The sequence below is a fragment of the Poromitra crassiceps genome, assembly GCF_964638095.1.
Source record: "Poromitra crassiceps genome assembly, contig: HAP1_SCAFFOLD_148, whole genome shotgun sequence".
In the NCBI taxonomy this organism is placed as follows: Eukaryota; Metazoa; Chordata; class Actinopteri; order Beryciformes; family Melamphaidae; genus Poromitra; species Poromitra crassiceps.
Genome location: NW_028152218.1, coordinates 8,639 through 80,727, shown reverse-complemented (window position 1 = coordinate 80,727; position 72,089 = coordinate 8,639).

Sequence of the window (72,089 nt, the reverse complement as noted above, 5' to 3'; positions counted from 1 at the left end):
CTGTTTTGTTCCCTGTTGCTTGTCTCTTGTTCTCTGTTAAGCGTCTTTGGGTCTGGAAAAGCGCTATATAAAATAAATGAATTATTATTATTATATGATTTTTAGTTAAACTGGTCATAACTTTTAATTAAACTGGGGCCATGCTAATCCAGTTTCAATCATCTGAATTGAACTAAAATTAAATATGAAATTAAAAGGCAGACTTCTCTTGAATTACAGGCAGAGCATATGCTTCAGCTTGTTAAACAAGTAGAACTGGTCAGGCTAATCCAGTTTCAATAATCTGAATTTAACTCAAATGAAATATGGAAAAAAAAAAAAAAAATTGCCAAAAGGGCAACGAATCGATAATCAAATTCGTTGCCAACGAATTTAATAATCGATTTTAATCGATTTAATCGATTAGTTGTTGCAGCCCTAGAACATTTACTAGTCTAGAATATAACTGCATATCTTACCGGTCTCCTATGAGGTCAGGATCCTGCTCAGGGAAAGGAAGTTCTTCGATTCCTTCAGAGTACATCTCTTTGCAGATTTTATAGACAGATGTCTGCAAAAAGACAGACACAACGTATATATAATAATTGAACCCATTATGGCCTCCAACAGTGCATCTAACGTCAGATTAGCCAAGCCCAGAAAATGCTACATCAAGAAGCTAGCTAAAGCTCTCTTTATTCAGCACATACATCTGACGACATACTTTCAGCAATCATACATGTAAATCATGCAGTGCTTCTAAGCATTTCTGCTTTGTGATACTCAAAAACAAAGGAACCCCCCCCCCCACACACACACACACACAAACACCCGCATATCTCACCTGATCTCTGGGGAAGTATGGCCTTATGGAATAGATTTTGGAGGTTGGCGTTGAGGGTGGAGGTTGGTAGAAAAGATCATTTGCCCCATCTATTGGTAACAATCGCTGTGGGGAATCAAAACAGAGCGGTTCAGTTTCCAGGTGAGCAGGTGTTGTGCTGGCCTTGGCTGACTGCCTCACAGCCTATTTGCTGCAGTTGAGCTACTATCAGACCAAGGGGAAACTGGGGAAAACGGTCGCTCTGGACTGAGAAATATTGTAAAAAAAAAAAAAAAAAAAAAAATCATCATATACAGATGTAACATAAAATGACCCATGTCCCTTGTTGATCTGACAGTGGACCACAGCAGCAAACATCACACAACACCTTTCTGACTTTTGCTAAAAGAACAGAGGACAACAGGCAATCCACATTTCTTTGTCAAATCAAATGAATGAAAATGAGGGTAGCGCTTTGGTCTGAGTAAGGCTTTTCCTGGCTGAAGGAGATGCTCCTTTCCCTTTTGTTAAAGCATCACAATAGATTTCGCTGCGCAGGTGGCAGGACCCCCCTGTTGAGAAAAGTCATGATGCGTGCGCAGAGAAGACAGAGAGAACTCCAGGAACAAAGCCAAAGAGGTCAATGGAATAAGACTTATCAGAGATCATTCCCTCATAGCGGATCGATCGATCGATCGATCGATCGCCACTAATGAGTCTTGCTACTCTCCAAAGTTGGAGATATTAATTTTTAGTGCTGGTACAATTAGTGTGTTTGTTTGTTCATAGAGTTTTCCACTTGTGAACACGCTTGCGTTCTCGCTGGCGCGGTGCGATGCGCGTGCTTGCGCGTGCAAAGGGTTGGGGGGGGAGGGGGGTTTGTGTGTGTGTGCTGTGCTTTCCTGCAAAGAAATGAGATGTCATGCTAGCTTGCGCTGTTGTGTGTGCTACGGAAAAGCAGCATCTCCTTTTGGGCAGCCGCTGAAAGAAATCCAAATAGAAAAGTCAGTTAGAAAATGCGGCGCCAAAAACATTGGCTGTAACCTCTCTTTTTGTGTGGATGGATTTAAGCAACTAAAGCTTACGTGTGCAACTCAGGGGAAATCTAATCTAATTTAGGCTTAATGCATTTTTTTGTAATACTTTTTCGTATTGTAGCATTGCGGTGTGGCTAACAAGCTAGCAGAAAGTAGGCAGGAGACAGACATTCACTTTAGCTCAGCCGAGCGTATTTAATACCTGCCGCAGCGTACAGTCTAACCCCGGAGTTGGAGGTGTGCCGGGCGAACGTGACAGCTGGCCGGTAGCTGTCGTTAGCGTCAGACCCGCTTCTATCAGCTCACTTCCAGTTCAGCAGCTAACGTAGTGACATGCTCTACTGTCAGACCGGTCACAACATCCTGGAGTCCCACTCTAACTCTTCCCCGTATTTCCAACCCCGTTCCTATCCGGCCAATACCCATACGGACACACCTCCCTCCAAACAGAACCTCCGAACACAGTAACGTCCTTCCCACTCCTCCCCAATTCCCCAAGTCCATCTCCCCGCGTTACACAGCCCCCCCCCTTTTAATACTCCTCGCCCCCGAGGAGATCCACCTCATAGTCCCCTAAACGCGGGGGAGGCCTCCTCCTTCTCCTGGGCCTGGCCCTCCTTGAAGTTCCCTCCCCCCCAGTGTCCACTTCCCCCGTCCCCGCTCCCAGACCCGTACTCGGACTGTCCACTTGCAACGGCTCCGGGGCCGCTTGCAGACCCCCCGGGGACTGTTGAGGCGCCAGTTGACCCCCCTCCCCCGGTGATTGTGGCGGCGTCCTGTTTGGCCTCCCATCAGCAGCCTGGCCCGTCCCTCGGTACGGTGCCAGACGATCGCGGTGCAGCACCACCACCCGCCCCCGCGGAGCCATCTTCGTCCTGTAGGTCACCTCCCCCATCCGTTCCAACACACAGCACGGCCCGACCCAGTGGCTTTGCAACTTGGGTGATTTCCCCTTCGTCCTCTTCGGCCCATATACCCACACTAAGTCCCCTGCCCGGAAATGCGTTCCCTTAGTGTGCAGGTCATATCCTCTCTTCTGCCGCACTCCAGCCATCTCCGCTTGCTTCCTAGCAAACTCGTGCGCCACTTCCAATCTCCCCTTCAGCTGAGACGCATACTCCACGCCTGCGGGCACCTGAGGCGCGTCCGGCGGCTGTCCATATGCCAACGCTGGCGGCGTTCTGAGTTCTCTCCCCAGCATCAGCAGGGCGGGGGTACATCCTGTAGTCTCCTGGGTTACCGAGCGACATGCCAGAAGGACCAGCGGCAGCTGTAAGTCCCAGTCTTTCTGATCTTTAGACACCACCAGGGCCAGCTGTACCCCCAGGGTGCGATTGAACCTTTCCACCAACCCGTCGCTCTGAGGGTGGAGTGGTGTCGTACGGGTCTTGTGTATGGACAACTGTCTGCACATCTCTGCAAACAGTTTCGCCTCAAAATTCCTCCCTTGATCCGAGTGTAGCTCAATGGGGACCCCGAACCGGCTGAACATCCCTTCAATCAGCACTTCACATACTGTAGCTGCCTCCTGATCAGGAACAGCATAGGCTTCGGGCCATTTTGTGAAATACTCCATTGCCACTACAACGAACCGGCTACCCCGCGGGGTGCGAGGGAAAGGCCCGAGCACATCCACGGCCACTCTGTCCATAGGGGCCCCCACCTGATACTGCTGTAATGGAGCTCTGCTTCGTCCCGTGGGACCTTTGCGGGCCACACAGGGGTCACATTTCTGGCAGTATGCCTGCACATCCCTCCTGCAAGTGCTCCAATAGAATGTCTCTCTGACCTTATTGAGCGTTTTGTTCTCCCCGAAGTGTCCCACCCCCGGACGGCCGTGACTGAACTGCAGCACTTCTTCCTGCCGGCCCTTAGGCACCACCACCTGCCATTTCTCCCGGCCCGAACTCGGCTCCTTCCACCGCCTGCAGAGCACACCATCCTTCAGCGCCAACCCCTCCCATTGTGACCACAGCCCCCGTAATGAAGGACCTGCGGCTGCAATGTCGGGCCACTCTGGTCTCCGATTCTCCGCCAACCACCCCAGCACCACCCTCAGTTCCGGATCAGCGTCCTGTTCCCCGGCCCAGTGTATCGGGTCGTCGAGCCGCAGAGCCATACAGAGTTCTGCTCTCCCCTCCCTTGCATCCGCACGATTGCAGTGAGAGCAGTCGGTCCCGCACGGCCGTCTCGAGAGCCCATCTGCGTTGGTATGGACGGTTCCTCTTCTGTGCTCAATAGAGAAGTTGTACTCCTGCAGCTTCTCTATCCACCTCGCCACTTGTCCCTCCGGCTCCTTGAAGGACATGAGCCACTTGAGCGATGCGTGGTCTGTCCGAACCGTGAAGTGGATCCCACACAAGTAGTACTTGAAATGCTTCACTGCGTCCACCACTGCCAGCAGCTCTCTCCGGGTCACACAGTAGTTCCTCTCTGCCTTATTGAATGCCCTGCTGTAATAAGCGATCACTCGTTCCCCCTCAGGGGTGACCTGGGCGAGCACCGCTCCCAGGGCATCTCTGCTCGCATCTGTATCCAACAGATACTCTCCATCAGGATCCGGAGTCGTCAGCACTGGGGATTGACACAGAGCGGCCTTGAGTGCGTCGAATGCCTGCTGTTGCTCGGGGCCCCAAGTGAAGCGTACATGATCCTTGGTCAGGAAATTTAGGGGCGCCGCCACCGTCGAGAACCCCGGAATAAATCGTCTGTAGTAGGCCGCCAGACCCACAAACGACTTAACCTCTGATACACTTGTTGGCATTGGCCAGTCCCGAACCGCAGAAGTCTTCTTCTCCACTGTACTCACTCCCTCCCCGCTCAGCTTGTGGCCGAGGAAGATGAGCTCTCTGCGCAGGAACTTGCATTTCCCCGGGTTCAATTTTATCCCCGCCTGCTGTATCTTGGAGAAGGCCAGGCGAAGCGCCCCCAGAGCGGTGTGGAAGTCCGGTCCGTGTATCAGGACATCATCAAGGTAGATCTCTCTGTTCTGTGCGGGCACCTCAGCCAAAACTCTGTCCATAAGTCTTTCAAAGGTCGCTGGCGCGTTGCACAGCCCGAAAGGCATCACTGTGAATTGCCATAATCCCGAGCCTGTGGTGAAAGCTGTCTTGGGCCGGGCAGCAGCTGACAGTGGCACCTGCCAGTATCCGCTCTTTAGGTCCAACGACGAGAACCAAGCGGAGCCCCTGATTCCATCCAGTGCATCGTCGACTCGGGGTGGGGGGTAGGAGTCTTTGACGGTCACGTCATTCACTGGCCGGAAATCCACACAGAAACGCAAATCATCCACATCTTTCTTTGGCACCATGACTACCGGTGAGACCCATGCGCTGTTTGAGGGCTCAATCACTCCAGCCGCCCGCATTTCCTCCAAACACTTTTGTGCTGCTGCCTGTCTTTTCAGCGGGATACGTCGCGGCCGCTGTCTGATGGGGTGAGCCTTGTCCGTGTCTATGTCGTGCTCAATCAATTGCGTCCGGCCCAAGTCTGTGGGGGAGGTGGAGAAAACGGACCGATACTCCCAGAGCACATCGTGCAACTGCCGCTGCTCCATCTCCGAGAGTCCCTCTCTGTTCTGTTCCCACATTGTCTTTACGGCTTCCTCCCGGGGGTCGGGAGTGGGGGAAACCACCGCTCCGCACACGGCCACTGTCTCAGCCGCAGGAACTCCAATCGGTCGGTGCCTCCGCTGGGGTAGGGCCTCCCATGAGGGCTCTGCAGGGGTCTCCTCTTCTGGAGGGGACATATTGAGCCCCCCCTCATGTGTTTGGTCCCTCATCAGAGCATCGTGCTCCCCCACCGGCTGCAACGGCCTTTCCTTTATATCCGCTACGTGCTCTGTCTGTGCTTCCCCCGGACACGCCCCCATTGAGGCTGACTCTCTTAAATCCCCGTCATCCCCCGTTTCTGCGTCCCGGGCCCCCCCCCACAACATAGGCAGTGGTGTGCCGCCTTTAAATGTCACTGTCCCCCGTGGCCAATCTACCACCCCCCCATTAACCTTCATGAAATCAAACCCCAGAATGCACTGTTCACGGATATCGGCCACCCACATGCGACATGGAAAACTCTGTTCCCCTACCTGCACCACCACTGCATGCTGACCCAGTGTGAGAGCCCTGTCCCCCGTCGCTGTGAGGAAGGGGCGGACATTAGGATTCACTTGCAGCTCCTCCCCTAAAAGATCTGTGCGAATGAATGTTCCCGAAGACCCGGAGTCCACTAAGGCCATAACATGCCTCCCGTTGATTGAAGCCTTCACCCTTGCTACTTCAGGCCCTTGAGGGGCCCCTGTGCACTCTTCAGCCAGACAGTTGTTAAGGCCCGGCGACGGCAGAGAATGTGTCAGGTCCGGGGCGGAGTAACCTCTTCCTACTCCGCCCCCCTCTCGTTTCCCGGCGGGTGCTCCCGCTGGAGTCTGGAGTCCATGGCTAAGGGGCAGCTGTATTGGATGTGCCCCTTCTCACCACATCTATAACAGACACGGTCCTGTGCCTCTGTCCAGCCACGCTGCGATTCTCCGTCCGTTCTGGGGTTTTGAGGGAACTGTGCCTGTGCAGAGGGTCTAGCTGGGGGAAACAGTGATTCTCCGTCCGTCCTGAGGGCTTGAGGGAACCGTGCCTGTGCAGGGGGTCTAGCAGGGAAAAACTGTGATTCTCCGTCCGTCCTGAGGCTTTTAGGGAACCGTGCCTGTGCAGGGGGTCTAGGTGGGGGCAACTGCTGGGGTCTCCTAACCCGTCCTTCAGTGAGTACCTGCTCCACTTCCTGTGCGCGCTCCAATGCGCTATCCCACGAGAGAGGGTTGCTGAGGCGAACCTGCTCCCGCAGTCTGTCAGGGGTCAGTCCACTGATAAAAGCCTCTTTGGCTAGGATGAAACGGTGTTCCTCGCTGAACTCTGGGAATGCCTTACGGGCCAGGTGGCGTAGATCAGCTGCATACACGCCCAGCCTCTCTCCATCCCCGCGTCTCCTCTCGTTGAACTGTTGGCGGGCAGCAGATTTGGATGTAGGCTCCCCAAACTGTCGCTCTATTGCCTTCGCTATTGCCTGGGGGTTGGCCAACTCCGTCTCAGAGAGATCCAACAGGACCCGTCTCCCCTCCCCCTCCAGGGCTGCAGCCAACTGAACCGCGCTCTCAGCCTCGCTCCACCGGTTAGCCCTGGCTATGAGCCGGAATTGTGTCCAGTATGTCTCCCACCCCGGACCACCATCATAACGACCCACTCTCACTGTGTCCCCCCCCCGATAGGGCGCTGCGGCGGTGGCCGGAATTATCCCGGCCAGAGCCCCCGCCAGCGCACTGGTGAATGCACTAGTCAACATCGTAGTGTTGTCTGTCTGCCCGTTGTGGGAACAGGCAGGCTGGTTAGGCGGAGGAACGGTGTAGCTCATATTGACAGTCTCAGGGCCCCCAGCTCGGCTAACAACCGGGCTATAAAACACAGGCTGCACGGGTGTGCTGTGAATATTAAAGCCGCCAGGCCTCCCCCCCGCACCATATCTCACCCCCCCCGAATGTCCAAACATACCCCCCTCATGTCCATTCTCTGCATCCCCGTTATCATTCGCTCGAGAAGCTCCTCTCCGCTCCCCTACCTCCACACTCCACCCCTCTGCACGTAGCTCCTCCGTCCATTCCTCCTCTTCACCCCGCTCCAGGCCAGCCGGCCGTGATGCATCCAGCAGCTTCACTCTGGGTTCTGGTTGAACAGATGACGGTACTCCATATCCCGCCATGCTTTCTTCTCTCCTCTTCTATCTCCTCTTCTTCTCTTTGCTTATATTTATTATCTTCGTTTTTATTTTTATTTTATTTTATTATTTTTTCTTTCCTTCTTCCTCTTTCACCCTCTCTCAGCCACTGGTTGCGTGGCCAGGGAAGAGAAAAAAAAATCACGCCTCGTTCTTTCTCCTCCAATTTACTGATACTTTCTTTTTCTTCCTCTCTTTTCTTTCTTTCTTCTTAAATGTTCGTTATTCTTTAACACTCCCTCCTCCTTATCTGCTTTCTGTTAGCCACAGGCGACGTGTGTAAAAAAATCCACACTTCTGGCACCAATGTAGCATTGCGGTGTGGCTAACAAGCTAGCAGAAAGTAGGCAGGAGACAGACATTCACTTTAGCTCAGCCGAGCGTATTTAATACCTGCCGCAGCGTACAGTCTAACCCCGGAGTTGGAGGTGTGCCGGGCGAACGTGACAGCTGGCCGGTAGCTGTCGTTAGCGTCAGACCCGCTTCTATCAGCTCACTTCCAGTTCAGCAGCTAACGTAGTGAACAGGCTCTACTGTCAGACCGGTCACAACATCCTCGAGTCCCACTCTAACTCTTCCCCGTATTTCCAACCCCGTTCCTATCCGGCCAATACCCATACGGACACACCTCCCTCCAAACAGAACCTCCGAACACAGTAACGTCCTTCCCACTCCTCCCCAATTCCCCAAGTCCATCTCCCCGCGTTACAGTATGTTTAAAATAATCACTTAAAAACAAATGACTTTTTACCCTGTGCTTTAGTTTACTAATATGTCAATGAAAAAGTGTCAGGACAAAAAAGCTTCATAATTATGTTATGATGGTCTTGCAAGAATCTAGCTCATTCATGCAGAGGGACAATGACCAAAGAGAGGGCGCCATTTTAACACCATATAAGGACATAATGGGTGTGCCTTGATGTTTCAGTAAGTGCAAGTTGCTTCAGTTGAAGAGCATCAATATTGAGCAGGATGGTGGATATCGGAAGCCAAAAGCACACAACTCAAAGTCTAAAGCTGTAAGCTTCAGCTGCCATCACCCCACTCATCTCACCCACTCGTGTGAAGTCACATTGTCATGGTGTCTGCCTCGTCACATGACCAGGGAGCATGCGTCATCCAACCAGGAAGACAGAATGAGAGGTTAGTATGATGATCACCCCTTGTATCAGGAGGCCTCTCTCATCTTCTCATGCAAAGCCACGACCAGGACAGCCCAGAGATGGGTTGTTACGCTGCAGGGGACCCAGCCTGGGTAGGAGGATATCTAAAACACTTGGGTTCATTGTGACTACGTATAGTAGTGCTGCTGCTAGCAAAGTTACAGCAGCTGCTTGTCACAAATTCTCTACAGCTACAAAGGTGGAATGGCTGTGTAACAGTGGTGACGGGGACGCCCTGTCATGTGACCAGACAAATGCAGCGCGCGCGGGTATGACACCTAGCACTGTTGCTTTCAAGTATCAACCTCACCCTAATGCCTTAAGACACTTCCTCTGATGAGAGCTGGCACAGCACAGCACACAAGATGCACCCACAGGGGGGAGGAACTCAGAACTGGCTTCCCTCAGCATTCCCAAGTGAAATAAGGGACTAACAATTAATTGCTTCTCAGTGGATACTTCCAAATGAATGATCTACCAAGCCTGCTTAGTCTTCTCGATGCAGTCACCGTTAGGCAGCAGACTTACAACTCTTGGTCTTGCTTGGTCCAACCAAACATCTGTGCTAGGCTTAGCACACTGACCATAACTATTCACCTTATGTAGCCACGCCCATTGTGTGACCGGTTGTGTGGTCGTGTGATGACTTCCGGCAAAGAAAGAGAAAAAGAAAAATGACGGCTGCTCCAATATCATCTAACTCTGAATTAACTAATAATTTAGCCAATTGTATGTAATATACAAAATAAAAGCAAACGGCAATGTCTAAGAAAGCAAAGCCATGTAACTGGCTCGTTAATTCTCGCATTCCAGGGAATTACGTTAACGTCTGCGGGTCTTATTGACGTTAGTGGCTCGAGCTGCGCTCGGAGGAGAGAAAACTATCTGAAGCTTTCTTTGTTGGAGTCCAGGTATGTTTTACAAGAAAGTGCTCGTCATTGTCGACGATAACGTTATCTGACCTGGTTAACAGTGGATACTCCGCTTGCTTGCTGTGGACCGAGCTCAAGGTAGTAGGCTACGTTCTTTGTTTTACCCCCTGCACTGTCCGCTACAAACACAACTCTCTTCTTCTGACGTTCTTTTGGAAGTGTTAACACGACCCGGAAGAATTTGGCCCGCCCCCCGCGCCTGAACATAAGGTGAATAGAGTTAAAGCTATCTGTGAGAAGAATGACGATCATGTGTCACGGTCAAATGTCAAAAGCCAGGTGTGAGTTCTCCTGAGTAGGTGCATCGGGGCTGGTCTGAGCCATCTCTACTGTATGAGCCTACTGATAGAAACAAATGACAAGTTAGAGAGAAGCTGTCAGAGAGAAACATTTGGGAGTTAAGACTTATCACTCAAAGCTAAATCGCTGCGCAGAATGTGACTTCATCCGGAGGGGAGCCGTGTTCTTTAGATATTTTGAATATCATAAATATCCATAATAATAACAAGAAATAGCGATATGGTGATGTTGTGTGTGACTGTCTCTGAGACTGACTATGGTCAGTATTCCCAGATCCAATCACACTATTGCTATACTTCTAATGTGTAGGGGGTAAATAAGGGCCCTGTGTTCTCATGTGTAGGGGGGGGTAAGGGCCCTGTGTTCCTGCTCATACATACCAAGCCACTGGACAAAAGACTTGACCAGAGAAATGATGCTCTTGATGCCCCAGATGTACGTGTACAGGTCGTACAGGATGCTCCGGTTGGGCGAGTTGGTCAGACTTGTGAACATGTGGATGACGGAGCAGCAGATCTCCTCAAACTGCTCGGCCCTAGATTGCCACTCTGCCACCTGCGGCACAAAACAGTGATTGGAAATGAGGGGAAAAGTTGTGGAAAAAAACAGTTGGAATACGAGTACATGTAAATAACGGGCGACAGAGGGACAACGGTCTAATCCGGTGATTCCCAAAGTGTGGCCCGTGGAGGTACTGCCTGGAAAGCCATCCTGGATCCTATGAAACTAGAAGACATCCATTGGCACCGACCATGTCCTGCTAGCTTGTCGGGAAGAGGGATAAATAACGCTGCAAATGTAGGCTAAATCTTGGTGAGGGAAAAACTATTTCAAAGGGGTCCCTTGACCTCTCACCTCCAAGATATCCGAATGAAAATGGGTTCCAATGAGTCTCCTGTTTACAGATAAGGTAGCATTTTTCACAGCATTCATAGCTTGTGGACTGATTTTTTTTTCCCCTGTACAGTTTTCTCAACAAATGTGTTCTGATGAGTAAGCGAGGAGAAAATGTTGGCAATCTGGCTTTTGGGTATTTTGTCAAATGTTTTATGTGGATGGATTATTAATTTCAAGTTCACATGTCATGCTCGTTTTTTTAGATTTTTTTTTTTTGCCTTTTTGCCTTTATTAGATAGGACAGTGGGCAGACATAAAAGGTAGGGAGAGAGAGAGGGGATGACATGCGGCAAAGGACCTCGGGTCGGATTCGAACGCGCGTCGGTCGCGCGAAAGACCGAACCTCCGTGGTACACGTGCTACCAGGTGAGCCTCAAAAGCACGTTCACATGCTCTGTTAACAGAATAAAAAAATATCGGGATATAGTTCATCTGAAGTCTCGTGTGTTGATCAGAGTTGTGATTAAAAGGGTTGGGTGGGCCCCGGAAGATTTTCACATTTCAAAGTGGGCCGTGGCATTCTTACGTGGCTGGGCTTAATGGCTGGGCTAATCTATTTACCCAATACACAGTTACTACAACATGAAGCTCGTTATGTTTCATCTCCCGCCACAAGCACACCACCCAATGGGCAGTATATTGTAGTGCCTAGCACCATCCCCAGGCCTGAATAAGTTCCTTGTCAATAATGGAACAGTTCTAGCAATTCGCTTGGGAAGTTCTTGGTTATCTGGGACCCGTTTCTGGCCTATTTGGTCGAGGTTAATAGCGATACGTGACTCGCCTAACTGACCTCTCATGGACCCTTTACGTGGGATCCCACGGATCTTGCAGGCACATAGGCACCTTACGCGGCTGGTAGTGCCAAGCTGTAGTATTGGAATGTGAATTATATGTTTGTTTTTCTTTCTTTCTGTGTCTGAGCCTTTTGTTCTTCACGTTTTGAAAATTGCAAAATAAAATATTAAAAAAATATATATGTAAGGGATAATGTATATTGAGGCGGTGATTACGGGGGAAATAATGACCGACAGGTGATGATTGAGCCCGACGCGCAGCGGAGGGCTTAATATTCACCTGAAGGTCATTATTTCTGACAAAAATAATTATTCAAATAGATTTTTTAATAGCGTTTTCAACGACAAAGCGGTTTCATTCGTAATTGGCACACAAGACACCACAGCTGCAACTGGTTGGCCTAATTAGTAGTGTTTGCTGACAAAAAGCTCTTATCAACTGATTAATCCAGGTGTGGCAGAGCAGCGGTCGTTTGTTGAGAAATAATGACCGGTGAATCTTGTTGATTGTCTGATTGACCAATCAGAATCGAGTATTCAAGAGAGCCGTGTTCTAAAATAATGTAACAGTTCTCTCAGGGAGGGATGAGGCTCAAACCCACCTTCTCTGGCTCCTCGCCCTCACAGTTGACACTGACGATGCTGCTGTTGGCCCTCAGCCAGTTGAACTCCTTCAACATGTGCACGGCCTTGGGTCCGTGCTCGTAGGGCAGGTAGAAGAGCTCCGCCAGCAGACCCAGGTCCTCCAGCGTGAGGGGCTCTGCTGTGAACAGGGGCTTCTCATCGGGCCCAGGAACAAACAGATCCTGAGGAAACTAAAAAAACAAGCCATCGTGGGACTTTCTAGCAGAAAGGCGTTTTTGTATTCAACTGCAGTGGATGCACACATGGGTGGGGAATCACCAGGTGTCCAACAACACGATATTATCACGATACTGAGTACTGCAATATTGTGATATATTGTGATTTATTATCTTTTGTCGACTGCAAATTATGTCACGAAAGGAAAACCTTGTGTCAACATCTCTTTTATCTAAGATAAAGTTTCCAGTCTGTTCATCTCACTTCAATCATTGTTATTGCAACAAAATTGCCATGCAGACAGACTGACCAACACGTCATAAATGTTGCATGCACCTGATAATTTAAATGATAAAATATTGCAATACTTGGCATTCGTGCGATACAATATATTGCAGCACAAAATATCACGATACTATGCTGTATCGATGGGTTGGACCTGGGGGCATTGGGCAGGAGAAAGGAAGCATTGGCGTTCTGTGCTATCATGCACGAAGAGGATGAAGTCACTAAGTATGCTGTTTGAGGCTGTTTGAGCAGCTCATCTGTTTGCATGGGAGCGATATCACTTCCACAGTCTTCCTGGATGCACTCCTCAGGAGACTTGAACTCTGCCAGGCTCTCCTTGTCTGTATCCATGGGCTTGAGGTCCTCAGCCATCTTGTCGGCCAGGATGACAACGTGTTTGCCCTCTGCGTCAGCCTCGGCTTCTGTCTCGTCCAGCTTCTCCACCACCATCTCCATGGGTTCCTCATCGGAATCTTTCTTCTCCACCTCCACAACAGACGGGAACAATGTCAAAAATAATTCTCATAACCTTTTCCACAGATGCACACAGAAAAGATTTTGTCGAGACCCACAGCGCATGTGGGGTGGGGAGGGGATCCAGAAATTGGGGGGAGAAAGTCTCTTTTATTTATTTCCTATTATTAATTACATACTACCCAATAAAGAACAGACATTATTTGTAGCCATATGTTTTCTCAAGTGTAATATCACACAGGGACAGAGTGAACAATGTCACACCTGTCTGAGTAAGCAGAAGTTGCCTCTTGGTGAGCACAGTGCAGTGACTCTCTATGGGGTGTAGGGCTGCAACTAACGATTATTTTCATAATCGATTAATCTGACGATTATTTTCCCGATTAATCGATTAGTTGTTTGGTCTATAAAATGTCAGAAAATGGTAGCAAATGACGATCAGTGTTTCCCAAAGTCCAAGATGACATCCTCAAATGTCTTGTTTTGTCCACAACTCAAAGATAATATCAGTTTACTGTCATACAGGAGTAAAGAAATCAGAAAATATTCACATTTAACTCATTCTCTGCCAAGGACGTACCCGGACGTACTTTTAACAATGGCGTTCTGTGCCAAGGACGTACTCGGACGTACTTTCATATTTTGGTTGTTTACATTACATCAGACACTTTCCCAGCCTGTGACATTGTTTCAAGTCAAACTGATAAAAGGAACCCGCTAGTTTAGTATTTATAGTATAGTCACCCATTTAGCAGTAATCTATTTAGCAGTAGCTAGATGAAGAGAGGCGGTCGCCGGCGTGGCCGCAGCCGCAGCACTGCTGGGCGTCCTCAAGGCCCACACTTGGATTCCCCTGGGCCCAGTTCCAGCACGCACCGCGGTCCACGCCAGCGGACAATCGAAGAGACCATGGGGCTTCGTCGTCCCGTGCCCCTGCCCAGGGTCCAGATGGAGCCTGTGGTCGAAACAGAGTCCGACCCAGAGTTCTCGGATGGCGACGATGGCGAGGAAGACGCCGGTGTTTATTTTGTTGTTGCTCCACGACGGAGCGTCAGGGCGACGAAGGCTCCCCTTCACAGCGTTCTGATCCGTCTGACACAGATGAATCGGAGGAGGAGGGAATGGGTGCCACTTCGAGAGAGCGATGACGATGGTAAGAAATAGCCTATTTTTTGTATCGCGTTTGAGATGAAATGATCACACACAGCCGTCTGTGTCACATAAACATTTCAAAGTTTACAGCACTAACGTAGCTATTGTGTGATCTTCTGTGCTAAGTAACGTTAGTTATGAGAGGTAACGTGACAGCAGGTAACGTTACAGCACTCGTTATTCCTGTGTGTGTGTGTGTGTGTGTGTGTGTGAGAGAGAGAGAGAGAGAGTGTGTGAGTGTGACCACATAAGGGTTCATTGGTTCCATTTGTTTATGCTTTTATCAAGCTAAGCTAAAAATCCACATGGCAACTGTAAAAGTAAATTATTTATTTGATTTTGTGCACATATTTATCATACTTTGATATTTTGTGTTTTCAGACTCTGAGTCGATGGAGGCGCAGTCCAGTCCTAGTCCCAGTCCTGTGTGTAGTCCTACACCACCTATTTCGGAAAGACCATGTCTCGAAATAGGTTCCAACTTATTCTGAGGTTCTTCCATTTTACTGACAATACTGTAGCAAGGAGGCTGCGGCCAAGCCTCATTTGTCAAGAAACCCCAGGGGCCAGACTCTCTCTCTCTCTCTCTCTCTCTAGGCTCTTTCACACCGGCCTTGAAAGCCGAAAAATGCACGGAAAATAGGATTCGCGCCTCCGATGTGAAAGTCGTGAATGCGCTTTGGTGGACAATTGTTTTACGCCTTTTGTCCCGCGACGGGAGGTAGTAACAGTGCCGGGTTACCTGGCAACCCGCCTCCACTTGAAAGGTCGTCGCAGCGAGCCGGAAAAGGTGGGAATGGTCAGCTCATTCATAAAAAAATTACAGGGGAAATCACCTCATGTGATCAAGAAAAGTGCAGGAGTGAAAGTAAAAAAAGTAGCCTATACAATCATGACTGCAGGGACGCCAGGAGGAATGCTCCGTGCGGTTAGGCTTTATGCTCAAACGATGTTGACATTAGTAGGTAGGCTACAATTAACGGATATAATAATAAGCTTCAGAGGGCTATAGCTGTCTGTGGCGAGTTGGTCTGACTCAGACCAGGTTATTCCCTCTCGAAATCAGCTCTGTGCATTCCCTTACAAAAACTACTAACGTTATTAGTCATGTGCATTTATAGCCCATACTATTCCCCCGACGAACGTTATGCAGACTGCAGCTGTTTGATATGCGGGCGGTCGTGTATCGTTTCAATTTTAGTAGGACACCATATCGATCTGCCCGCCCACCTTGCGAGTGCGGCGGCGGAGCCCGTTTTGGCGAGTCCGCCCACCATGCGAGTGCACCTATCCTCTCCCAGCTCAGCGGACTAGGAGAAGGGAGGGAAGTATTGTTGTTGAATTAATTCGTTCATCATACAGTAGCCTAGGCTACACTAACCTATGAAAATATTTATTTGGGCTAGGAGGAGCTGGAAATCCCTCCGCTCGCCTTTCAATCCGGGAGCAGGGGATTTCACCTGAAAGTACACCACAGCACGGGAAAGTGGCCGTGCTGCTTGGCGCTGTGTGAAAGCAATTTCTGTGGCGAGGGTGCGAGCTTTGCGGGACTCCTAAACGGCAATTTTTGCGCGATCTGTGTGTGAAAGAGCCTTCTCTCTGTAGCCGCTCACTGGGCGGGATGGACCGACACAGCTCCCTCAAATACATTCTCTTATTTTTTATTTTTTTATTTGGGAAAACAAATACTGTATATGTCTGATGTGTCACTGAGGCAAAAAATAAAAGGCTCAAAAGAGAATTCTGCTTGAAACGGTGTCCTTCACTAAAAACCTCTTTTTCTCCTATTTCTCTTCCGAGGAGGGCATTTTTAGTGAAAACAAGCTAACTTCCACTGCTTGTAACTAAACAAGGAAACATGGTAGAGTTTCAGTTTTTTACAAGGGGTAAGAAGAGAGTCTCTGCTTTATTGTGAGATATGTTGTGTAATTTTATTCCTAGCACAGAATATTCTGTGGGTCCTGGAAGATCAGGAAATATGCTCAAAATCCTGGCACTGGGAGCACACAGACCGAAATGACCCTGGCAGAGAATGAGTTAAGAACCTGGAATCAGAGAATTTAGACCTTTTCTCTTAACACATTCACTGCCAGCCATTTTTTTTTTACTGTAGGTAGCTTCTGCCAAAGGTTTTTTTTGAGGATTCTGGCTCATCTTACAAGAGCCGAGGATTATTTTCTGCTTGGACTTTGTGAACACAAAATATCTAAAAAGTACTAATAGAATGTGTGCTTTCTCTGTCTAAAAGAGTTAGTTTGTAGAGTTAGTAGTTATGTAGATATTAGCCGTTGAGTACAGCATGGTTTCAGCGTCTGAGACAGAAAGCTGAGATAATCGCAGTTTTGTGAAATTCAATCAAACAGTCACTTTAACCATTTATTTTTGGCATCAGTAACACATAAGACATCTAAACAATATAGTTCTGAACAGTAATTTCCTCCATATCAGCACCCGCACCCCCTCTCCTTCAAACTCCTCCCTCCGTGGGCGTGTCTCTGGTGGCTTTCAGCAGCGTTTGTCACAAGCGAGTTTCTGCTGCCTGTCTGAGCAGTGAGCAGCCTCCCTCCCTGGCGAGTCTGGATGGGGCTTGCTCGTTTCTTGGGTTTTCGGTTGAGAGCTTTGATGAAGCTTTGTGCGATTCTAGGCTTTATGCTGCGTGTTTCAAAGTGTGTTTTGCACCGAGTCTATTTTTGGAACCCCCCACCGTTGTGCGCCACCGTTGTGCACCAGCGTGAAAGCGTTTTCGCCTACAGTATGAGAATGAGGCTCGTTCGTTTCTGGGTTTTCGGTTGAGCTCAGCTGGAATGAAGCTGCGTGCGATTGTGGGCTTTCTGCCGGTGTTTCAAAGTGTGTTGCACCCATAATCTATTATGCAAATTTGCAATCCCCCACCGCCAGCTCTCAGCGTGAAAGCGAAAGCGTTTCCGCCAATCCATTTTACAGTATGAGAATGGTTTCCTCGCGCGTTCCCCTGCAGTTTTGGCTCTGCTTTTTCTAGTCTGGAGAGCACTGTCGCCCCTTAGTGGGTCGGTGGAATGGGTTGTACACGTTCGGTGGCTCCCATATTTTTATAGGAGATGTGGGGGGCGTTGATCCACGTCCCACCGTCAATTTTTTTTTTTTTTTTTTTTTGACGACTTGACTCGTCAATGGCAGTCAACCGTTGGATTTTTTTGACGAGTCAACTCGCCATTGGCAGTGAACGTGTTAAAATTGTACTCAAAACGATTATCAAAATAGTTGTCGATTAATTTTCTGTCGATCGACTAATCAATGAATGGTGGCAGCTCTAATGGGGTGTGTAAAGCTCACCTCCTCCTCCTCCTCCTGCTGCTGCTGTTAGGATGACGTCATCATTCCTACCTTGACGTCGTCATTCCTACTATGATGTCATCGATCACTGATGATGTCATGATTCATAAGCTTCTTTCATGCCTTTCGCTGGTGATGTCATAACACAGGTGATGTCATATTCACAGTCGTCATTCCTACTATGATGTCATCGATCACTGATGATGTCATGATTCATAAGCTTCTTTCATGCCTTTCGCTGGTGATGTCATAACACAGGTGATGTCATATTCACATCTATAAGGGCCTGTTCCGGCAGGCTCTCGCGAGTGATTCATAAATTCACATCAAGGATCATACCAATCTCTGCAACGTCTGCAACCTGCAACTTCTGCAACCAGCAACTTCTGCAATCTCTGCGACCGTTCCCAAAACCTCGAACAGTGCAGCTCCAGCTATCAAGCTATCAAGTTCCACAACTCCCCTACTCTTGGAGAGTGTCTTGCCCCTCAACTACCCGCGAATAGATCCACATGTCTGACACCGATCCTGACAGTATGAATCACTCCAAAGTGGATTTAGCGGGCAAATTTAGCCGTTTAGCGATCAAGGAGGACCCACTAGGCGACCAGTCGAAGCAGCGCCGGAGTGAATGGCTGTTGCCCCCCTCGTTTGCTTTCCCCCCCGGCGTTTCCGCCTCGACCTCTTGGGGGGTTCCTCGTCAGACGCCAGTTCCCCCGCCGCCCGCTCCAGGTGGCCTACCAGGCGACTCAACGAAGGGTCTTGTCATCGAGGAGATCTTACAAGCCGTGGTTACCATGATGTCAGACCTGCTTGACACCCAGAAAGTTCAGGCTTCCAAGGCCGAGGATCGGTACGCCCTCCTGGTAAAACGGCTAGATCGTCTCGACGGACTAAACCCCCCTGAGGGTGTCATTCTGCAGACTTCCGCTCCTCCTGCCCCAGCTTCCGAGGGCACTGTCGTCCCGGAGGTTTCCAGACCTGCTACCCCCCCCCTCGCTACTGCGGCCGTTGCTTCTAGCTCTGCCTCTCGGCCGCCTCCAGCTGCTAAGGGCATATTCTGGGGGGGAGTTTGCGTCATCCCAGAGCAGGGGCAGCCACATTTGAGTCCCAGCAGCCATCTGTACCGTGATCTGACCGGCAGGGTTCGCATCACACCAGAGGAGAGGCAGCGCCGTTTGGACACCCGGAGCTGCCTGTACTGTGGTCGAGCCGGGCATTACCTCTCCGCCTGCCCCCGGCGTCCAGTAAGTGGTCCCACCGCTCGCCGGCCCGTGGTACTCTCAGTGGATCAAGACTCTACGTGTCCAGCCAAGAAATCTGTACGGTTGGGTAGCGTTCCCTGCAGGACCCAGGAGTGGCAGTGTGTCTCCAAGAGGGTTAGGGAGTTGGAGAGGACTGTCGATCGTCTCATGGGGAAGTTCAATCGCTGCCTGCAGATCGGCTCCGTCCCCCCGCAGGGGGCCTCCGAGTCTGCTGGCCCTGAGGCACAACCTATGGACCTGCCCCTCGCCGAGTCTGAACCCGTACCTGAGGCACAACCTGTGGACCTTCCCCTCGCCGAGTCTGAACCCGTACCCCAGCAGCAGCCAATTCCTGTCCCTGACCAACACGTAGGTTCCAGCCTCATGCTGGGAGGCTCCCGTAGTGTCGCCAGCCCTCGGTCAAGAGCAAGAAGAAATAAGAGGCGTTTAAAGGAGGAGACGGTGGGTGACCCCCCCAAACTACAGGTCGGGAGGGCAGGCCTCGCTGTGTCAGATCCCCCTGCGGCTCTGCCTTCGGTGACGGCGGCATTTGACCCTTTTGATGGTCTCCAGCCTCCCGTGTTTGGATCGTGCCCCGGGGGATGGCCGGCCCCAGAGGATCCACCGGACCCGGTGGAAGTTCTGGCTACGTATCGGTCCATCTATGGCTTCGATATCCTGTATTAGGGAGGAGCACCTCCACTGTCCTACACCCCCTTTGGGGTCTGACCACCTGCATCTAACCACCTGCTGAAGAGCACCTCACTCTCTTACACCCCCTTTGGGGCCTAACCACCTGCGTTTAACCACCTGCGGAAGAGCACCTCCACCAGAACCTACGGATTTTTTGTCTCCCAGATGCCATCCTTGATGGCCTCATTGGACGCCAGGTGACGTCCGTTGAGGGGAGGGTACTGTTAGGATGACGTCATCATTCCTACCTTGACGTCGTCATTCCTACTATGATGTCATCGATCACTGATGATGTCATGATTCATAAGCTTCTTTCATGCCTTTCGCTGGTGATGTCATAACACAGGTGATGTCATATTCACAGTCGTCATTCCTACTATGATGTCATCGATCACTGATGATGTCATGATTCATAAGCTTCTTTCATGCCTTTCGCTGGTGATGTCATAACACAGGTGATGTCATATTCACATCTATAAGGGCCTGTTCCGGCAGGCTCTCGCGAGTGATTCATAAATTCACATCAAGGATCATACCAATCTCTGCAACGTCTGCAACCTGCAACTTCTGCAACCAGCAACTTCTGCAATCTCTGCGACCGTTCCCAAAACCTCGAACAGTGCAGCTCCAGCTATCAAGCTATCAAGTTCCACAACTCCCCTACTCTTGGAGAGTGTCTTGCCCCTCAACTACCCGCGAATAGATCCACATGTCTGACACCGATCCTGACAGTATGAATCACTCCAAAGTGGATTTAGCGGGCAAATTTAGCCGTTTAGCGATCAAGGAGGACCCACTAGGCGACCAGTCGAAGCAGCGCCGGAGTGAATGGCTGTTGCCCCCCTCGTTTGCTTTCCCCCCCGGCGTTTCCGCCTCGACCTCTTGGGGGGTTCCTCGTCAGACGCCAGTTCCCCCGCCGCCCGCTCCAGGTGGCCTACCAGGCGACTCAACGAAGGGTCTTGTCACCGTGGAGATCTTACAAGCCGTGGTTACCATGATGTCAGACCTGCTTGACACCCAGAAAGTTCAGGCTTCCAAGGCCGAGGATCGGTACGCCCTCCTGGTAAAACGGCTAGATCGTCTCGACGGACTAAACCCCCCTGAGGGTGTCATTCTGCAGACTTCCGCTCCTCCTGCCCCAGCTTCCGAGGGCACTGTCGTCCCGGAGGTTTCCAGACCTGCTACCCCCCCCCTCGCTACTGCGGCCGTTGCTTCTAGCTCTGCCTCTCGGCCGCCTCCAGCTGCTAAGGGCATATTCTGGGGGGGAGTTCGCGTCATCCCAGAGCAGGGGCAGCCACATTCGAGTCCCAGCAGCCATCTGTACCGTGATCTGACCGGCAGGGTTCGCATCACACCAGAGGAGAGGCAGCGCCGTTTGGACACCCGGAGCTGCCTGTACTGTGGTCGAGCCAGGCATTACCTCTCCTCCTGCTCCCGGCGTCCAGTAAGTGGTCCCACCGCTCGCCGGCCCGTGGTACTCTCAGTAGATCAAGACTCTATGTGTCCAGCCGAAAGATCTGTACGGTTGGGTAGCGCTCCCTGCAGGACCCAGGAGTGGCAGTTGATAGAAAACATCATTTCAAATTGAGAAATAAAATGTTTGGAGGTCACAGTGGGGGGAGGACTTCCTCTCCCCAAAGGGGACGAAAGGCCATGAAGAGGTTAATGTTCCACCAGGATGTCAGTTAATGGGTTCAACAGATGGTTTGGTTCTGGTTATCAGTAAGACTCCTTTTAAACTGTTATCTAAGGATGGTCTGTTAACCTTTAATGGATATATGGTCTCTGCTCAGTCAATTTGGGGACAAGTCTGGAAAAGATTACAGGTTTATGGTGTTTTTCTAAAACAAATGGCTACGAGAACATTAACAAAAGTGGGGGGACATTCCACGAGGACGAGGTGCCCGCAGCATGCAGGCAGAATCATTGTGAGAAGGTTCACAGTACTATATATTTTTAAGAAACTAGTGAGTGATGTTTTTCTTTGATGCTTGATTATTATTGCTCATTATTCAATCTTCTTGTTGCTTTTTGATATTATGTTTATAGTATTCACTTAATTGCAAGTATTTATCATTTAACTTGTATTAGAATACTATTCAGTTTACTTATAGAATAGTACTAATTTTTACTAATTACTTTTTATATTGTATTGCATTGATGCATATTGTGACTATATATCTTACAGATTGACTGAGTGGATTTGATATTTTATGAAATAAAGTTGGGATTATAAACTCGATGCCCACAGAGAAGGAGAGGACTTATTTTAAGGCTTTGGTGTGAGAAGAAGGGCCCCAGGATTTGAATCTCATTGGGCCAAGGCTTTGGTCTCGGGGAATGAACACATTAAAATTGTGATTATGAATTAACCAAATACATGTATGATTAAAAACTTCTTTTTCAGGTCAGTTGAAAGGATTTCATAGCTATTTTCTTTTCATTTTAATTTTAAATCCAGCTATTTAATAAACTGCTATGCTTGACTGCTTGCTTGTAAAAATTAAGAAACCATTTGGATTGCATCCGTGGATTTCTGATCCAAATTGGGTTTTACCTAGACGGGCCTAAATGGGGTGAGATTAGCTCATGACAGCGTTTTTACTTAACCTCTATGGTTGAGAGATTTCCGTCTGCTCACCGATTCTGTGACAATTGGATCTTTATTGCAATGTTGTAAGCTTTTGCTATGTATAACGCTGTGTATGGAATTTAAATGTATCAAAGCTGGTAAATATTAGTAAATGTATTGACAGTTGTTTTATTATCAAGGAAAGTTATTAGATGACTATTAGTGCATGTGTACTTCTGCTAAAATGCCATGACATATGATGAGGGTCCCAGAGGAAGAAAAAACACGCCTACCAGGGAGAGGGGGACGGCTAAGGAAGGCACGCCTACCAAGATCCTCCCAGCAGGGAAGTGGTTAAAAACCAGACTGAGAGGAGAACACAGGGTGCTTTTTCCATCTTTTGATCTCTGCTCTCTACAACTGGTTCTGGTTGTGGCCCACGGGAGAAAGAAGTTTGAAACTGGACCCAGAAATTTCTGTTTGTTGGTATGCATATTGTTTATTGATTACTTGATTCTGCTCTGTATACTGCAATTATTTCTATATAAAAGAACATTTAATTATCAGAAAATCATTTTGTCATTCTGGTTTTGTCATAAGTTGAAATCAATTGGACACGTGGGAAAAGTATTAACAACCTTTAAATCACCTTCTGATCGGAGGCCAGGTGCTGTCCTTGGGGACAGGGGCCGGACTGGAATCCAACTTTTCCCAAAACACAGTGTGTCTCCAAGAGGGTTAACGAGTTGGAGAGGGCTGTCGACCGCCTCATTGGGAAGTTCAATCGCTGCCTGCAGATCGGCTCCGTCCCCCCGCAGGGGGCCTCCGAGTCTACTGGCCCTGAGGCACAACCTGAGGCACAACCTGTGGACCTGCCCCTCGCCGAGTCTGAACCTGTACCTGAGGCACAACCTGTGGACCTTCCCCTCGCCGAGTCTGAACCCGTACCCCAGCAGCAGCCAATTCCTGTCCTTGACCAACACGTAGGTCCCAGCTTCATGCTGGGAGGTTCCCGTAGTGTCGTCAGCCCTCGGTCAAGAGCAAGAAGAAATAAGAGGCGTTTAAAGGAGGAGACGGTGGGTGACCCCCCCAAACTACAGGTCGGGAGGGCAGGCCTCGCTGTGTCAGATCCCCCTGCGGCTCTGCCTTCGGAGACGGCGGCATTTGACCCTTTTGATGGTCTCCAGCCTCCCGTGTTTGGGTCGTGCCCCGGGGGATGGCCGGCCCCAGAGGATCCACCGGACCCGGTGGAAGTTCTATCTACGTATCGGTCCATCTATGGCTTCGATATCCTGTATTAGGGAGGAGCGCCTCCACTGTCCTACACCCCCTTTGGGGCCTGACCACCTGCGTTTAACCACCTGCGGAAGAGCACCTCCACCAGAACCTACGGATTTTTTGTCTCCCAGATGCCATCCTTGATGGCCTCATTGGACGCCAGGTGACGTCCGTTGAGGGGAGGGTACTGTTAGGATGACGTCATCATTCCTACCTTGACGTCGTCATTCCTACTATGATGTCATCGATCACTGATGATGTCATGATTCATAAGCTTCTTTCATGCCTTTCGCTGGTGATGTCATAACACAGGTGATGTCGTATTCACATCTATAAGGGCCTGTTCCGGCAGGCTCTGGCCAGTGATTCATAATCTAAACTAGGATCATACCAATCTCGGCAACGTCTGCAACCTGCAATTCCTGCAACCAGCAACTTCTGCAATCTCTCTGCAACCGTTCCCAAAACCTCGAACAGTGCAGCCCCAGCTATCAAGCTACCAAGTTCCACAACACCCCAGCTTCTCCAGACCTACCAAGTTTCCCGTGGTCATCAACTACCCGCGAATAGATCCACACGTTCCGATCCTGACACATACAATCCATCAGCTCCACCTCCATTCTCGCATCAACTGGACTGTAAACAATACCCATGATTACCCAGATTGAGGGTTCAGTGTCTTGCCCAAGGACACTTCGACATGCAGACTGGAGGAGGTGGGGCTCGAACCACCGACCTCTTTTATCCAAAGCGATTAGACCTCTTTTATCCAAAGCGATTAGTGGATGACCCGCTCTACCTCCTGAGCTACAGCCGCCCCAGTATTCTCTGTCTTTCAACTTCTTTTTTTTAAACAATGACAGAAAAATCGGAAGGCTGTCTGTCATTTTAACACAGGGAATAATACAAATGACAGTAAGTCGAACGTAATCTCTGCCTGGAGGAGCAGATTACAGGTCAGTCTGCTGAAATGTGTCTGTTGTGTCAATTGTCAACACAACATACAAGATTTAATAAGAGTGTTGTGGTGCTGACCTGTGCTTCAGGCTGTCATATATAACATGTCCTGGTTGTGGTGCTGACCTGTGCTTCAGGCTGTCATATATAACATGTCCTGGTTGTGGTGCTGACCTGTGCTTCAGGCTGTCATATATAACATGTCCTGGTTGTGGTGCTGACCTGTGCTTCAGGCTGTCATATATAACATGTCCTGGTTGTGGTGCTGACCTGTGCTTCAGGCTGTCATATATAACATGTCCTGGTTGTGGTGCTGACCTGTGCTTCAGGCTGTCATATAGAACATGTCCTGGTTGTGGTGCTGACCTGTGCTTCAGGCTGTCATATATAACATGTCCTGGTTGTGGTGCTGACCTGTGCTTCAGGCTGTCATATATAACATGTCCTGGTTGTGGTGCTGACCTGTGCTTCAGGCTGTCATATAGAACATGTCCTGGTTGTGGTGCTGACGTGTGCTTCAGGCTGTCATATATAACATGTCCTGGTTGTGGTGCTGACCTGTCCTTCAGGCTGTCATATATAACGTGTCCTGGTTGTGGTGCTGACCTGTGCTTCAGGCTGTCATATATAACATGTCCTGGTTGTGGTGCTGACCTGTGCTTCAGGCTGTCATATATAACATGTCCTGGTTGTGGTGCTGACCTGTGCTTCAGGCTGTCATATATAACATGCCCTGGTTGTGGTGCTGACCTGTGCTTCAGGCTGTCATATATAACATGTCCTGGTTGTGGTGCTGACCTGTGCTTCAGGCTGTCATATAGAACATGTCCTGGTTGTGGTGCTGACCTGTGCGGTGGTGTCGTGCAGGTAGGGGCTGATGAAGTGCGGTCACGGCGCTCAGCACGTAGATCTCATTGGTCAGCTTCCTGTCTGACAGGGTGAGCAGCACCGCCGGCATCAACCTGCAGGAGACAGGCAGTCAACAAGCTGCACAAGCTACACTCTCATCCTTAAAATGGAGCTGAATTGGCATTTGGGGGCGGGGGGGGAGGGGCGTGTCCGTGGTAGCTGTGGGATGGCGAGGGCCCGCAGCGTGCTGACCGCGTGGCCGATGCAGAGCAGAGTGCTCCCCTTCACGTTCCTGTCCTCCTGCGGAGACGCCACCATCTCCACCGCTCGCTCCAGCACGGGCACGAAGGCTGCGGGGTAGGCAGGCCCTAAGCTGCGGCACAGCAGCTTCAGGCTGTACAGCGCCGTCTGCCGGTTGATGGCCTGCTCCTGCTCCTCCTCGCTGGCGAGCCTTGACCCCTGACCTCTACCCACAATGCTCAGGAGGTCGCGGGTCAGCTGCAGAAGCACGGAGACCTGAGGAGAGAGAAGAGGAGATAGAACCGTAGCAACAACAACTCAAAGTGGCCCAAGTTTAGCCATATCAAATCGGGAGGCGGGCCTCGCCAGGGGAACTCCAAGCAGTTTCAGGGGAGGCTCAGTGAATGGAAGTGAAAAAATATGACATTAGTTATTAAATTAGTTATGAAGGAGATCACATAGAATAGCCTAAATGTGTGTGATTTCCTTCCCCCCCCGATTTTTTTATCCCATTAGTGCTAATTTAATTTATTTATACTGGTTGCTGCTCCACCCTCTGTCGAACTGGGGAGAGCCGAAACTGGCTAGATTGCTTCCTCCGAGACATGGGCAGTTAGCCAGACGCTTCTTTTCACCTGACACGGGAAGCTTCACCGGTAGGACATAGCACGTGAGAGGTTCACGCTATTCCAACCAGTTCCCCTCCCTCTGAACAGGCGCCCTTAACGACCAGAGGAGGAACCACATTAGCAACCAGGATATTGCATGTTTTGGTGAAGGGGGATCCTATAATGAAGGAAACCCCCAGGAGGTACGGGAGAACATGCAAACTCCACACAGAAAGGCCCTTTTTTGACGAGCCCACCCGGGCGGTGGGCACTCGAGGACATGCGGACGGGCACGCATTCCTTCAGCGTTCTCAGCGTCCCAGGTGGGAATCGAACCCAGGACCTTCGAGCTGTGAGGCGACAGCGCTTACCACTGCACCATGTGTGTGATTTCTAAGTCTGCTCATAGAGTTCAGCATAGCACAGGAATGGATGGACGCAGAGAGATGTGGATGGTCTCATTTTTTAAGTTATGTTATGGAGCATTTACTCATTTGTAATAAAAACCACTTTATGCACATTTATGTCTTCCAAAATCTTACATAATGGGCCTTTAAGGAGATAGTTCAGAGATACAGTAGTTTTGGGGAAATTGACAGTTTTTCCCACTTTCCCAGAGTCAGAAACAAATAATGGCGGTGAATGGAGAAAGACAATACATTTTTGATCCTTTGAACTTTAAAAATCAATAAAGTTGCAGTTTGCCTATACATCTACTTTTCACCACATCAAGTGAGAAGTAAGGTCATTCTCCCATTGGCTAATATACAATCGGACTTCTTTGCAGCCATAGACTGTAGTAAACGGGTGAGTTATACCCGCCCGCCCCGTTCCACATGGCGTGTGTGTGTGTGTGTGTGTGTGTGTGTGTCACCTTGTCTAGAACATTGTATGCTTTGGTCAGCAGCGCTCTCCAGAACTTGGCTGTAGGTTGGTCAGAGTTCTCCTCCACACAGTGAGCCACGCTGTGGATGAACCTCAGGATCTCCTCCAGCAGGCTAACACAACACATTACACACATTAACAACACAGTACACACATTAACAACATATTGCAGCAGTTACATCACACTTATATTAAAACTTTAAAGCCCCTGGCAAGGCAATTTCATAATTTTCTTGTAGATATGTAATTTGTGATATGCGGTGCATATAAAAACTGTATAGAAAATATGAACTTTCAATTATACTGAATTATACTTTGATGTTTGAGCCAAATGTGAAGAAATTCCGTCAAGGTGTTCCTGAGATATCGCATTAACGAACATCGGACGGACAGACAACCCAAAACCATAATGCCTCTGGCTTGGCCGGCGGAGGCATAAAAAATTAAAATACATTTCCGCTGAGTGTCCATGGACACTGAGCACACAGAGGATAGATAGAACGTGATGTAACCACACCCCCACAGTCCTGAAAATTAGCTCCGTTTTATAATATAGAACTTTTTTTTTTTTTTTTACTCATATTTGGGTGGTTTTCTCATGAGGGTGGCTGGCATCTCCCTTAGGGACAAGGTGAGAAGCTCAGTCATCCACAAGGGACTCGGAGTAGAGCCGCTGCTCCTTTGCATAGAAAGGAAGTAGTTGAGGTGTTTCGGGCATCTGGTAAGGATGCCACCTGGTCGCCTCCCTAGGGAGGTTCACCAGGCACGTCCAGCTGGAGGAGACCACGGGGCAGACCGAGGGCTAGGTGGAGAGATCATATCTCCACGCTGGCCTGGGAACACCTCAAGATCACCCAGTCAGAGCTGACTAATGTGGTCAGGGAAAGGGAAGTGTTGGGGTTCCCTGCTGGAACTGCTACCTCCATGACCTGATCCCGGATAAGCAGTTGAAGATGGATGGATATTTGGGTGGGTAATTAATGTGATGGTCAGCTGTCATAGCCTATAAAAAACGATATTTGAGGCTGGGTTGCCAGAGGCTTTAAGCCCTTTTCCGATTTGCTTGTGTGAAGAAAAGCTCACCTTTGCTGTAGCTGCTGGAGAGACTCATTCACAACATCACCACTGTCTGCAACCTGTAACAGCAGCAGAGCACAGCCTCACATATACACATTTCTATTATGATCAGTGTAGTGTCTCCCCAGACTCAAATATTACGTTGAATCGCTGCACTCCGCATACTACATAAATGAGTCTGTACCACTTCACAGCCACTGCTGGGGTTTGGTGGGCGCGTCTAGGGGGGTGAAATTGAATGAGTGACAGGTCGTAGCACCAATGAGAGAGTGGTTAAAAAAATGGGCTGCTCCTCCCGTGTTGTCTGATCGCAAAGTCGTTACTGATTGGGCAGGACTGTATCCATCCCTGGCATATGACTGCCCAAGTGAACGGTTCCCTCCCATTACCAGCCGGCTGGGGGGGAAGCGTCCCAGACCCAGAGAGAGCTCTGCAGCATGCAGTAACATAGTGTATCAGCGTAAGAACTCTCATGGGTCTGGCGTCGAGGCTATGATCAGCTGTGGCCGAGTTACTACTAAAGGAGACATTAAGTGTTCATTAAATAAATTTGCACGCTATTCAAGACCGGGAAATGATCAAATTAAGTTGTAATACTTTTCCAGACTTTCCATACGTGGAATAGAGTGACATTAGTCGAGTGGCTCACAGTGTGACGTGTGAACATTGACCTGGGCGGCGTACCTTTCCAATGAAGCTGGAGGAGGCCAGCAGCTGGGCCATGAAGGAGATGGAGAGGAACTTAAAGTGTCTCAGCTCCTTGCTGCTGTGAGCCTCCAGGCTGAAGATCAGCTCCTCCACTTTCTCCTCCTCCTCCTCCTCCTCCTCCTCCTCCTTCCTCCTGCGGCCAGCGGGGCGCTTCCCCGGAGCTGCAGCATCACGGAGAGGAGAGGAACATCCAGAAGGAAATGACAATGGAGAATTTAGGTATTTTTCAACCTGGACCCTATTTTCATCATTTATTTGATGTATAACTAAGTAATGTGAACAGAAATCTTTGGAATTGATCGCTTCAGTTGGCAGCCGCTTTTCCCACATGCCACTACAGTGCTGCACTAGACAATTTTGTTTCCTGTTTACTTCACGGGCGGCCACACTTTTTTTTACCTTGCGAGCTACTTTTAAAATGGCCAGCTCAACATGATCTACCAACCACCCCACCAAAAAATAAATCAATAAATTCCACCCCACACACACACACACACACACACACACGCGTGAAATCAATGTTTTACTGACTTTTATACATATGTGGGTTGTTGTCATTGCTGTAGTCATTTGATCTCTTGTTGTTGTTGTTTTGTTTTTTTTTCAATTTTGTTTCTAGCGATTCTATTAACCAAATTGCTCTTGATAGCGGACATTGAAAATAAATTACTGCAATAACGCCAATGAAAACACAAGCTTTTAACACACAATCGATTTTTAAACATTTATTTCAAACATCATTGTAAAATTCAGGCCTTTAGCCAAAGCTTCAATAACAGAGCTCAGCTGACAATTTAACCTGCAAATGAAAAATATAAAAAATATAAAATTAAAAATACAATAAGCTACAGCACATAGGCCTAGCCCCCCCCCCCCCCCCCCCCCCGATGTAGGATTTTGTCTTTCAATATCCTTGTTGCAGCCTCTCTTGGTGTTGTTGCTTCTCACAGGAATAGTGTCCCTGTAACGGAGCCCAACATGAGCATGAGCGCCTGGCCAATCCCGGCGCTTGACTGCTGCGTAGGCGGGCACAGGGCGTGGTTTTTGCGTAACCTATGTGCGATTCTAAATAACGCGCCTCACCCTGGTCTGTGTCGTGTGGCAGTTGCAGCAGATACTGCAGGATCCTGATGAGTGAGGTGACCTGATCCCCCACAGAGAACTGACAGCAGAGAGAGATCCAGAAGTCCACGTCTCTCTCCAGAGCTGCAAACACACACACACACACACACACACACACACACACAAACACACACACACACACATGATACTGATGAAAACTTGAGTGTACTTCACACTTGTCAAACAGAGCCCATCGCTGTGTAAAGCAGGGTTTCTGTATAGCAGAAGAGACAACATTTAGGGGGACTCTTGAAAAATATCTTTCACAAAAAATAAAAATATTGGTTTGAGTAGAAATTGGCATTTTACTATTAAAAATAAGTTACCTATACTATAAGTTATGTAATATGAAGCAGTATGTTTCACTCTATATTCAGTAGAATTGATCTATACTACCGCTACACTAGCTGTCTATGACAAGTCCCTAACGTGAATTGATTAGTTGTCTTTACATCAATACGTTGATGCCCATTTCAGAGGTTTTTCATTCTGCCAAGATTCAAGATTCAATCTGGGGAAAACACTGAATATAAATGTGATATTCAACCCTACTAGATGCCAGCAAGCCACTACTATATACAGCAGGGTCACCCAATAAACCACGACTAAATACATACAGCAAGGGTGCCCAATACGCCAATCGTAGATTGTAAAGGCCGTGCTGGTAGATTGCCTTCCCATTCAGAAAAATCCATTTAAAAGAGCAAGAGAGACGTGAGGCGCGCTAGTGGACAGGCGGACCCACCAACACACACACACACACACACACACACACACACCCACACACACACACACACACACACACACACACACACGTACGTACAGTAGGGGTGTTAAAAATAATCGATTATAAGATGCATCGCGATGCGGACGTGCATGATTCTGCATCGATTCACAAATGTCAAAAATCGATTATTACATTTTTTTTTATTTTTTTATAATCAAATAAAATATAATGGAAGTACATACAGTTGTTTATTTTAATTATGGATCATAATACAATGCAATTCCAAATGCACTTTTATTTTAAAAGTAGCCACACAGTGAGAAAAAAGAAAGCGAGAAAAAATAAATCATGTATTGCGGAAAAAAGTGATGCATCGATTTAAAATGCATCGAGATGCATCGATAATCGTACTCGAATCGAATCGTAGCCCTCTGAATCGTAATCGAATCGAATCGTGAGGCCAGTGAAGATTCACAGCCCTAAATGTACAGCCTGTCTTGTGCACACACATCAGACAGCTTTTCATTGGCATGAAAGTGGGAAACCAAAAGACTATAAATCAGAATCCGAAACCCTTGAAAGACATGCAGCTATGCAGGAATATCAACGTAACTTTAAACACAGCTATGCAGGAATATCAACGTAACTTTAAACACAGCTATGCAGGAATATCAACGTCAGTCTTCACAAACCCCAATCAGTCCGATGCTAAAGAGAAAGCGGTGCCTTGCCTTCTCGCTGGCGCTCTGCGTGGCGTGCTGCTTGAACAGGAGCAGCATTAGGACCCAGAGGAAGCGGGCGGGGTGAGGATGGGCAGGCGGCGGTGCTCCGGCACGTGAGGCAACGCATCGGTGAACACGTGCACGATCCTTGTCACCACGGCGTCCACGTGACCCGAGGACCTGCCCGCACCGGGGTCACGAGCCTGGGAGGGGTAGAGAGATGGAGAGAAAAGAGGGGGATGACAGAGGGATAGAGGGGAGAGAAAGGCAAAGAGAAAGAGGTGAAGAGATGAAACAGTGAGTTGATAGTTCATAGCGGCCATTTTGTGTCGAAAAGGCAGGGTAAACACAGGTGCAACCAAAACATTAATGACGAGGGTTTCCAACTTCCATGATTGGAAATTGGAAACCCTCATTAATTTTGTGCTTAGTTTATAGTAGACTCAATTAACAGACCTGTCAGAGGACCTCTCTTACTATGCTGTTTTTCTCACAAAACCCCATTTTTTAGCGTGCTGCATCTGTGGCGTAGTGTTAATTTTGTCGGCTATTTTTTAATTTAGTCTTAAGGTCCTTACACACCGAGCACGTATTTTTCGTGCGATTAATTCGCACGTCAATAATATTTTCCGAACCTATATCAGTCAATGCAACCGTGCATACCAACGGCGAAGTTTCGCCCAGCGTTATTGCGGTGTTTATTTTTTCGAACCACGTTCGATTTTTCAGAAATTCGCTTCCGACGTGTACACATCTGTGGCTGTGATTGACAGGTGGGTCAAAACTTGCATCGCAATTTCATGCCGTATATTCGCATCGCTCTTGATGTGTAAGGACCTTTAGTCTTAGTCCCGTGTTAAATGTCCTTGTTAGTCTTTATCATATTTAGTCAACCTCATCCTGTTTTTATTTAGTCAAGTTTTAGTCGACTAAAAGTTTGAGCATTTTAGTCTCAGCTTAGTCAAATAAAACCATAAGTATTTTAGTCTAGTTTTAGTCAACGAAAACTGTTCACATTTTAGTTTAGTTTTAGTCAATGAAAACTGTTGAATCTGCTGATGCGCTTGCACTAGTAATTGTAATTTGAAGCAGTGTTGGCAACTCTTTCCCAGGGAAAGTAGCTAATGGTGACTCTGCCCACCCGGGCCAGTGTCGGCATGCGGCGGTAGCAACGACAAGCGGACCGTATTTACAGTCCCTGCTCAGCCCGCAGCTGAGGGGAGAATGAAGGGAGGCTGGCTGTGTGCGGAAAGCACTCAGACCTCTCTGGATATAACGTAGACAAGCAAGTAGCTGTACATTTTGGGACCACAATGCCTCATACACATATAGATAAGACCCTCAGCTAAGACGGGGTGGGTTCTGTTGTAACTACTGTAGATGTTTTTAAGACAGCTAAATGTCAGCTACATCTATGATGCTGCAGCACAGGAACCTGAACTGCTGCATTGAGGGGGGGAAACAGTCTATAATGTTAATTTTGTCGTCTATTTTTAAATTTAGTCGTAGTCTTAGTCCTGTGTGAAATGTCCTTGTTATCATATTTAGTCAACCCCATCCTCTTTTTTTTAGTCAAGTTTTAATCGACTAAAAGTTTGAGTATTTTAGTCTCGTCTTAGTCAATGAAACTAAAAGTCTGAACATTTTAGTCTCGTCTTAGTCTTGGGGAAAAAGGTAGTCGACTAACATTTTTCGTCACAGTTTTCGTCGACAAAATTAACACTACTGTGGCGAGTCGTGGGCTACAGGTGAGCCCCTCTGTTCTGTCAGTCTCTCCTCAAAACAACACACAATTATGTCTTATTCCCTTCCAGCTGTTCACACCTCCTTTCCTAGCGGAAAGCCATATTTCTGTCTGAACACACTTCGAACCCGCTTTCTGTGTTATTTGTGGGCCTTCCTAACGGCGATATTGCGGGATCCCTGTGTAAAAGGGGCTACAGAGACCTGTGTCGACCGGGGAGCAGGGGGAGGGGCCCAGATCTCGTGCACCTACTGACATCCCGTCCACATCCCGTGCCAGAACGGACGGACGGACGGATGGACACACATGTCACTTATAGAAGTGGCTGCGCCGCTTAAAAAGGAGATAGGTGAAACAGAAACTGCTAACTTTACCGCAATCTATCAGGTTTCATGGTGTTCCTCTTACCTGGATCAGGGCAGGTACGACCGTTTGGACGGTCTTGTCGATGACCTGGAAGCTGTAGGCGTCATCCAGCCGCATGATGCTGGCTCCCATGAAGGTGAAGATGGGCATGATGTTGTGCAGGACTTTCTCCTGAAGGAGAGGAGACACAGGTTAGGTTCAGGTTCTCCTGAAGGAGAGGAGACACAGGTTAGGTTCAGGTTCTCCTGAAGGAGAGGAGACACAGGTTAGGTTCAGGTTCTCCTGAAGGAGAGGAGACACAGGTTAGGTTCAGGTTCTCCTGAAGGAGAGGAGACACAGGTTAGGTTCAGGTTCTCCTGAAGGAGAGGAGACACAGGTTAGGTTCAGGTTAGTTCCCTTGATTTTTGTCATTTTCGTCTTTGGTTTTGAGGTGAGCTGATCATAACTTTGTTTTTAATTGACTGCAAATAGGACTGGGCAATATAGCGATACTATAGAGAGATCGTGATATGAGATTAGATACCGTCTTAGATTTTGGATATCGTAATATGGCACAAGTGTTGTCTTAAAGGCTGCATTACAGTAAGGGATGTTATTTTCTGAACTTAACAGACTGTTCTATTATTTGCATTTACCCATTTAGTCATTATATCCACATTACTCGTGATTATTTATCAAAAATCTCATTGTGTCAAAATATTTTGTGAAAGCCAATAGACAGGGAAGGAAACCCTGTCTTTGCAGCACAAGCTGGCTGAACCCAAGGCCAAGACAAACAGGCTGAGAAACTCAACTCTGCATACTGCAGTTCGGCTCTATAATGAGACTCTTTAGTTGGCCGCACAAATAACACAGCATGGCTACCATGACTGCTACCTGTCCTTGCTGCCCTGAAATATTTTTAACCCTGTAATTGTTTTTGTATGTAGCCTATCTTTTTATATTAGTAATTGTTGTGTGAATTGTAAAGTTCTGCAGTTTTTCAGTGGGGCCCGGCCTTCACTGCAAGTATGAATTAATAAAATAAAAATAAAATAATGTTACAAATCTCTCCTTTTGTTGTTGCTCCTCCAACATGGCTCAGCTCCTCCCTCCACCCACCTGCAGCGAGCGGTCCCCCGTCAGGAGACAGCTTCTGGCAGACGTTGAGCAGACAGCTGAGCAGGAGCTGCTTGGTGTACTCCATGTTCCCCTGCTCGGCTGCACCAGGCTCCAGGCTCCTGACGCAGAGACACGACAGCAGTTAGGTCAGAATCCGCAACGCTTTTGTTCTCTATAGCTAGACTCAGCCCTCAGTCTTAATCCGTTGGCGCAGCTCACCAAACGTCTGGGAGCCGAGACTACTCTATAGCTAACTTCCCCGTTCATTACAACTGTTTTATATAACTCGGCCGTTTATACAGTCTAGGCTACTCTATGGCTACAAATAAGTATCATTTGGTCCTAGTGTGTGTGTGTGTGTGTGTGTGTGTGTGTGTGTGTGTGTGTGTGTGTGTGTGTGTGGAGGGGGGGGGGGGGGGGGGGGGTGATATCTCAGCTATTTTTAGACCTATCAATCAATGCAGGGATGCCCGGTGCGTATTTCCACTCAGGTGCGTAAAATACGCACCTTGGATAGTTTACACACTTCTGTATTACCACTACACCCCTGGTTGTAACATGATATTGAGAAGTAATGTAATAAGTTGAACGTTTTCGTTTTGGTTGAGGTCAATGGCAAATGTAGGCTATATTTACTGAAATGGATTCGCTTGTACACAGCTTACTCACTCTGATTCAGGTACAGTTTCTCGGTCTTCTTCCTCCTCTTCGTCGTCACTGTCCTCCAACACGAATCTGCTGGGCAGTCTTACCACTCTTGATGATCGCCTTGCCATTTTACGTCGCAGTTCCGAGATTACCGTAATACCTCGTATATTGGAAGAAAGCGCAGCTTCTTTTCTTTTAAGAACCGTTGAAATTTTGTTGATGGCTCAAACGGTCTAGGAGTTACGGTACTGAGAACAGGGCATGGTATTTGGGATCGCCGGCGATCCCATAGGTTTAGAAGGGTGGGGTGTGTGTGTGTGTGTGTGTGTGTGTGTGTGTGTGTGTGTGTGTGTGTGTGTGTGTGTGTGTGTGTGTGTGTGTGTGTGTGTGTGTGTGTGTGTGTGTGTGTGTGTGTGTGTGTGTGTGTGTGTGTGCGTGTGCGTGTGCGTGTGCGTGCGTGCGTGTGTGTGTGTGTGTGATCAAGTTTTGTCTGCACTATGCCTTAGTCTTCAAAGTGAAAAGAAAACAACTTTGAAAGCAGATTGATTTACCATAAAACTTAAAAACATCCTTCATCCATAATTTCAATAATCAACTCCATAACAGTTATTTTCATTGGATGACCTTATTTCTCAAATCAAATTAAAGACTAGTGCAGTGAGACTTAACCATAGCTAAAAACTATTTGCCATTTAGCCTTCAAACCTATATTTACAAGACTTTTAGTCTTATTCAAACTCAAACTGAAATTAAAACTTTGAAAGCAGATTGACTTTGTTACCCTAACAAATAAATAACAATCCTTCATCAATAGTTTAAAATAATCAACTCCATAATATTCTTTGCATTGGATGAGCTTATTTCTCAAATCAAATTAAAGCTAAAACTACTGTTAGGTGCCCTAAACTAACTAACCCAGTGGTCTCCAACCTTCGGGTTGCGACCCTAAGTGCGGTCGCCTGGAATTCAAAAAGTGAGATAAAAAAAAAAAAAAAAAACATTTTCTGTTACAATTATTTCATATTTACACCAAAAAACACACCCATAAATGAGTTGTTAAATTCCTTTTACAGTTGGTTCATGGTTAGGGGAAAATGTTAATTATTTGAAGAGGTTAATATATGAATATACTTCTTTTGTATGATTGTAAATTCATCATAGTTGTTTAATAGTGTAAATTGGATGACATTGAAAATGTTATCAAATGCAACCCATAAAATCAAAGCAGATGGTAATTCTGGTACATCTCCATTAGAATTCAATGGACAGTATGCTATCTTACAGCAGGGACTGCAAGAGAGAAAAGAGTCCCATCCCATCTTATCAATCCTGTTTGCCCAAATTAATTTCTGGTGTCAGTTATGGTCACTGGTGGGAAAGTAGGAAGTGACAAACCAAAACTTAGGAGTAAAACTGTGTGTTAAACAGCAGCCAGCAAAGAGGTTCATCCATAAAATCTGTTCCAAATACTTTTTTCACCCACCACTTCCACTCACACCATGCCGAAGGGGAAATTTAGGTCTGGGCAGTTTTAATCAGTTCATCCAAATCTAATCAGTTCATCCTTGTGAGGTCACAGTGACCTTGAACTTTGACCTTTGAGGACCAAAATCGAATCAGTTCATCATTGAGTCCAAGTGGACGTTTGAGCCAAAGTGACCTTGAAATTTGACAACCAAAATCTTTTTTTTAACAATATATTTATTGTGACCACCAGCATCTATTTTGTATGACACTTACTTTAAGGTGATCTTAAATGTCTCCCTGCAGCATGTATTGTTTCCCCCTGTGTGATAAGATCAAAGCCAAAACAATGCCTGGAGACAGTCACCTATGGGGGAGGCCGGCCAGGCAGAGCCTACAGCACAGCCAGTATTTTAATAACAGAATGATGCCTCCACACTGGCACTGTTGTAAAGTTTAAATCATGTGAACTGTGATCAAGGAGTTTCCTCTACCTCCAAGGTGGTGAAAATGCAATCAGAGTTGATCTAATCAAGCGTTGTCTTCCGGCCTGGGGCACACAGAACACACAACGGTGTTGTCAAAAGGCACAGGAGCCACTAGTTGAGGGACACCACACAAGCACAGCCAACCAACTGCCCACATGGGGGGCAGTGCCCATCTAAACTCTAAACACCTGGTTGGCTAAGAGCCAGCTAGCCTTGAGACATGATTGGCCAAATGATATCTCTTTATTGTGTCTCTGATCAGTGTATAGAGAGGCAAAGTGACCGCCTACTTCCTGCTTCAGCACTGTACCAGGGATTTTTATCCGCCATTTATTTTCTCATAAACATTTAGTAAAATGCTTATAAAAAAATAGTTTTACTTGGTCAAACCAAACCGGTTCAGCTATATTTAGAATCAGGAGAGACCATAGAACATTTCACTCGGACCAAAACTTTAAAAAACTACATTGAAAAAACTAATAGTTGAATCAATACACTAGCTGTACCGAATTCTGAAAATATACTGTGCATGTAATATGTGGAATGAAACAAAATCAAGGTAAATGCATTGTCGGGCCGGGCGTTATGAGGAGGAAGACAAATAAGAAATATGATGCGGGTCCATCAGCCTGTAATTAGCACAACATATCTTTGAACCCATGTGTCTCTAACCCACACAGCACAATGCCTGAGTCGGCATAAGCATGTTTACTCTGCATCACCTGGGACTCAAACTCACAACCTTTGCCACCATTTACTCAAGTACTCAATTTTGAGGTACTACTTTACTTGGTTATTTTCCATTTTATGCTACTTTGTACTACATTTTAGATTGAAATACTGTGCTTTTTACTCCATTACATTTATTTCACAGCTATAGTTACTAGTTACTTTTCAGATCAATGTTTTTATAATACTAGAAATCTTGCGCGCTACGTGCGCTCGATTCCTAGTGTGGAGACTCTGGAGATGATGCGCCATCTCTGCAGTTATGGAAATCGCCCGCTCCGCAGGCTCGCAGCCACAACTGCGGATTTAGTTGCTCGAGTGACATCACTAATGACATCACAATTGCCCGAGTGACATCACAGTTCAGCAACTGTACGCCATCGGCCCTTCAATCACAGTTGCTCAAGTGACATCAAAACTGCCCGTGACATCACAGTTGGGCAATTGTGCGACATCGGCCCTTCAATCACAATGTTGCTCGACTGACATCTCTGATGACATCATAACTGCTCGGGTGACATCACAGCTGTGCGCTATGAGCAACTGTGCAAGCTCTCCAATTGACATCACAGTTTCAGAGCCTGTATGCGTTCTTCTTATTGGCGGTTGGCAAACAACGAATTGGTCCATTACCGCCACCAACTGGTATGGAGTGTGGATCAGAATCTATTACTCTACTATTTAGTATTTATAAAAAATAAATAAAAATAAAAATAGATATATAGATATAGATACATACATATCTATATATATACACACCTACAATAATATCCTCATATCCTCTCAATCAAATTTGTTGTTCTAAGATACTGAAATATGAGTCGATAACAGTTCTCCCCTGAGCTCTTTTGCAAAATATCCACCAATTCAAAGTGTACTTTGACCTCTCTGAGGTCCTGTACCAGCTGCCTTCTTTCTGACTCATATTTCTTTTCTGACAGTGTATCATTACATGTTCAATTGTTTCTTCTTGCCCACACTCACATGTACCTATATTATGCTTTCCTATAATGACTAATGATTCTGAACTCTTTAATCCAGTGTGTCTGTTAGAGCCAGTTGGTTTTGTCTAACGTTCCACACTCCAGTCCGGTAGGTGGCGGTAATGCACCTATAAGCTGGTTGCCAACCGCCGATCAAATCAATAGAAGAAGAAGAAGAAGAAGAAGAAGAAGACGAAGAAGAAGAAGAAGAAGAAGAAGAAGAAGAAGAAGAAGAAGAAGAAGAAGAAGAAGAAGAAGAAGAGCAAGAAGAGTCAGTTTTGTATGAGGACGGTGCGCCACCTATAGGTGAAAGGTTGGCAAGGCGGTATAGTAGGAAATGGCCACGCCCCCCAGCCAGTTTGATTGAACCTGATCACTGCTGAAAGAGGCCGTCTTTCAACCGCAACGCGATAAACGAAAAGGAATATATATCTAACGAAACCAGTAGGTTTATTCCAAAACGAACCTTTTTATATTGAACTTTGTTTCTTTGATTTCATTTCACTGAAAGGCCAGTTTTATTTATGAATGATTTTGAGTTTCTTGGAGTTCGCATTCAACACAGAAGAACGAGGAGGCCAAGACGACACAAGAAGACCAACTTCAAACTGTGAGTAGCCTGCGCGTTGGAACTTAAAACACGGCGGTTTTAACTTGACAACAATAACAACTAATAACTGTCACAACCCTCCTGAATATCAGGTTTACGTTGAGCGCAGGCTGATATTCGGCTCATATTAAATTTTAACGTTGATAGTTGCCATAACAACCACCACTGTCTGAAAGACGTGCACACGCTGGGTAGTAGGAAGCGAATTGTTGTCTGGTCCGCAGCTAGCCGCAAAACGCGACTATTTCACTCGAGTACCTCTCCTCGTCTTCTTCTTCTTCTTCTTCTTCTAGTGTTTTATGGCGGTTGGCAAACATCTTCTGTGCATTACCGCCACCTTCTGGATTTTAGAAGTTACAAACATATTCTCTTCAGTGTGAAAAACAAAACTACGTCCACCCAAAATACTCCAAAACATAATATTGTCCATTCTTCATCACCCAGACTCACTCGTCTGGGTTTTATCAAAGGCTTCCCTCAGTATATTGTCTAGATCTTTCCCAGTTACATCCACCACGTCCAAAAACCTCCTGGCAGCGTCCAGCACCATCTCGATTCTCTCCGTCTTCCCCGTCACATCAACAGCACAGTTGACCACCATCGCAATGAAAGCCAAAAATTTCCTCTTTTCTACACATAGAATGTCAGCTCGATCCATTTCCTTCTTTTTCTTCTCTGGTTCCTTCTGTACCACCATCCTATTCCTCTCTTCATTTCTCTCCCACCCCCATCTCTTAACAGCTTCCACATACGACATTCCCCTAGTTTCTCTTATCCTATTCACTTCCTTTTCTTTCTTTCTCCTTGGACACTCCACAGACCCTGCATAGTGATTTCCCTCACAATGTAAGCACTTAGCTTGTTCTTTCTCAATGCACCTCTCTTCACTGCATTTCTCCTTTCCACATCTGCCACACTTTCTTTTTTTTTGACATACAGCAGCCACATGCCCATATTCTTGACAACAGTAACACCTCAAGGGAGCTCTTTCAAACGGTCGTACCTTATAACACACATAATCACAGTATATTCTCTCTGGTAATTCACAATCAAATGTCAAGCACACAGATTCACTATACTCCTTTTTCCCTTCACGGAATCTCATCAATCTCCTTCCCTCCTTTACACCTTCAACCTTGAGAAAATCTTGAACGTCCAACTTCACTGGCACACCGCTTACCACACCTTTCTTCCATGTTTTGTCCCCGAGCGGGAAACTATCCACAAGCACATTGGTACTCATATTCTCGCCGACCCTATCTATTTTTAGAGCTTCCTCCCTCTGCTTTTCTGACACACATTCAACTACAACCATACCACTCCTAGTTACCTTTATTGATCGCACATCACCAATTCTTCTGCCAATATACCTGCCTAATTCATGTGGATCTTTAAAAACACCATCCGTCTTTTCCGCAGACACTATTCCAACAGTGAAGTTTTTCTTCACCCCACCTTCCTCATCTGTATCACTTACTTCACACTCCTTCTTCCTTTTCTTCCTCTCAACCCCTTTCAAATCCTCCTCACTTTCCATTTCATACTCCCCTATTTCTGACTCCGATACTATTTCCTCTCCGCCAACCACTCCTTCATTTGCGCAACAAACTTTACTCTTCTTCTCTTTACTCTTCTTTTTCTTCGCCATCCTATCCTAAACCCACTGTTTCAAATAGGCTATAAATTCTAGAATTAACTTTCTGCGTTCAAACAATCCGCCTTCCGCACTCGTGTCCGACCCTCCTGACACGTCATCTAAAGAGATGCTGTTGTTTTGCAGTTCTGCCCACTAGCCTTCCCATCATAGTCGTGCTCGCCCGACCCCTTTATCGAGGGAAAGTTGCACATTTAGCGATCTACAAGCTTCAAACATGCACCAATCACTAATATAAACTACGCACCTTGTTGCCACGGATGTTGTCGAGCAGGCCGCGCTGAGGCCGCGCTTTGTTAACTCGTATTTTAAGAAAGTTTGGGTTATTTGTGTGTCCGGAAACATTATTTTCCCTTCTCCAACGACTCTTCTTCTTTTTTGCTGCTCACCGGTTCAACTGCTCAACTGCGCCACCGCATCATGGGGTATTACATCATGTGTCAAGTATGGGGTTTGCCCTGTGTCGTTCTGTCAGTCACAGGTTTCATGATGACTTGAAACCTGAACATTATAGATGCCAACCGCCATAAAACAAGCTGAGAAAAAGGAAGTATTGTGGGGTTGCAGCTGGTGAAAACCGTCACAGTGTCCAAACCTGAGTCTTGACAATGGCCTTGACTTCTGTCTTGCTGATGGTCACTGTCAAGTCAATGTTTTGATTTTTTGTAGCCTCCTTTGCAATCATGTCTACAACTAAACCTCGTTCCCTCTGACCCCAACATGCGCCGGAATCCAACTGTCAGTCCCATCATCCCAATTCTATATAATGACTGCTGTACCTCAATCAAAACGTCTGGTCTACTGTCTGAATAACTGCTCTGTGAACCAGCTAATGATGAGCTTCAATCTGAACATATAATCGCTCTTACCGGTCTTGTTTCCTCCACCCACTGTACTGCCAACACAATATTGCTAGCATTTCTGCTGCGTAAACTGATACACCTTCACTGACTCTTTTCCCTATTCTAACCCTCAATTCTGGAACAAAAACTCCTATCCCTACTCTAAACTCTTTGACGCATCTGTATATATCTGAATGTACCCGTAATAATGATCTAGATATGTCTGTACTGTGTGTGCATCACAAATACATTCCCTGTCCTTATTCTTCTTTTCCATGATTGCAAAATCTACTGTAGCATCTGGAAGTATCCAGGGTGCTATAGAGACAGTCCGCATGTCTGGGAACGCCCATACAGGCTCTAGGAACGCCTACAATAGACGCTGGTTAGCTGGCTCAGCCTGGCTGGGGGCGTGGTCAGGGTGGGGTAAAAACCCCCGTTCTATCCATTCAGCAAAGTTAGAATTTAGCTGATAGCCCAGCCCAGGCAGACACGATCGGGGATTTAACCACCGCAGTAAACGCACATCTGAGCAGACGTATTGTGTTATGCTCTAGAACCCCCAAACCTGTAGTTTAGAGCCGCAGCACCGTCTTTTGGTGAGTCAGCCCATGAGATATATGGGCGGTTTTACCCCACTCGCGCGCCAGCCGTTTAACATTTTGTGGGCGTTCCCAGACATGCGGACTGTCTCTATTGCTGGCAATGGTACTGTTGGACTAATGTTTCATTGAGCTACTTCCAGTTCTATTGTCCTCTGTTCCACTGTCCACCCAAAGCTTTTTGTCTCTTTCCTCTCCTTTTCCCAACAGGGTTTGATAGAGAAAATTTACATCACATTAGCCTTTATTTGGACAATCACTAGTTATTAATATATTCATATACATTTCCATTTTAGTTACATATAGTTATGACACAGACATACTTCATATTTAGATGACCTGTGTACATACACAGATAGACATCATATTTGGATAACCTGTGTACATACACAGACAGACGTATTTAGATAACTTGTACCTTACATTTGCAGCTCCTCTCTATCGCACACTGTGCCCTGTCACCGTGCCACGGTGCTCTCTACAGGGCCAGAATAACAGATAGGTTGAGTCTACAGAGTGGCCTTCAAGTGTGCGTCAAGACATGTCATCTGATGTGTGTCCTATAAGTATCTTTGACTTTCTGTTCAATGTATGTAAGCCTGTGTATCTATTCGTGAATATGCAAGAGTGCATCTCTTGGCCAAGAGTGCATCTCTTGCTCTTGGCCAAGATCTATGTCAAATACATCATATCAGACGACTTCTTCTGACTCCTGGCTCCATCATTTCATTTCAACTGGTTTCCTTCAAGTGGTTCACTGTTTACCTTTTGGCTGTGAAATTCCATTCTCTATCAGGGTTTTAACCTTTCTTGTGTTGGATGTCCTTGATTGTGACCTTGTAAATTTACCCAGTAACTTACTAGCCTGGTAAACCAGCCCGTCACATCAACTCACATTTCATTTGGTTCTGCGTGACGGTCTGGCCCCAACTCTTCACCCAGTCCTTAGCAGGGGCGGAAGCATGGGCGGGCATAGTTGCCTTGACAGACAACTCCTTCAGCCAATCAGGGTCGGATCCAGTCAAACCCAAATCCACTCGGGAGAATGGCAAAAACAAAAGCCGAGAAACTCTGCGGTTGCGGCGATACTCCTGTACTTTGTTTAATTGTTGTTATTGAGTCTATTTCTGCAATAACTGCACTTTATGGCTGTTTAAACTAGACAAACGCTGACATGACTCCTCGAGACGATCAGGCAAGGAGGTGGCCGGGGCCTCAGCAGGGTGTTGAGGGAGACACCAGACGGGGGCATCATCGCTTGTAATCTTGTACATTAAGTGGAAACAGCAGGTTCAAGAGAGCTAGCTAAATACTAGACCCTAGTTCATGCATTTATTATGATCCACTAAAATCAGGGGGGGCATAGTGGGTGATGTTTTCAAACCTACGGCCCGGGGGCCAACACCAGATGGTCCCACAGGATGACTTTGAAAAAAGTGTGACAACTGCCCTGACAAGTCCACAATGTGATGCACTGTGAAGTGGGCGGCGCCACGGGGGGGGAGGGGGTTGGATCAGTTGGAGGAGGAGGTTGCAACTCTACTGAGGAATGGTAAGGGAATTTAGCTGGTTTATGTTTCTGTTACTTTGGCTGGCATGACAGACAGACAGACAGACAGACAGACAGATGCGTTCAGGCTGTTTGCATAGATAGGACTAGTGTCCTCTAGTAAGAGAGTGGCGTCAGCGGAGGACCAAAATGCAAGAATCATTAGCCAATGAACAGCCATGAATGGCTCTCGCGCTACTTTTGCATGCTAAAATAAAGCCGATAATGTACAATTTGATTCATTTCAAGGGATGAAAAACCATTTCAAAGTACAACACTGTCTATTTTGATGCAACTCGACAGTGCTGCTTTTTTACTGAAGAGTTCCACTTTCTACTTCCTGGAAAAAAACTGGTCCATTGGAGTGAATGGAGATGTCGGAACTCTTCTACACATTGGTTCAATCAGCCTGCTTTTCGTGGTTGTGAATTGAACTTTCAGCCCTACTTCTAGGCTTTCCCCCCCTCACCATTGTATCAAGTGACATTTCCATTTCCAACGAGAGAGAGAGAGACTTTTTGAATTTTGTCTGTTTTAAAGATGTCAGGAAAGAAGCAGAATGATGTTTTCATTCTGGGCAGGGTCAGCCACCCCCTGCCAAAAAAACCTGCCAGGTCAGAGGAAACAGTGGAGGAGGCTGTGGAGATTTTACTATTATTTTCATTACTTGTGCTGGTCCTGAATAATGACATCACAACCACAACAGGCTAATCCTAATGTAGTCTTGGTGTGTGCGCGCCCGCGTGTGTGTTTACAGAGGCCATTGATGAGATTTGGGCAGTGCAGCAGTGACACCTGGAGGGCATCCAGGATCCACCACAACCATGAACAATGTGGATGTGCCATAGTAACGTCTGTGTGGGAGCAACAGCCTGGAAGAAATCCACAAAGCTTTGCCACAAATGATTCCAGGTACACAAGTTTATTCTGAATTGTCACAAATTAAACATGTGACTAATTAGGGCTGCTCGATTATGGCGAAAACCATAATCACGATTATTTTGATTGATATTGAGATCACGATTATTTAACACGATTACTCATTGACATTGAGAACATCATGCATTTATTGAACATTGACACTGGCTTTTCTTTTTCACATTGGATGTCTTTGGATTTGAGATATAATTGAAAATAAATAAATAAGTTAAAATAAATAATAAAAGTTCAAAGATTTAGAAATAAAATAAAAACTAAAATAAATATACAGTATAGCAGGCCTACTATGTTGCAGTGAACTGCCACAACCAACTGCAACTATTAATCTACATTCAATATGTTGGTAAACATCTGAACGAGTAGCCCTTAAACCTCACACTAGCCAAAATAGTGTCAGAAAATGACGTGTACACAGTATCTGTGATCAATCAGTGAAAACGGTATTTATTTACCGTTGTTTAATTAAGTGAAATGAAAACAGTCGGGACATATGTTGCCGACAGCAAATTTGTGTTCATATTTCATCAAAACTAATGGTGGTCTCGACCTAGTTTCAAGATGAAGACCAGACACGCTGCCTCACATCATATGTAATCCCAGTGTGACGACAAGTGTAATCCTAGTGTGATGTCCGTGTGATGCACTTGCCTATATGACGCCGGTAATGTCGTCAGTGCCGGGGCTATGATGTGGCAGATTTATAGTCGTCCTCGTTATATATCGTCCTCTTTCCCTGATCCTTCTGGTCGCTGTACCTGAGCTGATTGTATCCCATTCTCTGAAGCTGTGTTTCGCCCCACCCACCTCCCCAGTCCACCACCAATGTCTTGACTCCTGAAGAATCCCCCCCGGGGGGGGGGGGGGGGGGGGGGGGGGGATTCTCTATCCTAGTCCGAGCAGATGCCTCAAGAAGAGAGGCATCTTACCACGGAGTAATATCGCATTGTAAAGAGTGTCCTGAATCGATGACTGTGTTGCAGGTGGCAGGAGTAACTAGATGGGGCTTTGTCTTTTTGTTCGTTTAGCGTTATTGCTTGGTCATAGACCACTTTGTGAGTGGATTTCAAGTGATTAAACAAAGAGGGAGAGAGGTCGTGTTGCGGGGTGCAGCCACGGCCGCGCATATCTTGCACACTGTGAGTTTGTTCCAACTCTGACTCGGCGAAACCGGTCCATAGTGTTTCCACACCACAGACGTTGTTTTACCTCTCTTCTCGACCAGCGGCTCTCTTACTGCCGTGGCTCTTCACATGACAGTCATTCACAACTCCAGCTGAAACGAAACGGTGTGCTTTGGGCTTTGGGGGAGGGGCTGAGCAAAGGAAGGGGTGCGCTTGATTTACAACACAAGACAGAACGAGAGTGACAAGAGCCGCAAAATCGGTTTATGTCGATTATCTTGTTTTCATAATTGTGGACACTGACAGCACAAATCGTAATCATGATTAAAATTCGATTAATCGCCCAGCCCTACATGTGACCCTGTCATTATTCTAATACTGTGTCAATACACAGTACAAAAACTTGCTGGGAAAAATGGTGAATGTGTGCGGTAAAGTTATTGATCCATCCATCCATCCTTACCTCTTATCTGGGATTGGGTCATGGAGGTAGCAGTTCCAGCAGGGGACCCTGAACTTCCCTTTCCTTGGCCACATTAAGCCAGCTCTGACTGGGGGATCACAAGGCATTCTCAGGCCAAGTTACTGATGTACATTTAAATGATCTTTGTTCTTGTGATATCACACATTACAAAAAATGATGGAAAAAGTCATTGTGATACACAAAATGACAGGTAGGTAGGTACGGTAGGTAGGTAGATACTTTATTTACTTTATTGATCCCGAAGGAAATTCATGTACCAGCAGCTCACATACAGTCAATAAAAACACACAGTAGACAAATTAGAAAAACACAGTAAAAAAAATATAAAAAGATACTAACAGACCGTGTGCAAAAGCCAGAACCTAAAGTGACCGAGTGCCTAATAGAGAACATAATAAATAAAAACAGGCAGGGCTAAAAAAACAACAACACACGCAGCCGAGACAACAGAGCGAAGGCATACATGACCTCACTTCCCCCGCTGGGAAGAGTTCAAAAGTGGAACGGCTCTGGGGACAAATGATTTCTTTAGTCTGTCTGTAGAGCAGCTCAGTGACAGCAGCCTGCCACTGAACAAGCTCCTCTGTCCTACTATGGTGGTGTGTAGTGGGTGGCTGTCATTGTCCATGATGGACAGCAGTTTGTTGAGAGACCTTCTCTCCGCCACCTTCACTAGAGAGTCCATCTCTCCACCGATCACGGAGCCCGCTCGCCTGATCAGCTTGTCCAGCCGCATCGCGTCTCTCACTTTGACATTGCCTCCCCAGCACACCACAGCCTAAAAGAGGACACTGGCGACCACAGATTCATAGAAAATCTGCAGGAGTTTCTTACAGATGTTGAAGGACCCCAGCCTCCTCAGGAAATAGAGCCGGCTCTGCCCCTTCCTGTATAGGGTGCCCGTGCACTCAGACCAGTCCAACCTGTCATCCAGCTGCAGTCCAAGATATTTATAGGACCTGACCACCTCCACCTCAACCCCCTCGATGGAAACTGGTTGCATGGGTGGCCCGGCCCTCCGATAGTCCACCACCATCTCCGTCGTCTTGGATTTGTTCAGCTGCAGCTGGTTAGACTGACACCATGTGACAAAGTTATCCACCAGGCCCCTGTACTCCTCCTCCTGTCCACCCCTCACACACCCCACGATGGCAGTGTCATCTGAGAACTTCTGCAGGTGGCACGTCTCCGAGTTGAACCTGAAGTCAGATGTGTCAAGTCAAGTTAAGTTTATTTGTATAGCACATTTCATACACAGAGGCAATTCAAAGTGCTTCACATAAAATGGTTGACAGGAAAAGAAAAGAAAAGAAGAGAATAAAATGGACATTTAAAAGCATCACAACAAAACTTAAAAAAAAGAGCATTAAGCAACAGGCGCAGCAGTTGCAGAAAGAGCTAAAAACTTATAGAGGACTCATTGGGTTTGCATAGTAGCTAGTAGATGTGTAGAGGGTGAAGAAGAAAGGAGAAAAAACGGTCCCCTGTGGTGCACCTGTACTGCTAACCACAGTCTCTGATGTGCAGCCCCCTAGCCTGACATAGCCTAGGTAAACCCAGCCACCACGTGACTGGGAACTGAGAGAGCAGGTCACGTGGGGGATGGGTTTACCCAGGCTAAGCCTGACATACTGAGGTCTGCCAGTGAGGTAGTCTATTATCCAGGTCACAAGGTGTGGGTCCACTTGCATCCCCGCCAGCTTGTCCCTCAGGAGGAGTGGCTGAATGGTGTTGAATGCACTGGAGAAATCAAAAAAGGTGATTCTCACAGCACCGCCTCCCTTATCCACATGCTTTCAGGAGCCTTGGGCACACCTTGTCACAGCACCGCCTCCCTTATCCACATGCTTTCAGGAGCCTTGGGCACCTTGTCCGGCCCAGCCGCTTTCCTGGGTTTGAGTCTCCTCAACTCTCCTCTGATCTGGTCGGCAGTAATAATATGTGGGAGGGGAGTGCTGATGGCCTGGGCTGGTGAGCTGATGTGTTTGAGGGGGGGGGGGGGGGGGGGGGCTGATGGCCTGGGCTGGTGAGCTGATGTGTTTGAGGGGGGGGGGGGGGGGCTGATGGCCTGGGCTGGTGAGCTGATGTGTTTGAGGGGGGGGGGGGGGGGCTCATGGCCTGGGCTGGTGAGCTGATGTGTTTGAGGGGGGGGGGGGGGCTCATGGCCTGGGCTGGTGAGCTGATGTGTTTGAGGGGGGGGGGGGGGGCTCATGGCCTGGGCTGGTGAGCTGATGTGTTTGAGGGGGGGGGGGGGGGCTCATGGCCTGGGCTGGTGAGCTGATGTGTTTGAGGGGGGGGGGGGGTGGGCTCATGGCCTGGGCTGGTGAGCTGATGTGTTTGAGGGGGGGGGGGGCTCATGGCCTGGGCTGGTGAGCTGATGTGTTTGAGGGGGGGGGGCTCATGGCCTGGGCTGGTGAGCTGATGTGTTTGAGGGGGGGGGGGGGGGGGGCTCATGGCCTGGGCTGGTGAGCTGATGTGTTTGAGGGGAGGAGGGGGGGGGGGGGCTGATGGCCTGGGCTGGTGAGCTGATGTGTTTGAGGGGGGGGGGGGGGGGGCTGATGGCCTGGGCTGGTGAGCTGATGTGTTTGAGGGGGGGGGGGGGGCTGATGGCCTGGGCTGGTGAGCTGATATGTGGGAGGGGTGGGGAGGAGAGGATAGAACTGGGGAGGGGGGGGAGGTGTGGTGGGTTTGACAGGGCAGCCAGTAACTGTTGGCGCTAGTGCAGGGCCGTCGAAACGATTAAAGAAGAGGTTGAACTCATTCGCCCTTTCAACAGTACAGTCAGCAGAGCTAGTGTTCTTCTGCTTGCAGCCCGTGATGGTTTTCATCCCATCCCACACACACACCTCCTTCATGTTGTTCTCCTGCAGCTTGTGCTCCAGCTTCCTCCTGTAGGATGCCTTGGCCTCACGCAAGCAGAGCTTAAAGTCGAGCTGAACCCAAGAATGACTTTTCTTTTCTTTTAGTTCAAATACCTGGGTATGCAGTGCACCTATTTAATAATGTATACAAAACAAATCACAACAATCTAATTTCTTTAGTTTTTCACACTTTTTCACATCAAAAGTTCGTTTTTCAAGATTTCATTGATAACAGTAATGTACAGTTTGCTGACGTCACCTAGTACTATCAAATTTCTACCCCATATCAACCAATCATATCATGAAATGCAGCTGTCAATCAAATCTTCATTTCTGGATAATTTTCTCTTCCAAATGAAGTAGAAAATGGCGCCTATAGAGCCTGTCATCTGCCAGAATTCCTATCCCATAAACTAACAATTGTTAGAAACATGAACAAAAAACAAAAAGTATAATCTCTAAGAATGCAAAGAAATGGGGGTACGGTGGCGCAGTCGGTAGCGCTGTCGCCTCACAGTTAGAAGGTCCTGAGTTCGATTCTCGCCTGGGACACTGTGAGCACTGTGGTTGTGTTCCCCCCCATATCTTCAGTGCCCACTGCCCAGGTGGGGTATCTCGTCGTAAGGGCCTTTCTCTCTGTGTGGAGTTTGCATGTTCTCCCCGTACCCCCCAGGGGGTTCCTCCGTATATAACCCCCCCACTAAAAACATGCAGAAGATCAGATCGTCATCGTCATCCGACCAGTGACGACAACATCCGAAGTTGGTCCCCGGGCGCTGTACGAGAAAGCGACCACTGCTCCTGGCCTGCCCCTCGGAGGAAAGGACATGCCTGGATGGGTTAAATGCAGAGGACACTTTTCACCGGCCATCGTCAGCATGAGTGTGTTGTGGCCGCATGCATGTTGTGGTGTTCGTGTGACAATAAAAGACGGGCTTGTCCGTTACGAGAGAGAGTTTTTTTTTTTTAAGTACGTTTTTTAAGTTAAAACGCGCATTCCAGGGATATCGTATCGTTACAGCAGCGATAATGGCACGCGCATCCGAGAGCTTGGTTGTCAGGGGTTGCACTTCGGAGATTCCAGGCCGACGTGCTGCACTCTCCGCTCGTCAACATGAAGGCAGCTGGCTGCCTGCGGCTCGCTGAGCTCCACTCCTCCCGTCAAAAGGCTCTTCCCGAGGGGAGCGCCACAACTACTGAATCCCACTCGATTTGGAGGCGGAACACGCCAGGATTGGCCAAAGCCCAATCCAGTCCCCAGAATTGTCAAATAAAATCATCGACATGATACTATGACCCGCCTCTCAACCTGTCATCTTAGACAAACTATGTTTTCAGTCTGAAACGGACTCATTATGCATTACATTACATTACATTACATACATTACATTCACTCATTATGCACGTGACGAACAGGTTCAGTTCGACTTTAAGTTCCCTCTGCAGTACGCTCAGCTCCACCTGGTTCATGCATTGTGTGACACCCTCTATGTCCTCAAGGTAGACAGGGACACGCACATCCAAAGCTAGGCCACACTGGGCCTGGGTGCTGGATCAAAAAGGCTACTCACAGTAAAAAAAGAATGGTCCGCACACCAAAAGGAGCTCTCGTTAGGTTTTTTAATTATTTATATGCAAACAGCGTGACGTTTCGGGCCACACTGGCCCTTCCTCAGACGCTTTCTGAAGTGGCAGAGAGACGCCATCTTAAATACCCGTATCAATATACATGACAGATCACCAGGTGTTCAGCAATTAGTAATTAGTAAAGTTAAAATAAAGGTGTACACACATAAGCACTCATTTGCAACAGTTTTGATTTCCTTCAGTGCTTTCTTTTAATGAAAAATCACTGATTTTCCCCTCCCTATTATTGGGTATCTGTTGCTTCAACAAGTTAAACGTGTTCTGGTGGCTAGAGTGGCAGTAATATGCTGTCCAAGTTCAAAGTTTTATCATGGGGCGGCTTTAGCTCAGGAGGTAGAGCGGGTTGGCGGTTCGATCTCCGCTCCCTCCCAGCTGCTGTCGTTGTGTCCTTGGGCAAGACACTTAACCCTCCTTGCTCCCGATGGTGTGTAGGCACCCTGCGTGGTAGCCTGCCGCCATCGGTGTATGAATGGGTGAATGTAGACTATCTACTGATTGTAAAGCGCTTTGGATAAAAGCGCTATATAAATGCAGGCCATTTACCATTTATCAGGACTAGATTATGGAGAGGTGTGCATCTGTCTAATTTAATTTTTATGCCTCTTGATGTATGGTCATCCCCCCTTCCCGTGGTATCGAAAATCGATATTTTCCTGGGTATCAGTATCGAAGTAGAAATTCTAGTATCGTGACATCCCTAGTGTATACTGACCTCAGGTCTGTGCTGTCTGTCCTCAGAGATGTCCTGCCTGATGGAGGCGCTGCAGTGTGTGTGTACTGACCTGAGGTCTGTGCTGTCTGTCCTCAGAGATGTCCTGCCTGATGGAGGCGCTGCAGTGTGTGTGTACTGACCTGAGGTCTGTGCTGTCTGTCCTCAGAGATGTCCTGCCTGATGGAGGCGCTGCAGTGTGTGTGTACTGATCTGAGGTCTGTGCTGTCTGTCCTCAGAGATGTCCTGCCTGATGGAGGCGCTGCAGTGTGTGTGTACTGACCTGAGGTCTGTGCTGTCTGTCCTCAGAGATGTCCTGCCTGATGGAGGCGCTGCAGTGTGTGTGTACTGATCTGAGGTCTGTGCTGTCTGTCTTCAGAGATGTCCTGCCTGATGGAGGCGCTGCAGTGTGTGTGTACTGATCTGAGGTCTGTGCTGTCTGTCCTCAGAGATGTCCTGCCTGATGGAGGCGCTGCAGTGTGTGTGTACTGATCTGAGGTCTGTGCTGTCTGTCTTCAGAGATGTCCTGCCTGATGGAGGCGCTGCAGTGTGTGTGTACTGATCTGAGGTCTGTGCTGTCTGTCCTCAGAGATGTCCTGCCTGATGGAGGCGCTGCAGTGTGTGTGTACTGATCTGAGGTCTGTGCTGTCTGTCCTCAGAGATGTCCTGCCTGATGGAGGCGAGAGAGAAGAGAATCAGAAGTGTGGTGCTGTTGCTCAGAGAGAAGTGCCTGTTCACCGTCCAGTCCAGGCCTCGTCAGAGATTCTCCAGCCGTCGTGCAGGAAGACCTGGGTCAGCTGGAGTACAAGTTCCAGGTCAGAATATAGACCTAATTGGTCCTATCTCTGTACGATAGGGGGCAAATCTGCGATGTGTGATAACATTGTTCAATATTGCCATGATGATATTACTTGCGATAAACAAATATTGCCACCACTGAGGGGCCCTTGAACAAGGCCCTTAACCCCAACTGCTTCAGTGGAGCTGATCAGTGGCCAGCAGATCAGACTGTGGTTGTAATGGTCAGCTTCCAGGTATGAATGTGTGTGTGTGAATGTGAACAGGGCACTGCTGAAAAAGACAGCTGTTTTGGGGATTCTAGAGCAGAACACAAGACATCTATTCAGATGTGCGTTTACTGCGGTGGTTGAATCCCTGATCGTGTCTGCCTGGGCTGGGCTAGGGTAACGTTAGGTCAAACACAGCTGTGGATGGGTAACGTTAGGTCAAACACAGCTGTCAAGAACCGTTGCCAAACCGAGCCTGTTTGTTTTTGTTCCTGTACTCTTCTAAATAAAATTGAAAATAAAATATTAAAATAATAATAATAATAATAATAATAAAATCCGAAAATACAAAGGTATGAGCATGGATGCCCTCAGGATGTAACAGGATGATATGGTGTGTGTTTCAGGATCGCCCTGTAGGAGGAGACAAACAGGATGTCAGCCAACGCCCTGGCTATCGTGTTCGCTCCCTGCATCCTGCGCTGCCCCGACTCCATCGACCCGCTGCAAAGCGTCCAGGACATCAGCAAGACCACCGCGTACGTCCACCCTGCTCAACCAACAGCCACATTTGACTCTTTTACTCACCTGCCAAGAGCTGCTACACTGAAACAACTGCCAAGAGTCTTTTTTTACTGGACAAAACAATGTATGAATTAGATTTCAGTATATGGAATCAGCTACTGTGTGAAACATCCAACATGAGAGCAGGTTTAGAGGTTTCATATCAAACTTGCTCACTCACTTCTACATTTTGTTCTCCTTCTTTGAAAACAGACATTTAGCTCCTGCTGTAGAGCAGCGTAGCAGACAGCCAATCAGGAGCCTGTTTGACACAGAGCCTTTCTATTGCTATGATTTGATTGGCTAACTGTCAGGGTGCTTTCTCACTCAGTGTTGGGCAAGTTACTTTCAAAATGTAATATACTACATATTACTAGTTACTTTCATTTAACACGTTGACTGCCAATGATGAGATATCTCGTCTTACAGAATCCAACCGTTGAGTGCCAAAGACGAGATATCTCGTCTTAAAAAAAAAAAAAAAAAATTTGACGGTCGGGCGTGGATCAACGCTCCCCCCGTCTCCTATAAAAATATTGGAAGTATTGAATGTGTATAATCTATTTTACCGACCAACTAAGTGGCGACAGTGCTCTCCCGACAGAGAGAAAGCCAACCAAAAACAGCCGCGGGAGGAAGCCATTCTCAAGGAAATGGCTTGGCGATTTTACAGTCATCAGTCACCAGACTCGCCCGAGAGCGGCCGCGCCAGCAGCAGCACACCGAGAGCGGAGAGCGGTGCCTGGGTGCTGGCGTGGGGGATTGCAAATTTGCATAATAGATTATGGGTGAAACACACTTTGAAACACCCGCAGAAAGGCCAGAATCGCACGCATTCCGAAAACCCAGAAACGAACGAGCCTCATTCTCATACTGTAGGCGAAAACGCTTTCACGCTGCTGCACACGGGCGCACAACGGTGGGGGGTTCCAAAAATAGACTGGGTGGGCAGCATAAAGCCTAGAATCGCACAAAGCTTCATCAAAGCTCTCAACCGAAAATCCAAGAAACGATTGATCCCCATCCACAGTCCACACTCGCCACACTCGCCGACGAGGGGCCGCCAGAGAGGGAGGCTGCTCACTGCTCAGACAGGCAGGAGAAACTGGCTTGTGACAAACGCCACCAGACACGCCCACGGAGGGAGGAGTTTGAAGGAGAGGGTGTTCAGAACTATATTGTTCAGATGTCTGATCTCTCACTGATGCCAAAAATAAATGGTTAAAGTGACTGTTCTGCCTGTTTGATTGAATTTCACAAAACTGCGATTATCTCAGCTTCCTGTCTCAGACGCTGAAACCATGCTGTACTCAACGGCTAATATCTACATAACTACTAACTCTACAAACTAACTCTTTTAGACAGAGAAAGCACACATTCTATTAGTACTTTTGTGAACTTTGTGTTCACAAACTCCAAGCAGAAAATAATCCTCGGCTCTTGTAAAATGAGCCAGAATCCTCAAAAAAACCCTCTGGCAGAACCTACCTACAGTAAAAAAAAAAAGGCTGGCAGTGAATGTGTTAAAAGTAATAAGTTACTTTACAATATTACTGTCTCTGTAGAGTAACTCGTTACTTATTACACTACATTTGCATTACTTTTACCAAAACTACAGCAGCAGCAGAATGACATTGAACCAGAACCATTCCGAAAAATAATTTCAACTGCCTTGAAGTCAGTGTAAACAATCCAAAATTCTAAATGTTATCCTTTTCATTTTGCTATTGTCATCTATAGTGGTTATTTGCATAAAAACACAGTTTGATTAGGAAATTATTGTATCTTTTTTTAAATATGTGCTTTGATTTAATAAAATTGAACTCAATTTGTAACTTGAGTTACTTGACAAAGTAACTGGTATAATATTACTGAAATCCTATAAGTAATACGTTATATTACTGAATTACTGCTAAAAGTAATATATTACATGTAATATGTTACTTTTGTAATGAGTTACCCCCAACACTGCTCACTCACCCGAGTACGATTGCCCCCTCTCCCCCGCTGGTCAGTTTTCACATTACAAAATTTCTTCCGTCCTCGGGAACGGAACACTTGCAGAGTAACCTAGACCCTTCTCACGAGGGCCATTTTGTGTCAAAAAGGCAGGGTAAACACTAGGGGTGGGACAAAATATCGATACCCACGTTATCGCGATATTTCCACCCGCGATACGTTATCGATACACTGGCGCCAAGTATCGATATGTTTATTAATTTTTTTTTTTTTTTTTTTTTTTTTTTTTTTTTTTTTTTTCCAAGTTGACTTTATTTATGTTTGTAGTTGAAACAAAAACATAACTACTGTAGGCTACATGAATGGAAATGTTTGATCATTAATATCTACTTTTAGAAATTATATAGGTAGGTAGGTAGGTTATAGCCTATAGGTTTTCTTGTTTTAATAGTAATAATAAAAAGACTTAATGTGTAACTTTTCCTCCGTGGTATCGAAAATGGTATGAGTGAGTGAGTGAACTCAGAGAGTTCATGTCAATTCTGCTAATAAATGCATAATACATGATTTTTTGCCTTCAGAGGTATTTTTTTCACTTGTTACACATATCGTGATGTATCGTCTTCCAATATATCGCAGTATCGCAGTATCGCAGTATCGTGATATATCGTTATCGAGGGCCAAGTATCGTGACGATATCGTATCGTGAGCTACTCAGCGATTCCCACCCCTAGTAAACACAGGTGCAAGTAAAACACTAATGAGGGTTTCCAACTTCCATGATTGGAATTTGCCAGTTACCAGCCGGGTGACATTGATTTATCCTCCAAAGACAGCTTTTACCTCTTGAGTGTTACTTTCAGACCCTGCTCCATTGTCTACTGTCCTTTGCTAAACCACTTCTATCACTTCATCATATTCTGTTGTGTTCCATGCTAAACATGCTCTCCTCTGTAGGTGTGTGGAGCTGATCATTCTGTTGTGTTCCATGCTAAACATGCTCTCCTCTGTAGGTGTGTGGAGCTGATCATTCTGTTGTGTTTCATGCTAAACATGCTCTCTGTAGGTGTGTGGAGCTGATCATTCTGTTGTGTTTCATGCTAAACATGTTCTCCTCTGTAGGTGTGTGGAGCTGATCATTCTGTTGTGTTTCATGCTAAACATGCTCTCTGTAGGTGTGTGGAGCTGATCATTCTGTTGTGTTTCATGCTAAACATGTTCTCCTCTGTAGGTGTGTGGAGCTGATCATTCTGTTGTGTTTCATGCTAAACATGCTCTCTGTAGGTGTGTGGAGCTGATCATTCTGTTGTGTTTCATGCTAAACATGTTCTCCTCTGTAGGTGTGTGGAGCTGATCATTCTGTTGTGTTCCATGCTAAACATGTTCTCCTCTGTAGGTGTGTGGAGCTGATCATTCTGTTGTGTTTCATGCTAAACATGTTCTCCTCTGTAGGTGTGTGGAGCTGATCATTCTGTTGTGTTTCATGCTAAACATGTTCTCCTCTGTAGGTGTGTGGAGCTGATCATTCTGTTGTGTTTCATGCTAAACATGTTCTCCTCTGTAGGTGTGTGGAGCTGATCATTCTGTTGTGTTTCATGCTAAACATGTTCTCCTCTGTAGGTGTGTGGAGCTGATCATTCTGTTGTGTTCCATGCTAAACATGCTCTCCTCTGTAGGTGTGTGGAGCTGATCATTCTGTTGTGTTTCATGCTAAACATGTTCTCCTCTGTAGGTGTGTGGAGCTGATCATTCTGTTGTGTTTCATGCTAAACATGCTCTCCTCTGTAGGTGTGTGGAGCTGATCATTCTGTTGTGTTTCATGCTAAACATGCTCTCCTCTGTAGGTGTGTGGAGCTGATCATTCTGTTGTGTTTCATGCTAAACATGCTCTCCTCTGTAGGTGTGTGGAGCTGATCATCAACGAGCAGATGCAAGTACAAGGCTCGTCTGAAGGACATCAGCAGTCTGGAGTTTGCAGAAGAGCAGACTGACGGTAAGACTCTGGCACAACATCTGGATACCTCTAGAGGGGCTTATTCAAAGGAAGCAATGTAGCGATAGTCCTGTTGGGATATGTTTGTGGTGACAATGTAGCGATAGTCCTGTTGGGATATGTTTGTGGTGACAATGTAGCGATAGTCCTGTTGGGATATGTTTGTGGTGACAGCTGATGAGTTGCCACTGAGCATATTGATGTGATCAGATCCATTAAGTTCAGACAGTAGGGCTAAATGTGTGAGTTATACTGTAGCTGTAGACAGTAGACAGTAGTAGTAGCAGCATTCAGATGGATGGATGGACGGACGGATGCATAGTCACAAATATGTTGAGATTTTATTTTCTATTTTTAACATTAGATTTAACATTCATGTATAACACATCTAACCTTGCAAGGCAGCAGGATTTACATAAGATCATGAGATCAGATCACACAAACCATCTGGCAGTGTCAGGTGGTCACACCTCATAAGATGCATACGATTTGACACGGAGTTACGCATAATCCATACTGTCACTGCTTGAGGTGGAGGTCATAATCCATACTGTCACTGCTTGTGGTGGAGGTCATAATCCATACTGTCACTGCTTGTGGTGGAGGTCATAATCCATACTGTCACTGCTTGTGGTGGAGGTCATAATCCATACTGTCACTGCTTGTGGTGGAGGTGGAGGTCATAATCCATACTGTCACTGCTTGAGGTGGAGGTCATAATCCATACTGTTACTGCTTGAGGTGGAGGTGGAGGTCATAATCCATACTGTCACTGCTTGAGGTGGAGGTCATAATCCATACTGTCACTGCTTGAGGTGGAGGTGGAGGTCATAATCCATACTGTCACTGCTTGAGGTGGAGGTCATAATCCATACTGTCACTGCTTGTGGTGGAGGTGGAGGTCATAATCCATACTGTCACTGCTTGAGGTGGAGGTGGAGGTCATAATCCATACTGTCACTGCTTGTGGTGGAGGTCATAATCCATACTGTCACTGCTTGAGGTGGAGGTCATAATCCATACTGTCACTGCTTGAGGTGGAGGTCATAATCCATACTGTCACTGCTTGAGGTGGAGGTCATAATCCATACTGTCACTGCTTGAGGTGGAGGTCATAATCCATACTGTCACTGCTTGAGGTGGAGGTCATAATCCATACTGTCACTGCTTGAGGTGGAGGTCATAATCCATACTGTCACTGCTTGTGGTGGAGGTCATAATCCATACTGTCACTGCTTGTGGTGGAGGTCATAATCCATACTGTCACTGCTTGTGGTGGAGGTCATAATCCATACTGTCACTGCTTGTGGTGGAGGTGGAGGTCATAATCCATACTGTCACTGCTTGAGGTGGAGGTCATAATCCATACTGTCACTGCTTGTGGTGGAGGTGGAGGTCATAATCCATACTGTCACTGCTTGAGGTGGAGGTCATAATCCATACTGTCACTGCTTGAGGTGGAGGTGGAGGTCATAATCCATACTGTCACTGCTTGAGGTGGAGGTCATAATCCATACTGTCACTGCTTGAGGTGGAGGTGGAGGTCATAATCCATACTGTCACTGCTTGAGGTGGAGGTCATAATCCATACTGTCACTGCTTGAGGTGGAGGTGGAGGTCATAATCCATACTGTCACTGCTTGAGGTGGAGGTGGAGGTCATAATCCATACTGTCACTGCTTGAGGTGGAGGTCATAATCCATACTGTCACTGCTTGAGGTGGAGGTGGAGGTCATAATCCATACTGTCACTGCTTGAGGTGGAGGTCATAATCCATACTGTCACTGCTTGAGGTGGAGGTCATAATCCATACTGTCACTGCTTGTGGTGGAGGTGGAGGTTTGTCTGCTTGTTCCAAACTGTAACTCCCCCATTCCTCCCAGCCCTCGTTTAAATGACGACACAACAGTGATCAGCTGCATGAGAGGCTGGCATGGCTTCCCCAAGGCCATGACGGGACTTCATTTCTCTCTGTTCCTTTGCATCTTACACGCACGCACACACACACACACACACACACACACACACTAGAGCTGGGTATTGGTTCAAATTTCAAGAATCAATTTGATTCCGATTCACAAGGTTGCGAATCGATTAATCCCGATTCGATTAATTTCAATATCGATTTGGTTAGTGATACCAAAACGTGTTTTTTGAGCTGTAACCTGAATTATATGACTGTCCAGTTATGTAACACAGGGGTTCCCAACCTTTTTTGCGCCAAGTAGATACATAGGGAGGAAAAAAGTTGCGGACCGGTTGTCAATTTTAATATATTTACTCACCTGGGTGGTGACGAAGGGTAAATAACAGCCTTTTCATCTGTCAATAAAGACACTTTCACAATTATGTACAGTGATTTGATTTCAGCCTATATAATTTCTAAAAGTAGATATTAATGATCAAACATTTCCATTTATGTAGCCTACAGTATTTATGTTTTTGTTTCAACTACAAACATAAATAAACGTCAACTTGAAACTATGTTTCAACTACCACACACAGCATAATATTTTAGCCTGTTTAAAAATAAAAATAAAAAATCGATCTCTGGACATATGAATCGATATCAAAGGATTAAAATAAAAATCTATTAAAAATCTGAGAATCCATTTTTTGAACCCAGCCCTAACACACACACGCAAACACGCAAACAGCCCACAAAGGGGACTCAAGGGAGATCACCTTAAAAAAAATGGACCCAAACACAAATAATCCAGCTCAAAGCTCCATGTTCCACCCTCAACAAAGGATTAAGCCCATTTAGGATAGAGTCCAACAAAACAAGACCTAAATCAAACAATGTACTGCTGTAAAGTGAATGACACAATTGACCTCATCAGGAACCACATAACTAGAAATTAATTTCTCTCACAAGCAATTGACATTGTGAAGAACTGTGACATGGAAAAAAGCAATCTTCTAATGCAACTGCAGTGAAAAATAGCCGCAGCACGAGTTAGGCTACTAGCCCAGGTACTTCAACAAGGACCTAATGAAAATAGCACTCTCCAAGGCAGTGGTTCTCAAGCTTTTTCACATCAAGGACCCCTAAACTAGCACAATTAGATCTGATCAGATTTTTGCTTTCAGATGTTTTATTACAGAAAGTTTATGAAACCCTTCTTCTCGTGATTGTGTGTGTGTGTGTGTGTGTGCGTGCGTGCGTGCGTGTGTGTGCATGTGTGTGTGTGTGCGTCCGTGCGTGTCTTTGTGTGTGTGTGTGTGTGTGTGTGCGTACGTGCTCGTGTCCGCATGTGTGTGTGATCTCCCAGAGCAAAGCCCGTGTTCGGCGAAGCAGCAGCACTCACACCACCTCGCCGCCTCTCAGCCCCAGGATGCCCCTGGTGGTGGATGGAGAGAGTGCCGGAGGAGGCAGTGTAGGAGGAGGAGAGGATGCAGCGGAGGGGGCGGGGCTTAGCGAGCAGCAGCAGCAACTGGCCATGCAGCAGGAGGAGCGCGTCCTCACAGAGCAGATGGAGAGTCTGCAGAAAGAGAAGTATGACGTCTTCTTGGTTCAACATGGCCACTATTGACTAAAGCGTGTCCACAACTGCTCAAGGAGGCTTTTATAGGACCAATCAGCGTGATGTCACAATCTCCGGAAATGTAGAACCTCGCAGCAGTTAACTAGTATGAGTTGTGCCAAACAAACATTAATATCTCAAAAACTATAAATCACATCGCTTATATTTTGACATTCTGAGTGAGAGCAGAAGTAGCTCAAGAGTTTGATGTAAAATATATGCATGTCGTGTTAAAGTTGTGTGAACTGTCGCAGTTTTTAAAAGGTAAACCGCACCGCTGGCTAGAGTGAGGCGCTCAAGCTCAGGCTCCATAGGGTCCCATTGCCGTTTCCACCCAGTGACGCCGTTTATTTACAAAAATGCTGCTCGGCTGATCCCTCGTATACAGCTTGGGTACAAATATGAATTGCTGGTGTTCATATTTGGAAGCCTATAGGCAATGTCCACAGGTGGCCTGCAGATGGCAGAATTGCCCAAACCAAAAGCTAATGCATTTACAAAATTCTGCTCTATAGAGAGGCAAAGTGACCGCCTACTTCCTGCTTCAGCACTGTACCAGAGATTTCCATCCGCCATTTATTTTCCCATAGACATTTCATAAAATGCGTATAAAAACAGTTTTACTGGTTCAAACCCAACGGTTCAGATATATTTAGAAATAGGAGAGATCACATAACATTTCACTGGGACCAAAACGTAAAAGAATGCGGGTTTAAAGAAAATATTTTGTCTGTTTTTTCTTTTTTTAAGTTTTGGTCCAAGTGAAATGTTCTCCCGATTATAGCATTAACTGAACCATTTGGTTCAACGAAGTGCAACTATTTTATACGCATTTTACGAAATGTCTATGGGAAAATAAATGGCGGATGAAGATCTCTGGTACAGTGCTGAAGCATTAGATATATGTGTTGTTCTGATATTTTCAGTGTTTGTGCATCTATGGCCATGTTTAGACGACAATGCTCTCTGCATAAAACAGCAAACTGTCATTGCGTTCTGGCCTTTGATTCTGCGTTTATACACAGTGTTTGTGATAACGATTCACGTGCAGACTGAAGCCACTCTCTGAGCAGTGTCATGTGAGCCAGAATAAAATGCAGACTTCTGGTTAAAACCTTCACAATAATGGCAATTAAATAAACGAATAGCCTTATTGATGCATGTTGCAACATTTTTTTGTGTGTGATCCAACATACACAGAACACAGACAATTAAATGTCAATTTAACCCGCAGTGAGTCGATGGTTCTGTTTTTTATTTATCCAGTTACAAATTCCTACTTTTATTTAGAAGGTAAAAACGCCTAGCTTCCTGTATTCTGTCTATCTCTAGCGGGATTTATTTGGCTTTATAGGATTAAACTTTAAATTAATTTTCCACACGATAGTGTCACAGAAGTCAGTAATGGTGATAACTGCTGCAGATTGGTTGCATTACAGAATAAAGAACTTGTAAAAAAAAGAATTCAAACAAAATTCTTGCATCACTTGGGACTTGAGGAAATCGATGCATCTGGCGGTGAGTTGAGGGTCGTTTAATTGTTTAACATGCGTGAGCGATTAACTAATATGCACGGACGTTAAAAGCAGGCACTTATCGCAGATTATGTATTTTTAGCAATTAGTTATCAGACTGATGGCATGATAGTTTGTTGAGTGCTATATTGATAGGCTAGTTCAATGCTCCAATGTCTTCCATGCAAGAAGTGGAGTGCATCTGTGTGCCACTGTTTTCCCTTCACAATATTATTGTTGTCAGCGTGTAAAAACCAGCCTGATCACGTGACTCACTCTATGTATCAGTCTGGACTGAAATCACATTGATTTCAGTGGGCGGGAGTATGCCTTGACAGACAACTCATTCACCCAATCAGCGTGGCCAAATCAATCCAAAACCAGAGAGGAGGAAGGAAGAGGAATGGCAAAAAACAGCTGCACTTATGGCTGTGCTTAGTCTACTAACATTACCGGTCGTTGCTTTAGGAGACACCATTACTGTTTTGCCAGGAGCGTCCCTCCCTGATTGGCCGGTTACGTTGTCAACTACGAGGCAGGTCCCTGATTGGCCTGTGAACTTTGTAATTCGTGTAAATCACTGGGGGGCGGGGCTGGAGGCCAAACTGATCACAGAACCAAACAGAATGTGAGGTCACGTGATCAGAATACTCTACCAGGATAGGTGTAAAAGCTCTGAATCAGCATTTAGACCATCATGGAACACTGAGACCCTCCTCTCAATTTGTTTTAGGTGGGTGGGTTCGCAGCTCCTTAAGGCAGGGTGATGCTCGGGGGGGGGGGGGGGGGGGGCTCTTAAGACACACACACACGGGAGGTACGGTGGTACAGTGGTAAGCACTATCGCCTCACAGCTCGAAGGTCGTGGGTTCGATTCCCACCTGGGACGATGTGAACGCTGAAGGAATGCGTGCCCGTCCGCATGTCCTCGAGTGCCCACTGCCCGGGTGGGGTCGTCAAAAGGGCCTTTCTGTGTGGAGTTTGCATGTTCTCCCCGTGCCTCCCGGGGGTTTCCTTCATATAGGAACCCCCTTCACAAAAACATGCAATATCCTGGTTGCTAATGTGGTTCCTCCTCTGGTCGTTAAGGGCGCCTGTTCAGAGGGAGGGGAACTGGTTGGAATAGCGTGAACCTCCCACGTGCTATGTCCTACCGGTGAAGCTTCCTCTGGCAGGTGAAAAGAAGCGGCTGGCTGACTGCCCATGTCTCGGAGGAAGCATGGAGCCAGTCTCGGCTCTCCCCAGATCGGCAGAGGGTGGAGCAGCAACCAGGATTGAGAAATCAAGTGAGCACTAATGGGGGATAAAATGGGATAAAAAATCGGGGAAAAAAAAAAAAAAGACACACACACACACACATCGTCCATATATTCACTGATGTCCTCTGAGCCATCCAGATCGCTTGCGTGTTTCCATGTTGAACAATAGCTCTTCCATCCACTTCCCTCCCGACTGGCTGTGAAAAGTCACATTTGATCTGTCTGTCTGTGCACGCAGGCAGCCAACAGTAGCAATGGACTAAGACTGTGGACATGCTATCAGCTGTGTCTGCTTCTCGTCTGTCTCTCCATAGAGTGCGACTATACAGTGTAATATCCCGTTTTTATGGACCCATCTCAGTAGCTTCACTGCAATATCTCTTCTTGCTTTACTCAGGTCTGCCTTACACCACCGATCTGTCACCAGAGCAATCAGTGTTGGGCAACTCTCCTGGAAACTGGGAGAGTCACTCTCATCAGTGTCCATGGTTCAGATTGTGGTCTAAAACGACTCGTAGTGTGGACCTGTTTGCAGCTTGGCTCACATGACACCATGGGAGGAAAAGACTCATTCCTGCTCAAATATCCACACGCTCATATTGAAGAAGATGCTGTTTGGAACATGTCTATGCTGTCCAGTGTCCATATGGCATTCTGCTAAAGAAACAAGAACAAGTAAATGTACCTCATCACTGGAAGGCATGCTCTGCTTTCTCTGCTGGTTTTTCTTCTTCTTTTATACACATTATACCGTATGCACTATTGAGGATCGTGCTTCAGGCTGTACATTGATTAAAAAACCAATCATACAAATGTGTCATTAAAGGATATATGATCCTGTCTATGGTTCATGATCTACTATTATCATGGCATTGTTTTAACAGGCTGTACTGCTGGCCGCTTGTGTTTGTGCCACTACAACATAAACACAATGTCACACTTGAGCATTGTATCTCTGTTTGAACGATCCAAACATGATGGACTTTATGGAGGGGGGGTGCTTATTCAAAAAGCCACAACTGCAGCCAAACGAGCCAAACCCAAATGTGTTGTGTGATCTTTGGCCATTAGAGGATGTCATTTTCAACACTGTCTTCTGTAGGATCCACACATTGTGTTACTTTTCAATATCACACACTAACTACAGGCTATGTCATTAGGTGGTATTATTGACACAGTATATGTTGTGCTGGAAGTAAGACAAATAGTCAATACAGCATGAACATGCTGTTATGTTCATATTTTGTAAGAGCAGTGTGTAATGGTACTGTTGGGTTGCTATGTATGAATAAACCTTACTTTGAATAGAAAACCATTAGGCATACAGTCATGTGCAGTGTATAGATTAGAAAATAATTCAAGCAAGTTGCATAGCTGGTGAACTTAAAAAGAAAAATAGGCTACCGCAAGCAACACGTTTCTTTCTATTGAAAAGCTTTTTTTTTTTTTGCCTATTTATACAGGGGAGTCTCGCTGAGAGTGCCCTGTTCACATTCACACACAAAAGCTGACCAGTATAACCACAGTCTGATCTGGCCACTGAGCAGCTCCACTGGAGCGGTTGGGGTTAAGGGCCTTGCTCAACGGCACCTCAGTGGTGGTCATGAGGGAGGGACAAGAGCTGCTTTTTCACTTTCCCCACCCAGATTTATCCTGTTAGTCTGGGAGATTCAACAGACGACCTTCCGGGCGCAAGCTCGCTTCTTACGTGTTTTGTTTTGTTTTGTTGTCTGCTGACTGTCCTGTTGTGTTTTTATGCTGTATGCAGTAACTTGTATTCAAGTTTTGTTCCAAGTCTTCCTGTTCAGGCTCCCACCATAAGCTTTAAGTAGCTTCTTGGGAGACCTGGCACTCCACACAATTGTGTTCCTGATGTTGATCCACATGTCGACTGTTTGTGTGTGTGGGGGGCGAAATAAATCTGAAATCTGAAATCTAACCTTTAGGTCACTTCTGCTTCTTGTGGCTGCCCTAACAAACGGTTAACATTTGACCCATTTGTTCCTAATTAATCAAGCACAGGTATGGGAACTATTATAATTTGCTCCAGTCAAAAAAAGTAATGGTGTTTATCTAATCTGTAATGATGATAATAATGTAAAATAATTAATTAATTACTGGGTCCCTGATGCTGTGACATCCTGTATGGTAAGCCAACTTCTGGATCTATACTCTGGTTATTCTGAAACTCTTTACTAAATCCAGTAGCTCAGTAGCCTGTCATGAATTTACTGAGAGGAAGTGTTGGTGGCGGTAATCAGTGTTGGACAAGTTACTTTCAAAATGTAATATACTACATATTACTTTAATTTGAAAGTAATAAGTTACTTTACAATATTACTGTGTGTAGAGTAACTCGTTACTTTTTACACTACTTTTGCATTACTTTCACTGTAATAACAGCAGTAGTAGAATGACATTGCCGCCCTGGAACCATCCCGAAAAAGAATTTCAACCATCTTGAAGTCAGTGTAAACAATCCAAAATTCAAAATGCTATCCTTTTCCTTTATTGTCATCTAAAGTGGTTATTTGCATAAAAGCACACAGTTTGATTTAAATATGTGCTTTGATTTAAAAATAACTCAATTTGTAACTTGAGTTATTTGACAAAGTAACTGGTATAATATTACTGAAATCCTAGAAGTAATAAGTTATATTACTGAGTTACTGCTAAAAGTAATATATTACATGTAATATGTTACTTTTGTAATGAGTTACCCCCAACACTGGCGGTAATGCACCAATTCGTTGTTTGCCAACCGCCAATGAATCTTAAGAAGAGGGGAAGTGACGTTTCAATCAAATCATATTCAAATCAAATCACCAATCCGCACAGGGACTTTCCAAACGGTCGTCAAATCACCACCCTTATTGAAGGATTGTTCCGCTAAATCCGTAAACAAAATAGTCCGTCATTACTTGACATGCGTTATGTGAGTCGGAGGGAGTAGGAGGCCCACACATATCTCCAAAAACAGTTGAATACACAACCATGCCTATTGTACCTCAAAGCCTACAATAATTTGGTTTGGTAACAGTTTGATTTCCGCATGTGTTTTGGCGGAGGGATCTAACCGTATGCTAGTATAAAGTACGCTGCGCTCGCAGCTTCAGATCATTGCTGTTCTAGAGACGAGAAGGAAGGCAGTAGGTGTTAGCGCGGCTACAGTACACAGTTAGGTGTTAACGGCTACATTTTGTTTTCTCTTTCTGTTCTGCTCATTGGAATTGGAGTTTGTGTTCGTGGATTCCAGAAATCGGCGTGACTGAACGGTTTTACAGGTAAGGTAATGTTAGCTAGCTAGCTAATCTACGAGCGATAATTTCCCCTGGTGTTGATGAGTGTAGAACCTGCAGTGCACCGTCCATCTTAGCCGCGACACGCAACACGGCTTGCCCTGCTCCGTGGAAGTCAGACCCCAAACAAGCTCGACGAGCTTCAAACATGCACGGTCTGACTTCCACGGAGAATTGATTGATTGATTGACTTTATTTGGTGATAAAAACAGGACATAAGACAACATATCACCGAGGATAAAAACACAATAAAGCCCGAAGGCTTATTTCCATTGTGGTCCCCATGGAGACAAGACAGACAACGTAAATACGTGTAACAAAGAAGTGCAAGTGGGAACATAATTTAAAACTAATACAACTCCATTAAAAGATAAATTACTAACTCAGTTTATAATTTACCAAAATAAAAAAATAAAAACTAGAACTAAACATATCAATCAATAAAATAAAAGACCAGCTATACCATAAATAAATAACCAATTCAAGAACTAAAAAGACAGGATAAAACGGTTTAAAGTGCGGATGTTTGTAACCATTTTTTTAAGCCTTTCTTAAAAGTGCAGATAGACTCACTCAGTTTCAAGCACGAAGGTAACATGTTCCATTGAGTCGCTGCATTATATTTGAACGAGTTCCTCCCCATCAGGGTCCTAAATCTGATAGGGATGAAATCAGTAGAACTGCCTCTCGTAGAATACTGGTGACGCTCACTCACACAAGAAAAGTAGCTTTTAAGATACATAGGAACAAAATTCTTAACAATCTTAAAAGTGAACAGCAGCTTGATGTATAAAGTGCGCTTCTCAACTGTCAGCCAATTAAGACTGTCAAAGTGAGCTTGGTCCAGGTGGGTACGTGGATGGACTTTAAGAATGACTCGAATCAACTTGTTTTGAGCCGTTTGTAATTTGTTTTTGAGTTTCTGAGAGAGACCAGTATACCAGCAGATGGCAGCATAGTCAAAATGACTCTGAACAAGTGCAGAAGCCAGAGAGTGAAGGACTGGACTGGTGAGAAAGGCAGCTTTCCTGGCCAGAAACCTGACATGCATGTTAATTTTGCCAAGGACTTTCAGAGCCATATACTCACCTGATAGGTATTTGTCTAAAATGCAGCCAAGGTAGCTTACCTTATCCTTAGAATTAGAAGTCGGGCTCCCGTTTGTGAACGTGGAGTTTCTTCACCCAAAGGAAGAACTGGAACGCCCGTGGGGGGGGGGGGGGGGGGGGGGGGTGAGGCTCTGGGTTAACTGTTATAATGTACAACACAACTCCAATGCGCCTCCTAAGGATTGAAATGGAAATGCGACATGTCTGAAATGAAGTTTAAAATCAAACTTTGTGTCTAGGCCTTAACTCTTCTCATATTTGTTTCATTTGAGCCTGACGTTCAGGAAGTTGTTTAGCTAGAAATGTATCTTAAAGGCAAATGTTCAGATAAATATATAGATGGGTAAGGCTGTGTGGCCTGTGGGAGCAGAGCTCTGCTGCCTCTCACACAGGAATGAAACTTGAATGAAACCAAGCAATAAAAAGACCACAGTGGGGTAGAACATGGAAATGTGAAACCTCTTTAGATGCTGGGAACTCCAGCTCTGTTTTCTCTGAGCATCTCTGATGTTCCAGACATGAACAAGTCCCTGAGGCCTGCTCTTCTCTGAGCAGACAATTATTCATAGAAGATAAAAAAAAACTGAGGTCACGGATGGTATGGTACACAGAGTCAGATGTCAGACGCACAGTCGCACACACACACACACACACACACACACACACAGATTAGAAAGCTGCACACCCACACACATGATATGAATGGCCGACTCCTCTCCCTTGAGATACGTGGAGCTGAGTCGGACATAACTTGTTTATTTTTCTGGGGGGAAATGTAGTTCCGTTTGGGCAGGGCGGCCATCTTTGTTTTACTCCCATGAAACTTGAGGTCCTTATCGTAATTGGGAATATAATATGTTCCTTTATATCCCTCTGCCAGCTCCTTGTTATTCTGTCTTAATTCTCCTTCCAGCCACCTCAATGCAACTTTAAACCTGCGCCTTGGGAACGTAAAGAATCCGTAACACATCACATGTGGTGGAAGTATGAGAAATATTCCCCACTTGTTTGGTTCATTTGAGGGTGTGTCCGACAGACACAGCTGACAGAACCTCTTGTCCTCCGACAGTGAACTTTGACCTGAGAGGCGGTCGCTGCTTCCTGTTGTAGCGCACATCTGGACTCATTAGATGGAAGGTGAAGATTTGGAAATGCTTGTTATCAAATCGCATCCAAAAATGAAACATGGATGAATGTTGTCATATGATCCCAGGCTGCATCTCATAAGCTGAACAAAATGTCTTTAATAGAGAATGTAATGATGGCGTGTTGTTAACATCATTGGGCTAGTTACAGATATTGTGCTATCCTATTCACCTTATGTAGCCACGCCCATTTGACCTGGTTGTGTGGCCGTATCAAAACTTCCGGCTGAAAATAATAATAAAATAAAATAAAAAATGGCTGCGCTGCTCCAATATCATCTAACTCTGAATTAACTAATAATTTAGCCAATTGTATGTAACATACCAAATAAAAGCAAACGGCAATGTCTAAGAATGCAACGCCGTGTAACTGGCTCGTTAAGTCTCGCATTCCAGGGAATTACCTTAACGTCTGCGGGTCTTATTGACGTAAGTGGCTCGCGCTGCCTCGGAGGAGAGACAACTATCTGAAGCTTTCTTTGTTGGACTCCAGGGGCCGGTTGCACCAACTGGTCTTACACTGGTCTTAAGCTAAGTTGGTCGTAACTTTACGACCTACAGTAACAGCTACACCGGTTGCACCAAGACGGCTTAAGCCTTATTTTCACTACGACCAGGCGTAACTCCTACGCCTGGTCAGGAGGAGGCGTAGAGCCTGCCTAACAGAGATCTCCGCGGAGACCTTTTTGACCGTCATCGTCGTAACACCGCCAGTTCGCCGTCTTTGAAAGCACGACGTTAGATTATAACTAACTAGTTGTGTGGCTTAGCCTTCCAAAATGTTGCCGTTAATTTTTTAGAATGTAATACATAGAATTGGGAACGTTACATTCAATTTCATTCAGACTGTCTTTCTGGCTCAATCGCCGCCATTTTTCCCCCAGAGCGAGGGAGGGTGAGAGGAGGGAGGGTGTTTTACAGTAGTGGCTGAGAGAGCGTAGTGGCACAGCGCTCCAAGCAGGTCGCGAGGCACATTTTTTGCAACATCATCCAATCAGGGTGCATTCCCTGGCAATTCACATGGACGTGCATTGCTACGACCAGCATAGTTAGCCGTGTTGGTGCAACAGGCGTAAATCCACTCTAAAGACTGGTCTTAACTAAGACCGACGTAGGAGTTACGACCAGGCATAGTTAAGACCAGTTGGTGCAACCGGCCCCAGGTATGTTTTACAATAAAGTGCTCGTCATTGTCGATGATAACGTTATCTGACCTGGCTAACAGTGGATACTCGCTTGCTTGCTGTGTACCGGCTCAAAGTAGTAGGCTACGTTCTTTATTTTACCGCTGCACTGTCCGCTCCAAAAACATCTCTTTTATTTTGCGCCGTGACCGCCGGAAGTGTTAAAAGGACCCGGAAGAATTTGGCCCACTGTAAGGTCTGAACATAAGGTGAATACGACTGTATATCAAACAAAAGCAAATGGCAGTAACTGCTTTTTCTTTGTTGTAAAGGTCAAAGGTGACCAACAGTGTTTCTTACAAACTTTCTATAAATACTCTAAAATTATCTGTTGTAATCATTGGATTGGGACTGGAGATACATTCTGGAGTTATTTGTCACAGTTACTTGACTTTGGCTTTGTAGGGCAGTGTTGTCTAATGACATCATCTGACAAGTGGTCTGACCCGCTTCCTGTGTGGGTGTTCCTCAAGTGGTCTGACCCGCTTCCTGTGTGGGTGTTCCTCAAGTGGTCTGACCCACTTCCTGTGTGGGTGTTCCTCAAGTGGTCTGACCTGCTTCCTGTGTGGGTGTTCCTCAAGTGGTCTGACCCACTTCCTGTGTGGGTGTTCCTCAAGTGGTCTGACCCACTTCCTGTGTGGGTGTTCCTCAAGTGGTCTGACCTGCTTCCTGTGTGGGTGTTCCTCAAGTGGTCTGACCCACTTCCTGTGTGGGTGTTCCTCAAGTGGTCTGACCTGCTTCCTGTGTGGGTGTTCCTCAAGTGGTCTGACCCACTTCCTGTGTGGGTGTTAGTGGTCTGACCCACTTCCTGTGTGGGTGTTCCTCAAGTGGTCTGACCCGCTTACTGTGTGGGTGTTCCTCAAGTGGTCTGACCTGCTTACTGTGTGGGTGTTCCTCAAGTGGTCTGACCCGCTTACTGTGTGGGTGTTCCTCAAGTGGTCTGACCCGCTTCCTGTGTGGGTGTTCCTCAAGTGGTCTGACCCGCTTCCTGTGTGGGTGTTCCTCAAGTGGTCTGACCCACTTCCTGTGTGGGTGTTCCTCAAGTGGTCTGACCCACTTCCTGTGTGGGTGTTCCTCAAGTGGTCTGAGCCACTTACTGTGTGGGTGTTCCTCAAGTGGTCTGACCCGCTTACTGTGTGGGTGTTCCTCAAGTGGTCTGACCCGCTTACTGTGTGGGTGTTCCTCAAGTGGTCTGACCCGCTTACTGTGTGGGTGTTCCTCAAGTGGTCTGACCTGCTTCCTGTGTGGGTGTTCCTCAAGTGGTCTGACCCGCTTACTGTGTGGGTGTTCCTCAAGTGGTCTGACCCACTTCCTGTGTGGGTGTTCCTCAAGTGGTCTGACCCACTTACTGTGTGGGTGTTCCTCAAGTGGTCTGACCCGCTTACTGTGTGGGTGTTCCTCAAGTGGTCTGACCCGCTTACTGTGTGGGTGTTCCTCACGTGGTCTGACCCACTTCCTGTGTGGGTGTTCCTCACGTGGTCTGACCCACTTACTGTGTGGGTGTTCCTCAAGTGGTCTGACCCGCTTCCTGTGTGGGTGTTCCTCAAGTGGTCTAACCCACTTCCTGTGTGGGTGTTCCTCAAGTGGTCTGACCCGC